Source organism: Chiloscyllium punctatum, chromosome 40, assembly GCF_047496795.1.
Source record: "Chiloscyllium punctatum isolate Juve2018m chromosome 40, sChiPun1.3, whole genome shotgun sequence".
In the NCBI taxonomy this organism is placed as follows: Eukaryota; Metazoa; Chordata; class Chondrichthyes; order Orectolobiformes; family Hemiscylliidae; genus Chiloscyllium; species Chiloscyllium punctatum.
The window spans coordinates 12,051,311-12,123,399 of record NC_092778.1 but is presented as its reverse complement, the minus strand read 5'-3'; the positions used below and the strand labels follow the sequence as shown (position 1 = coordinate 12,123,399).

Below are 72,089 nucleotides of genomic sequence, written 5' to 3'. Positions count from 1 at the left end.
AAGGTTATGTAGAGAAGGTAGCTAAGGGGCACTAAGTGAATTGCATGACAATTTTGCAATTCTGTGAATCTGAAGACAGGATTTTGCCTTAATGATGGTCTCAATTCCACCAGTAATATCGTATGCAGCAACAGGGATAATATTTTTCCCTTTGTTAGTTCTCTCACCTTTTTTTTTTTTATTTCAAAAATATACTTTATTCATAAATGATTTGATGGTCTGTACATTGGATCATGCCATACATATGTCCATATTTACAAACACAGATTCGACTTTATTCTTGTCCTTTACAATCCTGTGCATTTTTTCAATCTTGTATATATACATATATTTGGCTGAGGCATCAGCAGAGCCCAAAAAAAAACATCTGTATGGGCCCCCTGTTCTTCTTTCGGCAGGCCGATCTTACACGGTGGTCTTTCCCCACCGCGCCTTGGCGGCAGCTGCCCCAAGCTTCAGCACGTCCCTCAACACGTAGTCTTGGACCTTGGAATGTGCCAGTCTGCAACACTCGGTCGGGGTCAACTCCTTCAGCTGGAAGATCAACAGGTTTCGGACCGCCCAGAGAGCGTCCTTCACCGAGTTGATGATCCTCCAGGCGCAGTTAATGTTCGTCTCGGTGTGAGTCCCGGGGAACAGGCCGTAGAGCACGGAGTCCCGCGTCACGGCGCTGCTCGGGACGAACCTCGACAAGCACCACTGCATTCCTCTCCAGACTTCCTCTGCATAGGCACATTCCAGAAGGAGGTGTGTGACAGTCTCGTCCCCCCCGCAGCCACTTCGAGGGCAGCGTGCGGTGCGGCAGAGAGTCCGGGCGTGCATAAAGGATCTCACAGGCAGAGCCCTTCTCACCACCAGCCAAGCCACGTCTTGGTGCTTGTTGGAAAGTTCTGGCGATGAGGCATTCTGCCAAATGGCTTTGACAGTCTGCTCAGGGAACCGCTCGACAGGATCCGCCCTCTCCTTTTCCCGAAGGGTCTCAAGGACGCTACGTGCTGACCACTTCCTGATGGACTTGTGGTCAAAGGTGTTTTTCCTCATAAATTTCTCCACGAAGGACAGGTGATACGGAACGGTCCAACTACTCGGAGCGTTCCGCGGCAGCGAGGCCAGGCCCATCCTTCGCAACACCGGGGACAGGTAGAACCTCAGTACGTAGTGACACTTGGTGTTTGCGTACCGGGGATCCACGCACAGCTTGATGCAGCCACACACAAAGGTGGCCATCAGGGTGAGGGTGGCATTGGGCGTGTTTTTTCCCCCATTGCACCGGTCTTTGTACATTGAGTCTCTTCGGACCCGGTCCATCTTTGATCTCCAAATGAATTGGAAGATGGCCCGGGTGACTGCGGCGGCACAGGTCCTGGGGATAGGCCAGACCTGTGCCACATATAGCAATACTGAGAGGACCTCACACCTGATGACCAGGTTTTTTCCCGCGATGGAGAGCGACCGTTGCCCCCATCTGCCTAGTTTCTGTCTCATCTTTCTGATCCGCTCCTCCCAGGTCTTGGCGCACGCCCCAGCCCCCCCGAACCAAATACCCAGCACCTTCAGGTGGTCAGTCCTGACGGTGAAGGGGATAGAGGATTGGTCGGCCCAGTTCCCGAAGAGCATGGCCTCGCTCTTGCCTCGGTTTACCTTGGCCCCCGAGGCCCGTTCGAACTGGTCGCAGATGCACACGAGTCTGTGCACGGACAGCGGATCCGAGCAGAAAACAGCGACGTCATCCATGTACAGGGAGGCCTTAACCTGCAGGCCCCCGCTGCCAGGAATAGTCACCCCTCTCAGGCTCGCATCCTTCCTGATGGATTCGGCAAATGGCTCTATGCAACACACAAACAAGGCGGGTGAGAGGGGGCATCCCTGCCTGACTCCAGATCTTACAGGGAAGCTATCTGATTCCCACCCATTGATTGAGACTGCACTGACAATGTTGGTGTAGAGCAGTCTGATCCAATTTCCGATTCCCTCCCCAAAGCCCATTTTGGAGAGGACATCCCTCATATATGTATGCGATATCCTGTCAAAGGCTTTCTCCTGGTCCAGGCTGATGAGGCAGATGTCCACCCCCCTGTCCTGCACGTAGGCGATCGTATCCCTGAGGAGTGCGAGACTCTCAGAGATCTTCCTGCCCGGTACAGCACAGGTTTGGTCCGGGTGGATCACCGATCCCAGAGCAGACCTGACCTGGTTGGCGATGACCTTTGACAGGATTTTGTAGTCTGCATTTAACAGTGAGATCGGTCTCCAATTTCTAATTTCCTCCCTCTCCCCCTTCCGCTTGTAGACGAGGGTGATGATGCCTTTCCTCATGGATTCACTCATGGTACCTGCCCGGAGCATACTGACATACACCTCCAGCAGGTCCTGGCCGATCAAGTCCCAAAGAGCGGAATAAACCTCGACCGGTAAGCCGTCGCTTCCGGGAGTTTTATTCTTTTCGAAGGACTCGAGGGCCTTGGTCAGTTCATCCAGAGATAGCGGCTGGTCCAGCCTCTCTCGTGTTCCGTCATCTAGGACCTCCGTGATAGAGGACAGGAACGACTGGGAGGCCGCGCTGTCGGTCGGCTTCGAGTCATACAGGCTGGCGTAGAAGGATTTGCTGATCCTCATGACGTCAGCCTGAGATGACGTTACCGAGCCATCTTCTTTCTTCAGGCTGCTGAGCACGGAGCTCTCTTTGTGCACCTTCTGGAAGAAGAAACGTGAGCACGTCTCGTCCTGCTCCACCGAGCGGACCCTGGACCGGAAGATTATCCTGGAGGCCTCCGAGGCAAAGAGCGAGGCTTGCTGGCCCTTCACCTCCTTGAGGTCCTCCGTGACATCCACCCCCATCGTCTGCAGCAGGAGCAGGTTCTGCATACTTTCCTGGAGCTGGGACAGTTTTCCCCGCCTCTCTCTCGCCTCCTGGACACCTTTGAGGATAAAGAACCTCTTGATGTTCCCTTTTACCGTTTCCCACCAGTCCGCTGGAGACTCAAAGAGGGGCTTCACGGTTCTCCAACCTGCGTAATCCCTCTTGAGCTCTTCGATGTTTCCCGGGGTCAACAGCTTAGTGTTCAGTTTCCACGTTCCCTTGCCCGCCCGCTGTTCGTCCTGTAGGTGACAGTCGGCCAGCAGGAGGCAGTGGTCAGAGAAGAACACCGGCTTGACGTCGGTGGATCTGACCGAGAGCGTTCGGGACACAAACAGGTAATCTATCCTTGAGCGGATAGACCCGTCTGCCCGTGACCAGGTGTATCTACGCTGCGCTCCGTCTGCAGGGGCGCTGAAGACGTCGTGTAGCTTGGCGTCTTTGACCGTTTCCATCAGGGCCCTGGACGTAGCGTCCGGTTTACTGTCCCCCCCGCCGGATCGTCCATCAGCATCAATGATGCAGTTGAAGTCTCCGGCCAGAATGACCGGCCTGGACGTAGCCAGCAGCAGTGGAAGCTGTTGCAGGACGGCCAACCGTTCACTCTTACCCACTGGGGCGTACACGTTGATTAGTCTCACGGGAGCGTTTCTGTATTTAACATCCGCGACGAGGAGGCGCCCGCCCACCACCTCCTTAACCTCGGAGATGGTGAAGTTGCCTCCCCGCAACAGGATACCCAGGCCGGAGGCGCGGCTATCGTTGCCCCCCGACCACACTGACGGCCCGTGGGCCCACAAGCTCGACCATCTCCTGTAACTGCTGAGGTGCGGTATCCCACACTCCTGCAGAAACAGGACATCGGCTTTGACGTTGGCCAGGAAGGCCAGCGTTGAAACACATCGCGTAGCCGCTTTAATGCTACGTACATTTACGCTGGCAATTTTAAACCCCATTTTAACAGTTTGCGGGGTTACCAGTGTCCATTTTCTTCTGGTCTTGCTCCAGTGGGGTAGCTGCGTGCATCCCCGTGGTGACAGCAAACTGCTGGACCTTCCCAGGGCTGAGGTAGTTGTCCGGCTCCACGCTGGAGTCATTTCCCCGCTCTGGTGTCATCGTGTCGGACCCAGGGTCCTCATCGCCCCGTTCTCCATCTGACAGCAGGGCTGTCACTGGGACGCTGCTCCCAGTTCCCTGGAGCTGTGGGCCGGTGGGTACCCCTTGGTTCTCACCGGGTAGGGGGAGGCCTTCACCCATCCCCTCAGAGGGATCGTCTTTTCCTCCTTGGGCGGTGTTGCCCTCCTTTCTCCCCACGGCGCTCTGCCTCTTCCTCCGGAGGCGACCCTTCTTGCGCCCGTCCTCACCCTCGGAGGAGCTGCCTGTATCCTCCTCTTGGAGGTGTCTCTTCCCCCTTCGCTTGGTGGCTTTGGGGCCCTCGAGAGGTTTCCTTTTCCTGTTTTTAACGATAATCCACTGCTCTGCCTCCTTTGATCCCTCCTCTTCCATTTCCTCCGTCTGTCTTGCAGGAGCTTGGGTCGGCTGCTGCATCTCCCCGCCGTCTGCTGCCTGCTCCTCTACAACTTTCCCTTCCTTCTGGGTGCCTCCAGGTACCGTTCCTTTGCTGATTCGCGGTACCTCGTTAGATTTTGTCGGTCCGCGGCTCGTGTTGCCACCTCCGGCCATCTGTGCGTAGGTGGCGGCTCCTCGTCTTGGGCAGGCCTTGTACATGTGGCCCGCCTCCCCGCACAGGTTGCAGCTCTTTTCCTCCCGACAGTCCTTTGTCAAGTGACCCTCCTGTTTGCAGTTCCTGCAGATGGTCACTTTGCAATCCACCGCCACGTGTCCCGACTTCCCGCAGGTTCGGCACACTTTGGGCTGCCCTGCATATGTCAGGTAGCCTCTGCTCCCTCCGATTGCGAAGCTCGAGGGTGGGTGGAGGATGTTCCCACTGTCATCGGCCCTCAGAGTTACCTTGACCTGCCTCTTACTGGTCCAGATCCCAAAGGGGTCGATCACATCGGTGGCTTCTCCCTCGACTTGGACGTACCTTCCCAGGAAGGTCAGGACATCAGCCGCTGGAACGTAGGGGTTGTACATATGGATTGTAACAACCCGGTTCCTCTGTGCAGGAAGCACACACAATGGGGTCGCCGACAAGATGGAGAACAGCGGCTCCCCTTCCTTCTCCTTGAAGACCTTCAGGAGCTGTTCGCACTGCTTCACGCTCCTGAAGGTCACATCGAAGTAGCCTGCCCCAGGGAAATCCTGCAGGCAGTACACGTCTGCGGCTGCAAGGCCGCAACACTCCAGCAGAACTTTCTTCACAAACACCGTCTGATCCACCGGTGTGTGCTCCTCCACCTTCTTCACAGTCACCCTGACTGTGTTCCGAATGCCCTGGCCCGGGCGGCGAGTGGCTGCTGAGGCCATAGCTCAGAGGTTGGCTGGTCCCTGAATTGGCGTTAGGCCGAAGCCAGCATGAAGATCCACCAAGAGCAGGTCAGCACAACCAAACGATCCTCCAACGTCCAATCACGATCCAGCGATGGTCTCCAGCAGCTCCAACGACTCGCAACACGACCCCCGCAGTTTTTCCCCCGCCAGCACACTTCTGCTGCGTCGAACCTCCAACACTCGAGCAGAATCTCTTCCTCTGGTCCTCAGGAACAACACATATTCCGAGCCAAAAGGCCGAGAAGCGATTGAGTTGGTCAATGTCGTGGCAGCAGTTGGAGCAGCGAAATCGACGTTTCGGGCAAAAGCCCTTCATCAGGAGTAAAGGCAGTGAGCCTGAAGCGTGGAGAGATAAGCTAGAGGAGGGTGGGGGTGGGGAGAGAGTAGCATAGAGTACAATGGGTGAGTGGGGGAGGAGATGAAGGTGATAGGTCAAGGAGGAGAGGGTGGAGTGGATAGGTGGAAAAGGAGATAGGCAGGTCGGACAAGTCCGGACAAGTCAAGGAGACAGTGCTGAGCTTAGTGGATGCGCAGGTAAAACTTTGGATGTGGAAGGCTCCTTTAGGGCCTTGGATAGAGGTGAGGGAGGAGGTGTGGGCACAGGTTTTACATTTCCTGTGGTGGCAGGGGAAAGTGCCAGAATGGGAGGGTGGGTCGTAGAGGGGTGTGGACCTGACCAGGTAGTCACGGAGGGAACGGTCTTTGCGGAAGGTGGAAAGGGGTGGGGAGGGAAATATATCCCTGGTGGTGGGGTCTTTTTGGAGGTGGCGGAAATGTCGGCGGATGATTTGGTTTATGCGAAGGTTTGTAGGGTGGAAGGTGAGCACCAGGGGCGTTCTGTCCTTGTTACGGTTGGAGGGGTGGGGTTTGAGGGCAGAGGTGCGGGATGTGGACGAGATGCGTTGGAGGGCATCTTTAACCACGTGGGAAGGGAAATTGCGGTCTCTAAAGAAGGAGGCCATCTGGTGTGTTCTATGGTGGAACTGGTCCTCCTGGGAGCAGATACGGCGGATGCGGAGAAATTGTGAATACGGGATGGACCCTACAAACCTTCACATAAACTCCCCCTCCCACTCCGCTGAGGATATGGAGGTCCTGGGCCTCCTTCACCGCCGCTCCCTCACCACCAGACGCCTGGAGGAAGAACGCCTCATCTTCCGCCTCGGAACACTTCAACCCCAGGGCATCAATGTGGACTTCAACATCTTCCTCATTTCCCCTTCCCCCACCTCATCCTAGTTTCAAACTTCCAGCTCAGCACTGTCTCCTTGATTGTCCGGACTTGTCCGACCTGCCTATCTCCTTTTCCACCTATTCACTCCACCCTCTCCTCCCTGACCTATCACCTTCATCTCCTCCCCCACTCACCCATTGTACTCTATGCTACTCTCTCTCCATCCCCACCCTCCTCTAGCTTATCTCTCCACACTTCAGGCTCACTGCCTTTATTCCTGATGATGGGCTTTTGCCCGAAACGTCGATTTCGCTGCTCGTTGGATGCTGCCTGAACTGCTGTGCTCTTCCAGCACCACTAATCCAGTATTTGCTTCCCAGCATCTGCAGTCATTGTTTTTACCTCTACCTGCACTGTACCATTATTTATGATGCAATATAGATGAAAGTTACCTTACTCACCCTAGCAATGTTTCATCATTTTACATCATTTTATCTTCTGTTAAATATCTAAACCACTGATTCATTTACTGTTAAAAGAAAACTCCATAACATTTCACTGCTGTTTATGAGATATTAGTCAGTAGAGAAAATATAGAATGAAAGATCCAATTCTAAAAGGGATCCATGACAGAAGGATTTGGCTGTATAACGAATAAAGCATTGAAGATTGAGAAAATGGTTAATAAAACATACAGGCTTTAGCAATAGAGCCATAGAATACAATTGGAATGAATTATGTTACACTTGTACAGAAAACAGATTTAGTACAATATCCAGTTCTTAGCACTACATTTTAGGAAACATGTAAAGGTATAGGAATGCAGAAAATAGTTCCTGGGATGAGGAATCGCAGTTATATAAGAATATTGGAAAAATTGGGACTGTTTTATTTAGAAAAGAGGTAGTTAAGAAGAGACCTGATGGAGATATTCAAAATTATGAGAGGTCTGGACAGAGTAGGTTGACAAATAAACCGTCCCCATTGGTGGAAGGATTAAGAACCAGAGGCCACAGATTTAAGGTAATTAGCTAAAGAAGCAATGGTGATATGAGCATGAACCTTTTCAAGCAGCAAGTGGTTGGGATCTGGAAAGCACAGCTGTGGGGGACAGGAAGTCAACTCAAGAAGGAATTGAATTCATTACCTGAAAAAGAAGAATGTAGAAGGTTATGTAGAGAAGGTAGCTAAGGGGCACTAAGTGAATTGCATGACAATTTTGCAATTCTGTGAATCTGAAGACAGGATTTTGCCTTAATGATGGTCTCAATTCCACCAGTAATATCGTATGCAGCAACAGGGATAATATTTTTCCCTTTGTTAGTTCTCTCACCACTTGTTGTGAACCTTGTCTGGTATGGTCAAGTTCAGTGAGTGACATTGAAATGTCCCATCCAGAGTATATTCTGTGACATGCTGTTTTCACATCAGGTAAGGAAGTCAGGTTTCTTTCTCCCATTAGGCATTAGTGAACCTGTTTCTTCAGGAATTTGTAATGAGGAAAAAAAATCATGTACTTATACCGCATATTTTACGATCTTAAGACATTTCAAAGTGCTTAACCAATTTAGTATTTTTGAAAACAAATTAAAGCTCCAATTAACAGCAGTTATAATAACCAAATAATCTGTTTCTGTGGTGTTGATAGAACATTGTCCATTGGTCCAGAACACTACGATAACTCTCAGCTTTTCTTCAAGATATTGCCATGGATGTTTGCGCAGTGGGCATACAGTGCTTTAATTCCTCAATAGCTTCATACTCACCACTGCTGATATGATTTTCATTTTCCAGATTTATTTAAGTAACTGAAATCAAATTCACAAACTGCCATTAGCTGGAACAGTACATTACCTCACTCAAATTGCTGGTCCAGGTCTCTGGTTTATGTAAGGTTACCAGCTACATAACCTTACCACTATGAGACAATGAGAGAGGAAGTTGATTGTGATTGATGTGTAGTTTTGCCTTAATTGTATTTTGTAATGTTATGAAACCAACCTAGTAAGAAATCCATGAAAGAGTTGTTATTTTCTACATCCTGAATAGTTGTGCAATCAGAACCAGATAATAACTATGATGCAATGTCATGTGAATTGAAATTTGCTTACTCAGCACAAACAATGTTTCTTAATCTTATTACACAATAGCTCCTGGCATGGTCACCTGTGTTAATCACGTTCATAGAATATGTGCTGAACTGCTCAAAGGACTCCTACCCGTGAAGGTATTGCAAAATTTATCATAATCCCAGAGGATTATAAGGCTGCTTTTTTATTAGAGTACCATTGCATCACTAACACTATTTATTAGTAAGGCATTCATTCCCTACCAATACCATAGGTGTCCCTACACCAGATGTAATGCAATAGTTCAAAAAGGCCCTGCTGATCACCACCTTCTCAAAGGCAATTAGAGCAACATGGTAGGCTGTTGGAGAAAATGCAGAGGCATGGGATTGAGGGTGATTTAGCAGTTTGGATTAGAAACTGGCTTTATGTCAGAAGGCAGTGAGTGGTGGTTGCTGGAAAATATACAGCCTGGAGTCTGGTTACTAGTGGTGTGCCACAAGAATCTGTTTTGGGACCACTGCTGTTTATCATTTTTATAAATGACTTAGACGCAGGCATAGGTGGATGTATTGGTAAATTTGCAGATGATACTAAAGTAGGTGGAGCAGTGGACAGTTTGGAAGAACGTTACAGGTTGCAGGGGACATGGATAAACTGCAGAATTAGGCTGAGAGGTGGCAAATGGAGTTTAATTCGGCTAAATGTGAGGTGATGCACTTTGGGAAGAATAACAGGAAAGCAGAGTACTGGGTCAATGGAAAGATTCTTGGTAGTGTGGATGTGCAGAGGGATCTTAGAGTCCATGTACATAGATCCCTGAAAGTTGCTACACAGGTTGATAGTGCTGTTAAGAAGGCATACGGTGTGTTATGTTTCATCGTTGGAGGGATTGAGTTCCAGAGCCACAATATCATGCTGCAACTATACAAAACGCTGGTGCGGCCACACTTAGAATATTGTGTACAGTTCTGGTCGCTATATTTCGGGAAGGATGTGGAAGCATTGGAAAAGTGCAGAGGAGATTTACCAGGATGTTGCCTGGTCAGGAGGGAAGGTCTTATAAGGAAAGGCTGAGAGACTTGAGTCGGTTCTCATTGGAAAGAAGAAGGCTAAGAGGGGATTTGAAAGAGACATACAAGATGATCAGGGGATTAGATAGGGTAGACAGTGAAACTCTTTTTCCTAGGATGATGACGTCAGCTTGTACAAGGGGGCATAGCTACAAATTGAGGGGTGATAGATTTAAGACAGATGTCAGAGGCAGGTTCTTTACTTAGAGAGTGGTAAGGGTGTGGAATGTCCTAGCTGCCAATTTGGTTAACTCAGCCATATTAGGGCATTTAAACAATCCTTGGATAAGCATATGGATGATGGTGGGATAGTGTAGGGGGACAAGCTGAGAATAGTTCACAGGTCGGCGCAACATTGAGGGCCGAAGGGCCCGTTCTGCGCTGTATTGTTCTATGTTCTATGAATTACAAATGTTGGCCTTGCTAGTGATGCTCATCTCTTATGAGAGGGAATTTTCAGGAAGAGGAGGCGCAAGAGAAAAAAGAGGAGGCACTATCTAAGATGCCTTTACTAGGCAGGACATTTGGCAGTCTCTGCTTCCCATTGGAAATTTCAGTTTGCCATCATTATTCCACTGTTCCCCCATCTCATCATCCACCTGGTTCTTATTCTCAGACTGTATCCCCTAGTTCTATATCTCACAGCCAGGAGAAATTGTGGGGATGACTGCCATATTTGAATAGCTGGAAGTGCTTGGAGGCAGCAAGACATGGCTATGAGGTTAGAATGTATTTGATGTTGAGATGAAGCAGTATGGAGGGTTAAGTGTGAGCCTAGAAAGCCAGGTCGTGCTGATGAGCAAGTAAAGGGGGTGATAAAAACAATGACTGCAGATGCTGGAAACCAGATTCTGGATTAGTGGTGCTGGAAGAGCACAGCAGTTCAGGCACCATCCGAGGAGCAGCAAAAACGACGTTTCGGGTAAAAGCCCTTCATCAGGAATAAAGGCAGAGAGCCTGAAGGGTGGAGAGATAAGCTAGAGGAGGGTGGGGTTGTGGAGAAAGTAGCATGGAGTACAATAGGTGAGTGGGGGAGGGGATGAAGGTGATAGGTCAGGGAGGAGGGTGGAGTGGATAGGTGGAAAAGAAGATAGGCAGGTAGGACAACTCATGGGGACAGTGCTGAGCTGGAAGTTTGGAACGAGGCTGAGGTGGGGGAAGGGGAAATGAGGAAACTGTTGAAGTCCACTTTGATGCCCTGGGGTTGAAGTGTTCCGAGGCGGAATATGAGGCGTTCTTCCTCTAGGAGTCTGGTGGTGAGGGAGCGGCGGTGAAGGAGGCCCAGGACCTCCATGTCCTCGGCAGAGTGGGAGGGGGAGTTGAAATGTTGGGCCACCGGGCGGTGTGGTTGATTGGTGCAGGTGTCCTGGAAATATTCCCTAAAGCGCTGTGCTAGGGGATGTACTACTGTGAGCAGCAAGACAGCTCAACAGTTTGGTGCCTAGGAGATTTCAGGTGAAGATGCACTCACTTCTGTTGCACCCACATGAGGTTATTAAGCTTCTTCAATCAATATTACCAGGACCTCAAGGCCAGACTCTGGGATTTCATTCGGGGGCCCATATTCCCATTCCTTTGGATGGTATTCCTTCTGGAAACTGTAACTTCAGGTATCCTGTTCTCAGTGTGGAAAGGTGCCCCCAATTCCTGTTACCGTCCATTGTCAAAGACCTCTAGCCACGCCATTTGTGAGGTGTGGAGCCCTGCCCTGATCTTCCATTTGCCTTCTCTCCAATTGCAACACGAAGAGTCAGCAACAGCCTCCTTACACTCAATGCAACCTTCATTTAAGAGGGGCGAGCAGCTTTTAAGAACTGATTGGAGCTGGAACACATGCCAGCCGTACATGCTGTATGTCAGCGATGCTGTATGCTAACCCGTCTTATCGAGAATGAGATTGTATCATTTGTGACCCCAGCTCCTGAGAGGATGCTTAAAACATTTTTTGGCTTACCAGCGGACCATTTCCGAGATTTGAAATTTCACAGCTTTGGCTATTCTGCATGCGATAGTTTTACATTTGGTGAATGAGTGTGGGGGGAGAGGGTAGCTTTGGGGTAGTCCATCTGCAGAAGAAAGAATCCAAATCAGCCAATATCTCCTGTGTGAATTTCACCCTAACCTGGTTTCAGAAGAATCCAAAGCATTACTTGGATTCCAGGCACAAAATTGTTGAAACAAAATCTACAAACAAATTGATGGATATTCTGTTATTTACCAAGTGTACAGATTGGTATGGTTAATGATCCATTTAGCCGCTTTTCCCTATACTAAATATTTTCCCTGTCAACAGCACTTTCAGGTGAAATGATACGAAGGAGAAATTGGACTGTTGTGGAGTTGATATTTACAGTTGCTCCTTGTGTTGCATTTTGAGTTCTTTAGTTAGGAGAGAAGTCACGTGTTTGAGAGGTCAACCAGGAGGGTGAACACATCCAACTAATATTTAATCCATATTCTGAGAGTACTGGGGACGATTTATCATTGGAGAGACAAAGTAGCACAAAATACCTCATTACTCAGTTTGAATAATTAATATATTTTTAACATATCGCTTGACAAAACTTGGGCTAATATTACACAATGTAATGTTGGCTCACAGTGTTTTGTGGTTGACGTATAAATACAGTCTGCTTAGGTTCCTTTTTTTTTCCCTGTCCACCTCTACTCTTTATGGGATCAAACAGATCTGTAAGTAACCTGCCAAACCTGTTCTGTAACTTAACACTAGAAGATGCAGCAGAGCTGAGTAAGGTAACTGCACCACTCCCACTTCTTTAATGTTTTCCCTCAAACTCTGGCCTATTTATCATTCCTTCCAAGGAGCAATAATCTAAAATTGATAGCTTGATGTGTACAGAATCAGTTGAGGGTCCTTGGAATGGTGTTGGTGTGCAAGGTTCTGGACTGTCTGCCACTAAATTTTAGTTTTGAAACAGTAAACCAAAGTTTTCCCATGATTCTGTAGCACTGATATTTACTTGTAAGATAAAGTTGGATGATGTAGCAATTTGTAGTATGTGATAGATAACAGCGAACATAGATACAAGAAAGCAGGTTAGAAACACCAAAGTAAAGAGGATTGATGAGGGCAGAGTGGTGACGTGATCTATATGGACTTCAGCAAGGGATTCAACAAAGTTCCCTATGGGAGACTAGTTAGGAAGGTTAGATCTGGAATACGGGGCAAAGTAGCTATTTGGAGACAGAACTGGCTCGAAGGTAGATGACAAAGGATGGTGGTGGATGGCTGTTTTTCAAACTGGAGGCCTTTGACTGGTGGAGTGCCACAAGGATCGGTGCTGGGCCCTCTACTTTTTGTCATTTATATAAATGATTTGGATGTGAACATAGGACGTATAGTTGGTAAATTTGCAGATGACACCAAAACTGGAGGTGTGCAGCGAAGAAGGTTCCTCAGATTACAACGGGATCTTGATCAGATGGGCCAATGGGCTGAGGAGAGGCAGATGGAGTTTAATTTAGATAAATGCGAGATGTTGCATTTTGGGAAAGCAAATCTTAGCAGGACTTACACACTTAATTGTAAGTTCCTAGGGATCGTTGCTGATGGTAAGGTCCAAGGGAGTGTTGCTGAACAAAGTGATCTTGGTGTGAATGTTCATAGCTGCTTGAAAGTAGAGTTGTAGGTAGATAGGATAGTGAAGAAGGTGTTTGGTATGCTTTCCTTTATTGGTCAGAGTATTGAGTATCAGAGTTAGGAGGTCATGTTGTGGCTGTACAGGATGTTGGTTAGGCCATTTTTGGAATATTGTGTGCAATTCTGGTCTCCTTCCTATCAGAAGGATGTTGTGAAATTTGAAAGGGTTCAGAAAAGATCTACAAGGATGTTGTCAGGATTGGAGGATTTGAGCTGTAGGGAGAGGTTGAATAGGCTGGGGCTGGTTTCCCTGGAGCATTGGAGGCTGAGGGGTGACCTTATAGAGGTTTATAAAATCATGAAGGGCATGGGTAGGGGAAATAGACAAAGTCCTTTCCCTGGGGAGTCCAGAACTAGAGGGCATAGGTTTAGGGTGAGATGGGAAAAATATAAAAGAGACCTAAGGGACAACCTTTTCATGCAGAGGGTGGTGCGTGTATGGAATGAGCTGCCAGAGGAAGTGGTGGAGGCTGGTACAATTGCAATATTTAAGAGGCATTTGGATGGGTATATGAATAGGAAGGGTTTGGAGGGATATGGGCCGGATGCTGGCAGGTGGGTCTAGATTGGGTTGGGAGATCTGCTCCACACAGATGAGTTGGACCGAAGGGTCTGTTTCCGTGCTGTATATCTCTATGGCTCTATTTGCTGTCTTGCTAGCATTTCTGTCTGTTGTGTATATATTAACGGTCTGATCAATTCCTTATAAAGTCTAGACAGAGGTTTTGGATGCCATGATGGTATCTGAATACCTGAGTGATTCAGAATAACTGGTACTAATTCATGATGGACGTGTTCACACAATGCTTTGCTCATACTTTGTCTAACTATCACTCCTCTGGGTCCTTCTGTTCCTACAGGATGCTACAGAGTTTTCAGTCACATTTGATTTAAGTGCAGGTGTGCTCTGTGGCAGTGATATACAGTAGTGGATGTTCTGTGCAAGTTGTTATGCAAATTGACTTCTGTGTTATCAATGCACCAAAAACTAATGCATGAATTTGTTCGAGGAGGCATGTCTGAACGTCATTTGACAACACATATGTGTCTTGTTATTTGTAGAATAACACACAGTTGTCATTATTAACCAGACAATAAACTGTTATGAGTCCTGCACATGGACCAGTCTAAAATGTAGACTTCTGAGTCTCTGACTGAGGTAGTGGTGACTGTGTTAGGATCATACCCTACGAAGCCGCAGAAATGTGTATTGTTACATTGTACATACTGTGTCCATTTACACTGAATGATGGATCCCTGCTGCTGACTCCACATTCTATTTGCAAAAGTCACCAATACAATTCTAATGATCAGCTTCATAGTTTATCCAAAACTCAAAAACAAAAGATCAAGGTAGATTGTGTTTTATTTATAGTTTAGCGGTTTACACAGATCCTTAATCTGACTCTTGTTCTTCCAAAATCTGTACTCATCAGGCTTGTTGCCTGTGAAGTATTCCATGCCAACACTTCACCAATTTATTAATCCAAAAGCACGTTTCTCCACGATTTGCTCTTACTTTATCAGACAAACAAAGGTCTGTGGTTCCTCCTTATTCTCCTCTTTGTATCAAAGGTGTGTCACAGGGATATGGGAATTAATTGGGGTTGGTATCCAGCTTTCAAGAAATTCCTAAGGTGATCAGTAAAGTATATCACACCCTCCTGACACTCCAGAAGATAGCTCTTAGCTTTTCTCTGGGTGATTCTAGACTTTACCCACATCCTTAACTAACCTAGTTTCAAATTCTGCCAGTCGTTCCTCTCACTTTTTCAAAACACTTGGTTTTATGGTTCAATTCCTGGTGGATTGCCTTTATCTTCATTTCTGTTAGATTTTCATTAAATCTTTCTCTTTACTTTGGGCTTGTTTCAGACTGATTTAAAAACCTGAAGAACCGCAGATGCTATAAATCAGAAACAAAAACAGAAATTGTTGGAAAAGCTCAGCAGGTCTGGCGCAATCTGTGTAGAAAAATCAGAGTTGATGTTTCAGAGGGTCGATTGACCCTTCCACAAAACATCTTCGGCCTCCTGTGGTGTTTCAGCAAAGCCCAATGCAACAGCACCTTATTTTTCGTGTTGGCACTTTGTTGTCACCAGAACTCAATACTGAGTTCAAAACTTCAGAGCATAAACTGCCTACCATCTTGATTACACTCACTCTTTCACAAGTATCTTGATGGCATGGACTAGCTCTCAACAGAGCTGCACTATTTTCGACTGTTCATTCCTATTATTAACACACATTTTTTTACCTATGACTGTTCTTTACATTAGATTAGAGTGGTGCTGGAAAAGCACAGCAGGTCAGGCAGCATCCGAGGAGCAGGAAAATCGACGTTTCGGGCAAAATCCTGATGAAGGGCGTTTGCCCAAATGGTCGATTTTCCTGCTCCTCAGATGCTGCCTTACCTGCTGTGCTTTTCCAGCACCACTCTAATCTAGACTCTGGTTTCCAGCATCTGCAGTCCTCACTTTTGCCTGTTCTTTACATTAGCACTTCCTTTGTCTGACACTCTGGGTACCCTTACCTTCTGTTCTGCTCACTTATGCTCCCCTTTTGTCAACATCAAAAAGAAACACAAATTTTCCAGCCCTCTTCAATTCTAAGAAGAATCATTGGATTTGAAGCACTAGCTCTGTTTCTGCCTCCAAAGATGCTGACAGACCGGATGACTTTCTCCAGCACTTTCTGTTTTTGTTCCTGAAGTACCAAGGAAATTTTAACCTGTAATTCCGAAATATGTTTTTTTAAGAAGAGGGATGATACAGCTAAAAAATGGCTATGAATGTAAATTAAGTCACTGTTGGGAGGGAGGGAGAGATACATGGAATACAACAACTAAAGATGCAAATAGATGGTCAAATAATGACCAATCAAAGGAACAAGAGGCAAGACAAACTAGACTAGGAGAAAGTGAGGGCTGCAGATGCTGGGGGTCAGAGTCAAAAAGTGTGGTGTTGGAAAAGCACAACTGGTCAGGCAGCATCTGAAGAGCAGGAGAGTCGACGTTCCTGATGAAGAGCTTGTGCTCGAAATGTTGACTCTCCTGCTCCTCGGATGCTGCCTGACCGGCTGTGCTTTTGCAGCACCACACTTGAAGACAAACCAGACTGTTATACAAAAATAGGGAGGGGCTGATGCCTCCTGTCAACACCAAGGCATTCACTGCAGACTATGCCCTAAATTGCAGACACATTTCTTTGTTTTTCCTTTTGAAGAATATACTGTACAGGGACAAGAGTTAAAAAGTCAGTTTCAAATCTACAGGATTGTGTAGAGGGAATGAACGTTCTCACCAGCATGCCAAGGTATCTGCATGTTTTAGCCTGGTTTTGAGTGTTAGCCTGTTGTGAAGCTAACAGTTGAAGAGTCACCTTTGAGAGACTCTCTCACTCTGAGTGCTAGAAGTCAGCTAATTACTAAGACAGACAGAGGGAAATGGGACAAACACAGGGACTTTCCCTTTTACCCTAAATGCTGGAATTCAGTCAAAATTGAAAGGAATCAGAACAACAGAATCTCAATCGATCTCTCAAACTAAGGATTTTGAAATTAACTGTTTCACTACCAACATCAACACTACTGATAACCTCTACCACAAACAATTCAGAAATGGTCTGCTTTTCACAACTTTTATCTTTATGGACTCAGCACTTAATTCTAATCTGTGTTGTGTCACTTACTCTTCTCACATTTAACAGAGAACAAACTCATTGTTAACATGAAAGCCCAGTTCAATTGACTGCTTTTTAAATATAAGTTCATTTGGGACAGCAAGAGAGATACTTTCAAGCAAAGAGAACTGTTTTTAAATTAACCTTGTTGTAAGCAACTGAGGGAATGGGTGAATGTGAAGGGGAGTCAATTCCTCCCTCTATACATTGGAACTTAACAATTTGGGGTATGCAGGCTGGAACTGTAACAAATCGGAGAATCTCATCCCAGGTCTGGGTAATATTATGTATTAATATTATTGGGGCCGCATGGTGGCTCAGTGGTAAGCATTGGTGCCTCACAGCACCGGGGGGCTTGGTTCAATTCCATCCTCAGGTGACTGTCTGTGCACATTCCCCACTTCCTGCATGGGTTTCCATCAGGTGCTCCTGTTTCCTTACACAATCCAAAGATGTGCAGGTTCGGTGGATTGGCCACGCTAAATTGCCCACAGTGTTCAGGGATATGTAGGTTGGGTAGGTTAGCCATGGGAAACATGAGGTTCCAGGGATAGGGTGGGTCTTTTTTTTATTTATTCATTTTATGGGAGGTGTCTTTTTCAACTGCTGCAATCCATCTGCTGTGAGTCGATCCACCATGCCATTAGGGAGGGAATTCCAGGAATTTGACCCAATGACATTGAAGAACGGTGATATATTTCCAGGTCAAAATCGTGACTGACTTGGAGAAGAACTTGAAGATGGTGTTGTTCCCATATATCTGCTATCTTTGTCTGTCTAGGTGAAGTGGTCATGGGTTTGGACAGTGCTGTCTGAGGATCTTTGGTGAATTTCTGCAGTGCATCTTGTAGATAGTACACACTGCTGCCACTGAAGATGGAGGGAGTAGATGCTTGTGGATATTGTGCCAAACTAGTGGGTTGCTTTGTCCTGGATGGTGTCAAGTGTCTTTAGTGTTGTTGGAGCTGGATTCATCCAGGTAAGTGGGGAATATTCCATCATACTCCTGACTCGTACCTTGTAGATGGTGAACAGGCTGTTGGGAGTCAGGAGATGAGTTACTCGCCACAATCTTCCTAGCCCCTGACCTGCTGTTGTAGGTGCTGTATTTATGTTGGGAATCCAGTTGATCAATGATAACTCCCAGGATATTGATAGTGAGGGAATTCAGTGACAGAAACACTTTTGAATTCCAAGGGGTGTGGTTAGATCGTCTCTTATTGGTGATGGCCATAGCTTGGCATTTGTGTGGCGTGAATGTTACTTGCCACTTGTCAGCCCAAGCCTCGATATTGTCCAGATCTTGCCATTCGGACATGGACTGCTTCAGAGTCTGTGATGTGGCAAATGGTGCTGAACATTGTGCAATCATCAGTGAACATCCCCACTTCTGACATTATGACAGAGGGAAGGTCATCGATGAAGCAGCTGAAGATGTTGGGCCTAGGACTCTACCCTGAGGAACCCCTGCAGAGAAATCCTGGAGCTGACATGACTGACCTCCAACAACCCAGCCCATCTTCCAATGTGTCAGGTATGACTCTAACCATTGGAGAGTTTGCCCCCTGATAACTATTGATTCCAGTTTTGCTAGGACTCCTTGAGGCCAAACCCGATTGAATGCAGCCTTGATGTCAAGGGTTGTCACTCTCACTTCACCTCTAGAATTCAGCTCTTTGTCCATGTTTGAAACAAGATTGTAATGAGGTCAGGAGGTGAGTGGCCTTGGAAGAACCCAAACTGGGAGTCACTGGGCAGGTTATTGCTGAGCAGATTTTGCTTGATAGCACCGTTGATGACATCTTCCATCACTTTACTGATGATTGACAATAGAGTGATGGGGTGACAGTTGGTCGGGTTAGATTTGTCCTGTTTTTTTTATATACAGGACATACCTGGGCAATTTTCCACATTGTTAGGTAGATGTCAGTGTTGGCAGAGCTTGGCAAAGGAATTGGCAGGTTTTGGAACACAAGTCTTCAGTTCTATTGCTGGAATGTTGTCAGGGCCCAAAGCCCTTGCAGTATCTAGTGCCTCCTAATCAAATTGGCTGAAGACTGATATCTGTGATGCTGGGGACCACTGAAGGAGGCTGAGATGGATCTTCCACTTAGCACTTCTGGCTGAAGATTGCTGTGAAAGCTTCAGCCTCACCTTTTGCACTGATGTGCTCTGCTCTTCCACCAATGAGAATGGGGAATAATTGTGGAGCATCCTCTTCCAGTGAGTTGTTTAATTGTCCACCACCATTCACGACTAGATGTGGCAACTATTGTTTGTGGGATCACTTAGCTTTGTCTATCACTTGCTGCTTATGTTGTTTGGTGGCTTCACCTTCAGGTATGCCTGCTGCTGTTCCTGGCATGCCCTCCTGCACTCGCTATTGAATCAGAGTTAATCCCCTGGCTTGATGGTAATGGTTAAATGGGGGATATGCCAAGCCATGAAGTTACAGATTGTGCTGGGGTATAATTCTTGCTGCTGTTGTTGGTCCCCAGTGGGTCTTGGTGTCCGATTCTTAAGTTGTTAGATCTGTCTGAGGTCTCTCCCATTTAGCATGGTGATAGTGCCACACAACACGATGGAGGTTATTCTCAATGTCAACATCTCCACAGAACTGTGCAATGGTCACTCTTACCGATACTGTCATGGACAGATGCATCTGCAGATGGCAGACTGGTAAGGATGAGGTCCAGTATGTTTTTCCCTCTTGTTGGTTCCTTCACCACCTGCAGCAAACTCAATCTAGAGCTATGTCCTTTAGGACCTGACTAACTCAATCACTAACCGTGCTGCCAAGCCATTCTTGGTGATGGACATTGAAATCCCCCACCCACAGTGTATCTTGTGCCATTGCCATCCTCAGTGCTTCCTCTAAGTGTTATTCAACATGGAAAAGCATTGATTCATCAGCTGAAGGAGGACAGTACATGGGAATCAGCAGGCGGTTTCCTTGTTCATGTTTAATCTGAAGTCATGAAACTTTATGGGGTCCAGAGTCAATTTTGAGGACTCCTACAGTAACTCCCTCCCAACTGTAAACCACTGTGCCGCCACCTCTGCTGGGTCTGTCCTGCTTGTGAGACAGGATATACTCTGGGATGATGATGCTGGTGTGTAGGACATTATTTTTGAGGTATGGTTCTGTGAGTATGACTGTGTCAGTCTGTTGCTTGACTAGTCTGTGAGATAGCTCTCATAATCTTAGCACTAGCCCCCAAATGTTAGTGAGGAGGATGTTTCTGCCATTATCTTTTCCAGTGCCAAGGTTGATGCCAGGTGATCCATCTGGTTTCATTTCTTTGAGACTGTATGGTGTGCTAGGTCATTTCAGCGAGCAATTGAGAGTCAACCATACTAATGGGTGAGATGCTCTTTAGAGGTGCAGTGTGGACTTGAAGGACCGAATGTTCCATGGTGTAGGGATTCTAAGATTCTAAAATACCTGCAATAGATACCAATTGTTTGAAGATTTAAAATGTCTATGACATCAGTTGAGTAACATTAACTAATATGGTAACTATGCTAAAGTCTACAAGGTATGACTATATTATGTAACTATTTTCGTGCAGTCTTAGGTTGAGCGTGATATGTAATAATGATAAGGAACAAAGAAATTTTATTGAGGCATTACTCAATTCTTTGAGCAGGTACTTTCGGTCAACATAGAAAAAAATTTATATTGCAGCTAAAGTTCTTGAGCCGAATGTGCTTCAAATACAAAGGTTACAGGGAGGCGGGTGTTATTTATAGTGACATCTGGTTCTGCCATATCTCAATTCCTTTTTTTAAAAATGGTAAAATGAAATAATTAGAATTCCTTCCAGCTCTGCTGCTGTTTACTCTCACGCAGCACATGCCTGCTTGTTTCAAGTGCCTCTCATACCAGTATGGAAACCTGCAAATGTGGGCTGATAAAATTAGTTTTAAAAATGCAGCAATGGCAAACTGAAGTGTTTTCAAAACCAGAAGGTGTAGAACATTCTCTTAAGTGATCTGAAGTCTCATGAATGAACTGGCAAAGTAGTGACTCTCCATAGTGTAACTAGATTTTCAAAAGTTAAAAATTAGATGAGATTCCCTACAATATGGAAACGGGCCATTCAGCCCAACATGTCCACACTGACCCTCCAGAGAGTAATCCACCCAGACCCATTCCCCTACATTTACCCCTGACTAATGCACCTAACACTATGGGTAATTTAGCATGGCCAATTCACCTGACCTGTACATCCTTGGACTGTGGGAGGAAACCAGAGCACCTGGAGGAAACCCACACAGACACGGGGAGAATTTGCAAACTCCACACAGACAGTGGCCTGAGGCTGTGGGGCAGCAGTGCTAACCACTGAGGTGCCATGCTGCCTGGGCATTTTCATAATTAACCTGTTCAGAGATATTCTAACACACGTCTGATGGAGATGGAATTTGAACTCGGGGCTCCTGGCTCACAGGTAGAGACATTTCCATTGCATTACAAGAGCCCTCTGTACACTTTTAAATCCATGGGAAGACAGGATTCCGTAATGACTGACAGGTCTGATGACAGGAGTCTTGGGCTAGGGAAGTTGGAGACAGGGCATCTTGTGATGACAATTAATTGGCATAAATATTAAAGAACTATTGTAGATCCATTGAGCGGTTATGCATTCCATTGGACGGTTCACAGAGAGAGGTAAATTTTTTTATCAATAAAAAAACTGAAAGAACTGTGGATGCTCGAAATTAGAAGCAGAAAAACAGAAAAACCGGAAGCATCCACGGAGAGAAATCGGAGTCAGCATTTCACATCCAGAACTGATGGTCGTGGGGAAAATATTGCTTTTTATGGAGAAGATAGGGTGGGGGAGGGGTTATGGAGTAAATGTTAGGTGGACATAAATCCCAAAGAGAGAGAAAAACAGTTGGACATACAAAAGTATAAATAATGGTCAGCCTAGGAGAATGAATCGCTGCTAATGGGGACAGTTAGTAGCTCACAATGGGTTGTGTGTAATAGCAGTTCATGTGATAAGGACTGGTGTTTAGTTGAAGGGGTAAGGATGTGGGGCAAGACCCTACAGTGCCTTAGGTCCTAAAATTGTGAACTCAATAATGAGTCCAGAAGGCTGTAGAGTTCCCAAGTGGAAAAGGAGGTACTGTTCTAAGCTTGTGCTAAGCTTTGCTGGAGCACTGCAGCAAACCTGAGACATTAGATGGTGGCCAGGGAACAGGCTGGTGTGTTGAAGCAGCAGGCAACTGGAAGTTCAGAGTCTTTCTGTGAAGAGGTCACCCAGACTTTGTTTCCCCAGTATGGAGGAGACCGCATTGTGAGCAGCGAATGCAGTAGACGAGATCGAGTGGTGCAGGTAAAGAGCTGCTTCACCTGGAAGGTGTAGCTGGCCCCTTGGATACTGAGGAGGAAATAAATGGTAGGTGTTACATCTTCTGCGGTTTCAGGGAAAGGTGCCATGGGACTATGAGGGCATGTTGGGAGTAAAGGAGAAATGGACCAGGGAGGAGAGCTGAATATGTATCTGATGATGGCATCCCACTGGAGGTGGCAGAAATGGCAGTAATGATCCTCTGGATGTGGATGCTGGTGGGATGTGAGGAGAGAACAAGAAGTCCCTCTTGCTGTTATGGGAATGAAGAGCGGGGGTGAGGGCTGTAACGGGTGATGAGTCAGTCCCAGCTGAGGGCCCTGTCAACTATAGCGCTGGGGAATTCTCGGTTGAGGAAGAAGGTGGACATTTCGGAGACCACCTTGCTGAAGCTGGTTGCAAATTTCTTCTTCTTTGGCTCAATATCCAGGAGCTGGATCATGGAGAGAGGGTCCTTTTTTTGTTTTGCCAGCTTTCAGTTTTCTCACTGTCAGTCTGCTTGTATGTGAAACAGGGAGCACCCCCAACACCAGCCGCTCCCTCCACCCCCCCCCCCCCCCCCCCACCATCCCAATGAGCCACCACCATGAAGAAGGACTCTGATAGATGTCCATCACAATAAAGTAAATATCAGAAATTCTGGACAAAAGTGAGCAGTGTGGTCAGTAAAATGCCAAGTGGCAATCCATCTCCTTGGCCGATTTGGGCCATTGTCCATGTTACAATTATATTACAGCCATCTGTTCAAAGTAAGCCATTCAAGTTGTTAGCCACTGCTCCTTTTGTTAGTATTTAGCTGCCTTTTGCGATACTCAATGACTCTGTAGTTTTGCCCATCCCACTGTGGAAATACAGAGATTACATCATTACTTGTTTTGTTGTATTGCACATGTTTCAGCATTTGACTTCAACTGTGATCAATTAGTCATAGAGTCATAGAGATGTACAGCACGGAAACAGATCCTACGACCCAACCTGTCCATGCTGACCAGATATCCCAACCCAATCTAGTCCCACCTGTCATCATCTGGCCAATAGCCCTCCAAACCCTTCCTATTCATATATCCATCCAGATGCCTTTTAAATTTTGCAATTGTACCAGCCTCCACCACTTCCTCTGGCAGCTCATTCCATACACGTACCACCGTCTATGCAAAAAAGTTGCGCCTTAGGTCTGTTTTATATGTTTCCCCTCTCACACTAAACCTACGCCCTCTAGTTCTGGACTCCCCACCCCAGGGAAAAGACTTTCAAGGAGCTATGAACCTGCACTCCAAGGTCTGTTTGTTCAGCAACACTCCCTCGGACCTTACCATTAAGTGTATAAGTCCTGTTAAGATTTGCTTTCCCAAAGTGCAGCACTTTGCATTTATCTGACTTAAACTCCATCTGCCACTTCTCAGCCCATTGGCCCATCTGATCAAGATCCTGTTGTAAGTTGAGGTAACCCTCTTCGCTGTCCACTACACCTCCAATTTTGGTGTCATCTGCAAACTTGCGAACCATACCTCTTATGCTCATGTTCAAATCATTTATATAAATGACGAAAACTAGTGGACCCAGCACCGGTCCTTGTGGCACTCCACTGGTCACAGGCCTCCAGTCTGAAAAACAACCCTCACCGTCACCCTCTGTCTTCTACCTTTGAGCCAGTTCTGTATCCAAATGGCTAGTTCTCCCAGTATTCCATGAGAGCTAACGTTGCTGATCAGTCTCCCATGGGGAACCTTGTTGAACACCTTACTAAAGTCCATACAGATCACATCTACTGCTCTGCCCTCATCAATCCTCTTTGCTACTTCTTCAAAAAACTCAAATAAGTTTGTGAGACATGATTTCCCACGTACAAAGCCATATTGACTATCCCTAATCAGTCCTTGCCTTTCCAAATACATGTACAATCTGTCCCTCAGGATTCCCTCCAATAACTTGCCCACCACCGATGTCAGGCTCACCGCTCTATAGTTCCCTGAGTTGTCCTTCCCACCCTTCTTAAACAGTGGCACCACGTTAGCCAACCTCCAGTCTTCTGGTACCTCACCTGTGACTATCGATGATACAAATATCTTAGCAAGGGGCCCAACAATTACTTCTCTAGCTTCCCACAGAGTTCTCGGGTATACCTGATCAGGTCCTGGGGATTTATCCACTTTTATGCGTTTCAAGACATCCAGCACTTCCTTCTCTGTAATATGGACATTTTTCAAGATGTCACCATTTATTTCCCTACAATTTGTATCTTCCATGTCCTTTTCCACAGTAAATACTGATGCAAAATACTTGTTTAGTATCTTGCCAATCTCCTAAGACTCCACACAAAGGCTGCCTTGCTGATCTTTGATGGACCCTATTCTCTCCCTAGTTACCCTTTTGTCCTTTATGTATTTGTAAAAACCCTTTGGATTCTCGTTAACTCTATTTGCCAAAGCTATCAGATGTGCCCTTTTTTGCCTTCCTGAGTTCTCTCTTAAGTATACTCCAAGTGCCTTTATACTTGTCTAAGGATTCACTCAATCTATCCTGTCTGTACCTGACATATGCTTCTTTCTTTTTCTTAACCAAAACCTCAATTTCTTTAGTCATCCAGCATTCCCTATTCCTACCAGCCTTTCCTTGCACCATAACAGGAATATAATTTCTCTGAACTCTCGTCATCTCAGTTCTGCAGGCTTATCATTTTCCAGCCGTCCCTTTACCTACGAACATCTGCTCCCAATCGACTTTTGAAAGTTCTTGCCCAATACTGTCAAAATTGGCCTTGCTCCAATTTAGAATTTCAACTTTTAGATCTGGTCTATCCTTTTACATCACTATTTTCAATTCTTCAAGAAATTGACTGATCTGTGTCACCAGGGATTGTCACAGTCACATTGGTGCATTGTATTCTGTTCCAGTCCCATCCTGAGGAAGCTGTGGCGAGTTGAGTTCTCAGGGCAATTAGGGATGGGCAATAGTTGTTGACCTAGCCAGCAAACTCCACATCATGTCATAGAATTAAAAGAAGCATCTGGGCTAGTGCTCCTTCCTATGTTTCTTTATTCCTTTTTATATATTTCTTTACAGGATGTGGGTGTTGCTGGCTTGAGCAGTTTGTATTGCCCGCCCCTGATTAACCTTCAGAAGGTGGTGGTAAGGTGCCTTCCTGAACTGCTGCAGCCTTTGGGATATAGAGACACCCACAGTTCTGTTAGGGAGGGAGTTCCAGGATTTTGCTCTTGTGACAATAGAGGAACAGCAATATAGTTCCAAGTCAGGTTGATGTGTGACTTGACGGTAACTCCTGTCTCTGGAATTTGGGGTTGATTCTTCTATCATGTGGTTTGATGGCACACTAAGAGTTTAGGTTCAAGACTGACTGGTTGAGGAAAAGGCAAAGTCTGCAGGCTTAGCCCACAAAGCAACACTATTTATTGTACATTACTACCAAATAGTGTGATGCATGGTACTCATGGATATAACAGACTCTGACTTACAGTTTCATTAGGTAAAGATTAATCTATCTTTGTGTGATAATGTCCAAGTGGTCTCAAGATTCTTTGGAAAAGTTCTAGTGTGTGGTGTTGCAATCTTCTTCAAAAGTATCTACCTTTGTCAACTCTGCACCATTTATATCAGAGACATCATTTCAAATTTGCTCCAGGATCCTGAGCCAATATATAACACACCTTCCCAAACTCTTTTTCTCCTTGTCAGACTCATTGTTCGACAGTTATATTCTTAATTAATTTACTTAGATTACTTCATTTCACAAGTTATCGTACATTTTTCCCTCATCTGCCTACCCCTTCCCTTAATTTCATTGATCTAATTTAAATGTAGATCAGGAAAGTCCATACCCAGGTATAGAAACACATGAAGTAAAGTCGGTGACCTTACATTTTCTCTGCTGGTGTCTGGTATATCAGAGATTCAATCAATTTGACCAAAAAGACTTGAGGTGATGTAATTACAGGAGTGTGAGAACATTGCGGTATTTATATCTTATTTACCCCTTCATTGATGTTGGACACTGTTGTGAATTGTTCTGGAAAGAAATTAATTGTCCATTCATATATTATTCTTCTTCATGAGAAGATTATTCCCTTGCAATATTCATGTGTTCTTCAAGGCTTGATCCAAGGCACGAATGCAGATGTTGGCTTGGTATGTTCTTCAGACATATGCATCTTTGAGAAGTGAACTTTTTTTGACTGTGACTTTGTTGGCACCAATTCTTTCTGCACTGCAGTATTTTTGTTCTAAATTCAATATTGGAGTCTTTCTCTTAATCTAATTTTCATATTTTACTGTATAAAATCAATAACACAGCTCCTTCTCCAAATAAAACTTTGAATTTGCTGTTCAAATCATCAAAATAATAAAGGGTTCAATACTTCACAGTTAAGACTTTGATATTTCAAATCACTATCATGAATTTTCTCCCTGATTTTGTTTTTCTTTTTTTTCCAATCAATTTTCTTTAAGCTTATGCCTGAAGACTTATAGAGTCTTGGAGATGAACAGCACAGAAACAGACTCTTCGGTCCAACTCGTCCACGCCGACTAGATATCCCAACCCAATCTGGACCCACCTGCCAGCAGCCGGCCCATATCCCTCCAAACCCTTCCTATTCATATACCCATCCAGATGCCTTTTAAGTGTTGCAATTGTACCAGCCTCCACCACTTCCTCTGGCAGCTCATTCCATACACGTACCACCCTCTGTGTGAAAAAGTTGCCCCTTAGATCTCTTTTATATCTTTCCCCTTTCATCCTAAACCGATGCCCTCTAGTTCTGGACTCCCCGACCCCAGGGAAAAGACTTTGTCTATTTATCCTACCATGCTCCTCATGATTTTATAAACCTCTATAAGGTCACCCCTCAGCCTCTGGTGCTCCACGGAAAAGAGCCCCAGCCTATTCAACCTCTCCCTATAGCTCAAATCCTCCAACCCTGGTAACATCCTTGTAAATCTTTTCTGAACCCTTTCAAGTTTCACAATATCCTTCCAATAGGAAGGAGACCATAATTGCGCACAATATTCCAAAAGTGGCCTAACCAATGTCCTGTACAGCTGCAACATTATTTTAACTTGCTGTTTATTTCAGAAATTTGCAAATTTGTTTTAGAAACATTTGGACAGGTAAATGGATGGGATAGCAATGAATGGATATGGACGAAATGCAAGCAATGGGACTAGATTAATTGTAAAAACTGGGTGGTATGGACAAGCTAGGCTGAAGGGTCTGTTTCCATGCTGTAAACCTCTGACTCTATAACTCCCTATTAGGAGTCATAAATATGCTCCTCAGCCTAGTTTTTTTGGGTAGTAACAAAACTTTCTTTGTCTCTTCCCTCAAGGGATTGAACCTGTTTCGAGTATCGAGGGATCAATTTCTGTTCTCGGTTATTCGATTCTGATTTCTTTCCTCAGCTGCTAGGGGTCTGTTCCTACTTTCACTGTTTTTTTTTAAAGACTTGCTTCCCCTTTATCAGTTGTATAAAGTTTACTGAGAATAACAGTGTTGTGGTGGCTTCTCTGGAGGGATGTTTCTGTTCAGAAGTTTTTTTTTTGACAGCAGTTCGGCCCCGTAGTTTTTGGCTAGATGCTGACTGATCTTTAGGCAGTATGGATGATTACTTGAAAACAATGACTTTAGAATTCCTCTCTTCTCCAGGTCTGTTTCTTGATCTTCACTGCCATCACAAGTTTTCTTGGCAGTGTACCCCAGAGCTGCTATGTGTGGATCAAGGCAGGTAAGACAAGTCTGGACAAGTCATGGGGACAGTTACTGAGCTATCTCCTTTTCCACCTATCCACTCCACCTTCTCCTCCCTGACCTATCACTTTCATCCCCTCCCCCACACTACCCATTGTACTCTACGCTACTTTCTCCCCACCCCCACCCTCCTCTAGCTTATCTCTCCACGCTTCAGGCTCACTGCCTTTATTCCTGATGAAGGGCTTTTGCCCGAAACGTCGATTTCGAAGCTACTTGGATGCTGCCTGAACTGCTGTGCTCTTCCAGCACCACTAATCCAGAATCTGGTTTCCAGCATCTGCAGTCATTGTTTTTACCTCGTTTATGCCCTCCTGATCCTACCACCAGGGCAATTATATTGGGGTCCCTCCATTAGCCTCTGCCAATGGCTCAATCCCCAATGTAAATAGTAACGGTGAAAGGGGGCACTTTTATCAGCTGCCTCTGCCAATAATCAAATTGTCAGACCTTATACCATTAGTGAGAACCGCTGCTTTCCAGTCACTATATCACACTGCCACCAATCTGGCAAAGACACCTTCAAGACCAAACCATTCCAGGACATAAAAGAGGTACGGCCACTCTACCCGGTCAAACGCCTTCTCTGCATCCAGGGAGACTACCGAGTCTGGAATTGTATGCTTTTAATATTATTAGAGGACCTACGACCCCTAATAAAACCTGACTGGTCCTCCCTTACAATAAAGGGTAAGACCTTCTCCAGTCTCAATGCCAGGATTTTTGACAAAAGTTTAAAGTCCACGTTTAGTAACGATAAGGGCCTACACGAAGTACAATCCCCTGGGGCTTTCCCTCTTTGAGAATAAGAGAAATATTTGCTTCTCTCAGAGAGGGTGGGAGGCAGTCTTGACTGTACGAATAACTGTACATATCCAACAATGGCCTGGCCAGCTTGTCTATAAACGTCTTTTAAAACTTGCTCTGAAATCCGTCTGGGCTGAGCGCTTTACCATTCTGGAGCTGCCTCATTGCCTCCTATATCTCTTGGATTGTCAGAGGGGCATTCAAAGGAGACACCTGCTCTGAAGTTACACCTTGGAGGTCCAAGGTCTGAATAAAGGACTCCATCTTCACCAATCTGTCCTCACAGCCCTCCAACCAGTACAATCCAGAGTAGAACTTCTTGAATGTTGCATTAATCTTTTTGGAATCACAGGTGATAGTACCAGCACACTTTTTGATGGATGGGATAGATTGGGGGGCACTGTTCTTTCTGGCCAAGTACACCAGATACCTACCTGGTTTATCACCATACTCAAATAACCTCTGTTTCACAAAGGAAATCTCCCTTTTTGCTGGCTGGGTGAGCACAGCATTCAGAGCAACCCTGAGGGCTATAATTTCTGCAACTTAGCTACAGATGGTCTGTCAAAGTGTGCTATCTCAGCTGCCTTCAGCTGGGCCTCGAGCATACACTGCTGCTCTCCCTTCTGCTGCTTCCGGGTCACCGAGTAAGAAATAATCAAACCCCTTGCACAGGCCTTGGCAGTCTCCCAGAGCAGTGACAGATTACTGGCCGTACCCGAATTAATATCCCCAAAAATTTGAAATTCCCGTGAAAAATACTTGCTACCCATCAAGAGGAAAGGATCCAAGTGCCAGTCCCATGAGCCTGTCCCGTCACCATTGGCTTTAACTTCCATGTACACTGCTGCATGATCAGAAATGGCTATGTTCCCAAATCTACAGGACAGCACCAAGTTCAAAAAGGTTGATGGGACAAAAAACATGTCAATCCTAGTGTCGCACTTATGTGGATTAGAAAAGAGGCGAGTTCCCTACCCTCAGACTGAAGACATCTCCACACATCCACCAACCCCAGCTCCTTGTTCAGGTCCACCAGCTGCCTGGATTGCAGGGATATACCCACGAGACCCCTCGGCATCATATCCACCTTGGGGTCCATAAGCAGGTTAAAGCCTCCTCCTATAATTGTATGATGTGCCCCAAGGGCCATCAGCCCAGAGAGCGCATCTGTTAAGAATTTAAGGGGGTGTGCCAGGGGACAATATACATTGAAGATCCCATATTCCTCTCCGTGTATTAACGCTTTAAGGACCAGAAACCGCCCACATTTGCCCCTAATTTGGTTTAACAACTGAAATGGAAGATTCTTCTGGATGAGTATAGGTACTTCTCCACTTTTCGAATTAAAGGATGAAAAGAACACCCAGCCGAACCCTCCCTGTTGTAACTTTAAGTGCTTTTCTAAGGCTTGAAAGTATCTTTTTTCTTTTAATCGGTGAATGACTCCCCTTAACATTTCAGGTGCATCATTAGCCATAGCCATCCGAAACAGCCCATGACCTCCTGGGAGGAAGAACCCCACTCATAGCATGCCGAGTGAAAACAGTAAACAGTTCTTATAAACTTGAAAATACAACTACAAAAACTACTAAATCAAAACTTCTAACAACTACTTCTACAATGAACCAACATACAACATAAATAAGAGGAGACTTTCCCCCTTGCCACAGGGGACACGCCTACTACCCACTAACCCCTCCATGGCTCCTTCTAACTGAAGCCATGCCCCAAATCCAGACAAAACAAGGTTACAAAAAGTTACATGCACCTTAGAACAAGAAAATTAAATGTGAGCACTCAGCCCATCCCATCCATACCTTGACCCTAGCCAGTCCTGGTTTAAAAAAAAGAACACCCCCCACCCTGGCTGACTAGTGTGAGTATTCTAACTTTGTGATATTTATACTTCATGGTATGCAGCTCCATGACATAATCGCAAGGTTGTTCCAAGGTCCTGACACCCTTATACAACAGTTGATGGCTTGGCAGACGAATAAGTGAGAGCCTTGACTATTAGACCCAATGTTTTTGTAGAAGCAGAGGCCCTAGTGTTGGCAATGAACAATGGATTTTGCACAAAAGTCCTGGAGGAGAAACAATATAAGATTCTGGGAAATCTTTACAGTATCTCTCTTATAAAACCAGCAACGCACCATAACGATGCTTAGATTTAAAGCAAAATTTGTTATATGTTGCTAATTAGACGTTTCAGTACAAATAAATGTGTTTCCTAACGACTAATTTGTGCAAAACTTCAGATCATCTCTGTTTCCTTCATGTAATTTGTGTCGTGGCTATTACTTCGAAAGTATAAGCAAGTTGTAGCAGTTATGACTATGACCATTCACAATTGCACAATATAGAAAATGTCTTTCTCCAAACATTTCCCTTTTAATCCCACCTAAAGAGAAATTGGTGACAGGCTGACAAACCGGAAGGACCACCACCCCTTAGCCATAATACACTGTGGGCAGGCTGAAGAACTGGAGAGTTAGACTTCTGTCCCTCAATAAGAAAGAAATCCCACTCTCTGGAGCTGTTGACACATCTGATTGACCCCTTGCTCTAATAGTCCTGGCAACACCAAATCTCAGCAGTGGGTGCTGAAAGCAGAAAGGAGGTATTTATTTACTTTAGGGAGAAAAGAGTGAGGGGTTGAAAGTTTGGATTTTGGAGTGTAGGCCGGTCAAAAAGTGGGGATACTGCTTTATCACAGGGGCGGGGGTGGGGGTGAGGGTATGTGTGCCTTTGAAGGGCAAAGAGTATCCACCAAAGATAGTAAAGACCCTTCCTTCCAGTCAATGCTAGCCATATATTATGTGGCAGCACTTGCACTATATTCTGATTGTGATTTGTGATGAATAACCCTGGCTTCTCTGGCTAATTGAAGTCTGCCAACCCTGCCACCATTCTAGTAAGTCTTTTCTGAACTTTCTCAGAGGTCTCAATAATCATCCTGAAATCAAGTGCCCTGAAACCGATATAGTACTCTAGCTGAGGCCCAACCAGTGTAGCATAAAATTTTAGCAGCCTGTCCTGGCCTTTGAAGCTTAACTTCTAGGGTGTGGGCTTGTTCAATGGTTGTGTGTTCAAATCATGTCAGGCTCATTGTGCGTAATTGAAGCTTGATTTCTACTTCTCCCCTATCCTCATCTACCAATCGCATTCTGAGCTACCTTCCCCCCACACCCACCCCACCTCCAATTTATCTCTCAGTCCCCTGGCCCACAGGCCTCATTCCTGATAAAGGGCTTATGCCCGAAACGTCAGTTCTCCTGCTCCTCAGATGCTGTCTGACCTGCTGTGCTTTTCCAACATCACACTCTTGACTCTGATCTCCAGCATCTGCAGTCCTTACTTTCTCCTTTGTAATTCATTCCTATCTTAATAAAGCGAATGAATCCATATAAACATTTCCTTTCTCAACTTGTCCTTCCATCTTCAAAGATTCCGATGTTTGCAGTCCAGGTTTCTTTGTCCCTGAGCTCCCTTTAAAACATTATTACTTCGTTCAGACATTCTCCTCAGTCTTTCTTCCAAGATGTATCACTTCACAATTCTCTTTGCCTCACTTCATCTACAATTTACTTCACCAGTTCATTAGTTTGTGTCCATTCCTGGAATTTGGGACGGTTTTCTTCAAGATTTTCTGTGTTTCTGAGCTTCTTCTCATCTGAGAATTTTCAAAGGATGCCAAATGTATCCAAGTCTAGGTCAATTTGTATCAGTATTGTATTCCCACTGCTGACACCTGGGAATAACACCTATACCCTTGCCTCCAACTTGAAAACTGCTCATAATTAGTCTGTCTTCTGTCCCTTAGCTAATTATCCACACCACTGTGAATTCCAACTATGCAAACTAGTCTATCAAATGCCTTTTGAATGCCGTAATACACATAAACTGCATTACATTATTAACCCTTGCCATTACTTCATTACAGGACTAAATCAAGTTTGTCAAATATAATTTGCATATAACAAATTTGTACTGACTTTCATTGAAAAATTTATATTACTACCCCCTTTGGTGTTTATTGCATTTCCAAATTTCATATCTGAACTTTGAAATTACGTTTTATATTTCCAAGCCCATGTTATGAATACAAACTTCATAAAGTGTATTGGGCCTAATACTAAGTTTGATGGAATATGCTATATACTTCACATCATTGTGTAAAACAACTATTCGCCAGTACTCTCTGTTTTCTGGTCAGTTTTGTCTTGCTACTGTCCTTTTAATTCCATGAATTTGTGTTTAGTTCATGTGTTAAATGTAATTTTGCTTTTTCAGGCTCAGATTCTTGGCATTGGGCAGAACTCTGCCAATTAAGTCCTCATGTCTTTGGTTGCCATTGGGTGGAGAGTCTTTTATTTCCATGCATTTGAATTTCATTAATCGTCCAACTTTACATATTAATGTCACATTTCCAATCTTCCTCTCTGCAATTGAGAAACTCAACATTGTAGGACCATGACCAGTAAAACAGAGTGAGTACTCGGTGATTTGTCTAGTCAGCACTCATCGAAGTTTGTGGAATGGTTGTGCCAGCCATCTAGCTTCTCTTAACATGGAACCACTTCTTCTGTACAATGTGCCTTATGGTCAATGGCCACAGGATTCCTGCACCCTTCAGCCATGCAACACAGCACCAGCAAGGCACCAGCCTCACAACATTATCAGACTTTGTCTTGGCCCAACTCAGGCACGACTTGAAGGCTTCAAGCATGTACTTTGGAGCTAAGAGAGAGCAAGCATTTCAGCTTGTGGAGATTATTTTGTGCTGAGGGATAGCCAGGGGTCTTAAATATTATTACAGGGCTTTCAGCACTGAGTTCGAGACAGGTAACTTCTGTGTTTTAGCCTCCTTGTTAACATAGATGATTTTTTGGGGCTGCATTAGAGGCAGACATTCTCTGTGGTTTCGCTGGACTTTTACTTTAGGCAGCTTATGGCAGTAGGTAGCACTGAAGTGTGAATGGATCAGTTAGACACGGGATGGTCATGTCACTGTACGGTATAATGCTGCATCAAAGTTCAAGCTGCAGCATGTGCCAGCAACTTACACTGAAAACACACAAGTGTTTGAAGAAAATGGCAACGTATAACCTTCAAAAGGAACAAGTGTTCAGTTGGGTAAGGATGGACTCCAATCAGTCAGGGATATTGCCATAGTCAGTCAGAAATTTGGCTCATGTGGGCACTCCAAATCCATATTAACCAGTATCACATTTAATCCCTATGGTTTCTGAATTATTCTTTCGCCTAGTTCTAGTTGCTCTCCCAGACCTCTGCATCCCTATTTTTGCCACATAATTGACTGAATATTGCTTTGTATTTGCTTCTTTCAAAGGGATATTATTTTCAGAAACATTTATAATATAGAAAGGATTAGTGTATTTTCTATTACGGTACCATTCATTGTTGGTAAATAAAATTTGACATTTCGCCATTGAACTGATCTACAGGGTCTACTCCTGCTTCTGGATTATCTGCCACTGCCCCAAAGAAATACGTTCGCTAAACCACAGTGCCAACTTAAAACTAAATAATTCATTTTAGTAATGTTCCTTAACACACTGCTAACAATTATAAAATAAATAATCCCTGAATTGATTCATTCACTCTTGCACATTTAATTTCTTTTCAGACTCACTTTTGATAATAGTCACTAAATATTAAATAAAAATAACAAATTCATTCATTGCCACTGTAAATCAATTGAACAATTAAAATTATAGAATCTCTCCAGTGCAGATAGAGGCCATTGAGTCTGCACCGACATTCTGAAGAGCATCTCACTCAAACCCTGTAACTCTGCATTTCCCATGCCTAATCTACTTACCCTACACATCCCTGGATACTACACAGCAACTTAACATGAACAATCCACCTAACTTGCACACTTTTGGACTGTGGGAGGAAACTGGAGCACCTGGAGGAAACCCATGCTGACACAGGGAGAATGTGCAAATTCCACAAAGATAGACGCCCAATGTTTCCTAGCTACAGATTATATTTTCCAAATTTAATTCTTTCCCTCACTCCATTATTTTTATTACTGTATCTTACGTCTATGAATAAAACATTAAATCAAACTGTGTCTGTACCAACCAATATGAGAATAATTTGCTCTTCTTGATTCACTTTCCAATCACATGGTAAAGTCTCCAATTTCTTCAGGCTACAAATTATTAAATGAAGTCTTTGCACTTTATTACATATTTGCTCAAGGTCTTTATACTGTTTTAAAATTCATTAATGTAGAAGGATGCCCAAATAAGGGAACAAGATAAACTGGGCAATGAACCAATATGTGGAAGGTGTGGTGGACCGTCTACAGGGAGGATAAAAAATACAGAGTAGCAGAGCTAAAGTGGTAATTCTGAGGATTGGGATCAAGGTGGGTGAAGCATTGGCAATGGCTGAGGCTGCTGAAAGAGGGTGTTACAAGGAGGCAGAAGAAGAGAAACACAAAACATGAAAATGTATAGTGCCCACTGACACCATTGTAAGTTGTTAGATTTAGAGGTTGGGTAGGAATTAAGGCAAGCAATCTATTTTCACAGCACAGTTCAATAGCAATTATTCCTTGTCTGGCTAAAAATGATATGCTAAACAAAAATCATTTTCATGAAAACATATAACCAACCTGAAACTGTCAGCCTCAGCATTGAAAATATTCACCAATCCTATCTATACTGTTCTCTGAAGGAGCAGAATTCCTCAGACCAATGACCTTCTGACAGACAATTTTTCTCCTTCCCCTTATCTTAAATGGGAGACTTAGCATCCTCTTCAAATTCCCATGTTTCTTATTCTCGAACCCCCTGCTCGCTGCCTCTCCTGCTCCCTGAACCTCATGCTCACTGCTGCTCTCACATGATCGCTCTCATTTACTGCTCTATTCTCCCAGACCATAGTTGTGAGTTAGGACCTGGGTGAGAGGTGGCGAGATGGAGGAATTGAGTGAGAGGAGCTGTGAGTGGGACACTGGCAGGAAGCAGAAGGGAAGCAGCGAGTGGAGTGTGGAAGAGGGAAGCAGCAGACAGAAATGTCATAGAATTTAGATACTTGAGTTGATCATTTGGCCCTTTAAGCCTGTTCTGCCAACCAATTCCACCCACCTGTGTTGACCCATGGAAAAGTCACCACGTTTTTAGTCTTTTTTAGAATATGCTCAATAATCATGCTAAAACAAAAATGGAAGCTGTGCTAATGGGGAAACATGCCTAATGTGTTAAAAAGTGACATTAGAACCGTATTATTGGGAGAATGTCTGTAATCAGTAAAGTGTACTTAAACAATCTCTATGCTGCAGCAATATAATATTTAGCCATGTATCTCAATCAAACCAATATGATTTCCAATAGTTACAAAAGACAAATTGTGAATGTAAAGTCTATCTCAGTCATTTACAGCCATGCAGTTACCATGCATTTGAGAAGGAAATAATTTTCATTCTGGCCAGGATTAGTTGTGATCAGCAAGAATGTGAGGTGAGTGAGAGAGGAGATGGGGGGGGGGATACGGAGAGGGATTGTTAGGTTGAAGACTGTTACAGAGATAAGGAGGAGTGAGGCCTGGAAGCAAGTTAAGTATGACAATGCAAGGAATGCAGAAAAGATTCCATCGAGACTGCTGCTCCTCTGACATGTATACTATCAGGAGTCGTTAGACATTGAAATGTGCCAATGCATTTTTTTTTGTTGGTTGCCTGTGCCTTCTTATAATGGAATTAAATCTGAAAGCAAAACATGATTAACATGTGCTCCAATTCTTCATTTAACCCTTTAGCATATGAAATAACTTGGGCTATTGTACCCAGAGTCATGCATATTTTGCACTCAAACTAATCAGGTGGTACAAATGAGCATTACAATTTTGGCATGTGATTAATCTGCATGGCTACACATGTCCTTGTTCTGTTATGGCCATCTCCACCCAAATGCATCTCTGTCCTTAAAGCAGGGCAAAGTGAGGACTGCAGATGCTGGATATCAGAGTTGAAGAGTGTAGCCTGACCGGCTGCGCTTTTCCAGTTCCTGTTGTTAAAGCACTCAAGTCACCAAGCTTTGCTCTCGGGATTGTGCAATGGTACTTTGCCCAGAGACTCTCTTCAAATTATGACTGAATTTCCAGACACAACAGGCATTCCTAAACCTTTATATTTATGTGAGCTGCTCTGGATTTTCTGGTTTGTCTAATGCATTTTATATCATCACATTAAAATTGGAAAACTGCCCTTTTGTAGATTCTTAAACATGTCCATGATCCACAGTTGAATATATTGAAACTTCAACTTGTACGTATAACGAAGGAATAGTGACGAGTGTTCCGTATTGTTAATACTGAATAATTCTCATTTTAATTTCAGATGAATTCTAATTAGATTGGCAAAGAAATCAGTGTTTCTAAAGATCAGGAAAACAGACACAGGAATGGGATCATTGTTAAGTCTAAACTCCTTTAGCAATTAACACAGAAAATTTAGAGTTACAACTTTCACAGATTCAACAACGTATATAATATAAAGTAGTCCTGTCATTTAAACACAACAACAACTTCAGCTCCAAACTCCTCTTTGATCTTGTTAACATCTAGATTCAAGTTTATGGTATCCTCAAAAGCTACATACCAGATTTGGGAACTGCTTTTTTAAATAGTAGAAGCAGGCATCTGGTGTTTGAATGCCATCCTCTGGCTTTTCAAATTAAACAAAAATCTGGTATTAAAGAGGGTCGCAATTTGTGGAAGTACCAGATATCTGCAGTTGACAAGATGAAAATGAAACTCAGAATTACAAAATGTATAAACAATTCATTCTCTAAATGTTGTGGGGAAAATCACCAGCCTTGGAGTCAGAGTCGGGGTTCAACGACAGAGTTTATTGGACAAGGAAATACCGGAGCTCAGGGGAGAGGAAGATACCAACAGCACAGTGGTCAGCTGTGATTCTTCTCTCAACCCGGAGCACGTGTAAAGATACTTTTATAAATGTTGTGATGTAATAGGTCAGTGACGAGGTTATTGTCTCTGTAACATAGTTGGTTTGTTGTAAACATTGCAGAATCATTGATAGTTCCGATGCAGTCATTGTCAGTCCCAGCACAGCCTTTGTTAATTTTAGTGTGGTTGTTGTCAGTTTCAGTGCAGACATTGTCAGTTTCAACATCTGCGTGGAAGTCCATTGCTGTAGTAATGGGCGCTAATTGCTCTTCCTGAGAAGGACAATTACTGCTGCTCTGGCTATTAGCACTTTGTATTGAGTCCGTATCAAACAGTCAGCATTTCTATCTAGGGTGTTGGCTGGACCCAGACGCTTCAGTGGGTAGTATACGCTACTCATGTGTATTCTCTCCCCCATCCGCCTTAAACTAGGTTGTGAGTGTATTGTGCTGGCATCCTAGTGGCCCCAGGCAGTATCTGTATTTGCTCTGCCATCTCTACTGATCCAACACCTCCCGACAGACCCAGTAACCTACCTCTAGCCTGGTGTACTCTCTACCGGTGGAACTTTTTACCCTCCTGGCCACCGCCACTATTCAAACTCTGTCACTCTACTACGGATTGACTGGGTATCACTGTTACTCACAGTGTCCACGTTCCCCACTTTGGTAACGTGCGCTCCACTGAGATTTGGCTCTTGGTCAGAATGATCAGCTCCTCTTCCTCACCACATTGGAAATTACAAATACAAATAGCACTCAACTTTTAACTTAAGCTCTATGTTGCTATAAGATGGACGTTTACTGCAGCTCTGGCTATTAGCACTTTGTATTGAGTCTGTATCAAACAGTTAGCATTTCTATCAAAGGTGTTGGCTGGACCCAGACACTTCAGTGGGCAGTATACGTTACTCATGTGTATTTTCTCCCCCACCCGCCTTAAACTAATCTGCTAGGTTGGGGGTGCATTGTGTTGGCATTCTGGTGGCCCCAGGCAATATTTGTGTTTGCTCTGCTATCTCTCTCCATATTGTGGACTGGCAGCCATCTTGTGTGTTAAGTGGCCAACTTAATGACTCAGTAGCCATCTTGTGTGTCCCTGTGCCTAGGATCACCCTGCCCCGTGCCATCTCCCACTTCACCAAAGTATGTCCCATTTGTAATGACATTACCATGAAACATTTAAGACCCCATTCAAGATCTTTATTTAGTCTATCTTGCAGGTGCCTCAGTCCACTCTCTGAGATAACACTTCCAGCAAGGGGGTGCTGCATTATGGGAGGTACTGTTTTTGGATGAAACGTAAAGCTGGAGACTCTGAAGTGAACACAAATGACCCATTACTGTCATTCAAAAAGGAAAGAAACCTTCCTGATCAATATTTTTCCTTCAACTAACATCACTCAAAATAGATAATTTGGTTAATACCACACTGATCCTTGTGGAACTTTGCATTGTACAAATTCACTGCTACATTTTCCAACCTTACAAGAAGCATTAAGCTTTAACAAGATTTATTTGTCTGGAAAGTGGAACATTCTATACTCACGGTTAGGTGCTGAATATTTTTTTTTTCTGTCCACTTATTGTGAAGTCAGGCAATCAGAAGAAACATTGAATGAATTGCATAATTCTTGTGGAGATACACTAATTTCCTGTTGAAATCAGTTGCTCATCAAGCTCAGGGATAAAGTAGAGCAACATGTCAGAGAAGCAGCACAGAAACAGACCCTTCAATCCAACCAGTCCATGCCGAACATAGTTCCAAACTAAACCAGTCCCACTTGCCTGCTCCTGGCCCATATCCTGGATTAGTGGTGCTGGAAGAGCACAGCAGTTCAGGCAGCATCCAGGATCTTCGATGCTGCCTGAACTGCTGTGCTCTTCCAGCACCACTAATCCAGAATCTGGTTTCCAGCATCTGCAGTCATTGTTTTTACCTCGCCCATATCCCTCCAAACCTTTCCAAGGGGTGGCACAGTGGCTCAGTGGTTCGCACTGCTGCCTCACAGCACCAGAGTCCCAGGTTTGAGTCCAGCCTTAGGTGACAGTCTGTGTGGAGTTTGCACATTCTCCCTGTGTCTGTGTAAGTTTGCTCTGGTTTCCTCCCACAGTCCAAAGATGTGCAGGTCAGGTGAATTGGCCATGCTAAACTACCCATAGTGTTAGGTGCATGAGTCAAGGGGGAAATGGGTCTGGGTGGGTTACTCTCCGGATGGTTGGTGTGGACTTGTTGGGCTGTAAGGCTTTTTCCACACTACATCTAATCTAAAGACATGTACTCATCCAAAAGTCTTTTAAACGTTGTAATTGTATCCACATCCACCATTTCCTCAGGAAGTTCATTCCGCACGCGAACCACCCTCTGAGTTTTAAAAAAAACTCTCACGTCTTTTTAAAATCTCTTCTCACTTTAAAAAATGTGCCCCCTAGTATCGAAATCACCCATCCTTGGGAGAAAACAACCACAATTAGCTCTATCTATACCCCTCATTTTCATGACTTGGATGACTCAGAGGTACAAAAGGCAAGATTAAAAGAAACACCTTTTTCGCACACGATCTTACGTCACCTCACTTTGGAAATAGCAGTTAAGAGTTTGGTGTGATGAAGCAATCCTGATCCCGCCCTCTGGCTCTCTGCCCTCCCCCCCCACTCCCTATAAACACAGCCAGCACTAGCTCAGGTTGCTCACAGTTGCTGCCTGCTGTTTGATCTCGGGATGGCTGTTCTTTTTGCAGAGAGTCTGGGGGCGATCCGGGCCGCTCTGTCCGACCAGACCTGGATCCTTCTCATCACTTTCCTGCTCCTGCTGGCCTGGTAAGTGTCTGCGGGATCTCTTTATCGCCTCGTCCAGCTTCCAACGATGGGACAAAACAGTCACAAAGTTCACCTGCAGTCGCTAACGGGGAAAGTTTGTCACCAGGTGGTCTGTGTGTTTGAACTCTGGGTGTGAGGCGGAGAGAGGGAGGGGGCTCTCCTCAGCCTCTGACCGCACTCCCCCTCCCCGGGCAATCGCTGCTGATTGTGGGGTATTTTCCCTTCCTCCTGCCCCCAGCCCTGAGAGCCCAGGCTCTGGCTGAATGAGGCTGGTCCCACTTTGGAATTGAGTTCATCTTTTTGGGTGGAGGGAGGTGACGGAGAGAACCTGACCAGGGATATTAAATGATGGCGGTCTCCAGACATTTCAGGAGGGGTCGTTTTGGTGGTTAAAATTATTTTTAAACGACTTGTTTAGACATGTTCTGATCCATCTCCCCAATATATACCCAGACTCACATTCTGGCGCTTAATGCTTGTGTTACGCAGCTCTGATAACAACAAATGCCTGATTTGGGAATAAACCACTTTGCAGAGGATTTTCAGTGCTACTTAAAATTATGTCACTTTTACTGTTCTGTTGCTATGGGAGATTTTGAAGAGGACTTTCTCGGACACTTTTAGAACAAAGAACGAAACCGCACAGGAACAGGTCCTTTGGCCCCTCCAAGCCTTTGCTGATTTATTCTGTCCTTCCAAACTAAAACTGTCTTCACTTCCAGCATCCATATCCTTTCCTTTTCATGTACTTCTTATGTGTCTGCCTCCACCACTTCCTCGGAAGCTAGTGATTCCAAATAAACCTGTTGGACTATAACCTGGTGTGTGATTTTTAACTTTGTCCACCACTGCCTGCAGCCCAGAGTTCTCCAATTTCAAATAACCTCTCTTCCCATCCCCCAAATCCCTTCCCAGCCCCTCCCCCTCCCTTCCACTGCTTTCTGCCACCAACTGGATTCATTCTTCCCATTGATCTCTATCTGTCTTCACCTATTCCCACTACATCACCCTGCCTCTGTCACCCTCTTTATCTGCAGCTCCTTCCACACTCACCCCCGCCCCCCCACCCCGGTCCTGAAGACAGGTTATACCTGAAATGTCGACTTTTCCACCTCCTGATGGAGAAGTCGACAGGAGGACCAATTCCAAGACTGAACAACCCAGATGGCCTCCTTCTTCAAAGACCGCAATTTCCCCTCAGGCGTGGTTGATGATGCTCTCCACCGCATCTCTTCCACTTCCCGCTCCTCTGCCCTTGAACCCTGCCCCTCCAATCGCCACCAGGACAGGACCCCACTGGTCCTCACCTACCACCCCACCAACCTCCAGATACATCGTATCATCCTTCGTCATTTCTGCCACCTCCAAACAGACCCCATCACCAAGGATATATTTCCCTCCCCTATCAGCATTCCAGAAAGACCACTCCCTCCGCGATTCCCTCATCAGGTCCACACCCCCCACCAACCCAACCTCCACTCCCGGCACCTTCCCCTGCAACTGCAAGAAATGCAAAACTTGCGCCCACACCTCCCCCTCACTTCCCTCCGAGGCCCCAAGGGATCCTTCCATATCCGTCACAAATTCACCTGCACCTCCACACATTTACTGCATCCACTGCACCCGATGTGGCCTCCTCTACATTGGGGAGACAGGCTGCATACTTGCAGAACGTTTCAGAGAACACCTCTGGGACACCCGCACCAACCAACCCAACTGCCCCGTGGCTGAACACTTTAACTCCCCCTCCCACTCCACCAAGGGCATGCAGGTTCTTGGCCTCCTCCATCGCCAGACCATTGCAACATGACGCCTGGAGGAAGAACGCCTCATCTTCCGCCTAGGAACCCTCCAACCACAAGGGATGAATGCAGATTTCTCCAGCTTCCTCATTTCTCCTCCCACCACCTTTATCTCAGTCCCAACCCTCGGACTCAGCACCACCTTCTTGACCTGCAATCTTCTTCCCGAACTCTCCACCCCACCCCCTCTCCAGCCTATCACCCTCACCTTAACCAAGTTGGAGGAATAACACCTCATCATCTGCCTGGGCGGCCTACAGCCCAAAAAACTGAACATTTGAGTTTTCCAATTTCAAATAACCTCCTTTCCTATCCCCTGACCTTTTCCCAGCCCCTTCCTTCCATTCCTTTAGTTGACCCTTCCTTCCAGATACCAACCAGATTCACCGACTAACCAGTTTGTACTCACTACCTGTGTTCACCTATCCCTACCTCACCACCTTGCATCCCCCACCCCCTTTATCTGCATCTCCCCATACACCCACATCCAGTCCTGAAGAAGGGTTACACCCATTGACTTCTCCACCCCCTTATGCTGCTTGGCTTGCAGTGTTCTTTTTGCCTCTGGCTTTTCTACCAATTTTCTATCTATGCCTCCAACTGGCCTTTCTCCTGCTGTATCCTTTAACAAACCTCCTCACAATCCTCAACTTCACCAGTCTTTGTATCGTCTGGAAGCTTACGAATTAGACCAGCCATGTTTTCTTCCAAATGTAGCCATGTAGACCACGAACAACATAGTCTCTGCATTGATCCATGGGGAACACCACTAGTCACAATCCTCCATTCTGAAAAGCATCATTCCACCACTACCCTGTCCCCTATAACTAAGTCATTTCTGTAACCATTTTGCCAGTTCACCCATGATACCATGTGACTCCACCTTTTGTACCAGTCTGTCATGAGGGACCTTGTCAAAGGCTTTACTGAGGTCCATGTCAACAACATCAACAGCTTTTCCCATATCAATCATCTTAGTAACCTCCTCAAAAAACTTGATCAAGTTAGTGAGGCATGACTTTGCCCACACAAAACCATGCGGACTGTTGCTAATAAGTCCATTTGCTTCTAAATGTGTATAGATCTTGTCCCTGTGATTTGTTTCCGATCATTTCCCTGCCATATTCATGAGGCTCGCAGGCCTGTCACTTCTGGACTGTCCCTGTTACTCTTAAACAATGGGACAGCGTCGGCTCTTCTCCAGTCCTTTGGGACCTCACCTGTGACCAAAGAGGATACAAAGATGTCCATCAATGCTCCAACAATTTATTCTCTTGCCTCCCTCAATGTTCTGGGCTATATCTCATCAGGACCTGGGGGCTTGCCTACCTTTATACTGTCTTATGACACACAACACCTCTTCCTTTTTAATAACAACTTGGCTCAGTAATTTGACACTCTTCCCTGAGATTATCCGACCAACACAAAAATATTCATTTTAGGACTTCACTTACCTCTTGTGGCTCCACACACAGATTCCCTCCTTTGTCCTTGAGTTGGCCAGTCCTTTCCCTGGCTACCCTGTTGCTTTTTGTTTATGTATAAACCTTTTGTATTCTCCTTAATCATGTTTGCTCTCAACTTTTCATGACACCTTTTAGCCCTTCTAATTGTTTAAGTTCTTTCCTATTTTACTTTATGAAGGGCTTCATCAGTTCCCATCCTCTGGAACCTCACGTGTGCTTTTCTTTTTGACCAAGGTCAGAATATCCCTGGTCATCCAAGGTTCACGTAACTTGCCATTCCTATCCTTTATCCTCATAGGGAATGTGCCACCCCTGAACTCTTACCAACTGCCGTTTGAAATACTCCCACATGTCCACTGTTGATATACCCTCAAACATCTGCCTCCAATCACAATTCTCCAGTTCCTGCCTAATATTGTTGTAATTCGCCTTCCCCCAGTTTAACACCTTCAGCTGAGGACTACTGTTATCCCTATCCATGAGTATCTTCAAAGGCGCGGTATTGTTGTCCCTGCTCCCGAAATACTCCCCTGCTGAAACTTCACTCCCCTGGCCAGGCTCATTTCCCAAAACCAGATCCGGTATAACTTTTAAGTCATCGTCAACATTCTTTTAATTTATTCTGGAAGTTTGTAGACAACTCTAAAATACGTCGCCCCTTCTACTCCTATATGGCTCCCACATCAGGACTTCAACATTTGGTTATTCTCTCATAGACATTGGCCAAGGCAGCATTTATTGCCCATTCCAACTTACCCTCTAACCTAGCGGTGAACTGTTATAGTTTGTGTTGTGGAGGTGCACTCTGCTTTGACCCAGTGATGAGGAAGGAATAGTGATTTTCCAAGCCAGAATAAATTGTTCCTTGGAAGGGAACCTGTAGGTGTTGGTGCTCCCATTTCTGTCGCACTCATCCGTCCAGATATTAGAGTTCCTGTGTTGGGATGGTGGTATCAAAGGAATGCTGGGGAGTTGCAGCACTGCATCTTTATATTTAGTTAAAAATCACACAACACCAGGTTATAGTCCAACAGGTTTAATTGGAAGTACACTAGCTTTCGGAGCGATTATCACAATCGCCTGATGGAGTGTCGCTCCGAAAGCTAGTGTACTTCCAATTAAACCTGTTGGACTATAACCTGGTGTTGTGTGATTTTTAACTTTGTACACCCCAGTCCAACACCGGCATCTCCAAATCTTTATATTTAGTATGCATTGCAGTCATGGTGCACCAGTGTGGAGAAAGTGAATGTTTAAGGCACGAGGCAGATTTTTCTGGTTAACATCCAGGACTTTGGGTATTATTGGAGCTGCACTCATCCTGGCAAGTGGAGAGGATTCAAAGTTCCTTTATGAATGGTGAAAAGACTTTGGGGAGTCAGGAGGTACGTTGCTTGATGCAGAATTCCCAACTTCTAACCTGCTGTTGCAGTCACAACATTTGTATAGCTGATCTATTTCAGTTTCTAATCAAAGGTGACACTCAGCAATTTGGTGGGGGCGATTGAGTATAATCCTATTGAGTGTTGGTTGAACTGTCTAGTTGGCAATGGACATTACCCAACACTTGTTGCTTGAATACTATATACTGATGCATTAATTGCCACCTATCAGCTTTGATATTGTCTACATTGTCCTGAATGCAGAGAGTTTAAAGTAGTAAATCAAAACTGATTGTGAGATCCAAGATTCTGAATTTAAACAGCAAATTGATTTCCTGCAAGTATAGAAGATTTGATAAAAGTTTTCAAAATCATGAGAGGTCTTTGTGGAGTAGGTAAGGAGAAACTGGTTCCAAATAAATACGGATTGGTAACCAGAGGCCACAAGTGGAAGCTGTACGGATAGCACATTTTTAGTAAAGTGACAAGTTGATATGATCTGGAATATTCGATTCGATTTGATTCTCCACAGTGTGGAAACAGGCCCTTCGGCCCAACTAGTCCACATTGGCCCTCCGAAGAGTAACCCATCCAGACCCCTTTCCCTCTGACTAATGCACCTAACATTATGGGCAATTTAGCATGGCCAATTCACATAACTTGCACATCTTTGGATTGCGGGAGGAAACCCACGCATACACAGGGAGAATGTGCAAATTCCACATGTTGCCTGAAAGGATGGAACAAACACCCAAGAATGTTTGCTGAAGCATGGATTAACGCAACGTACAATTGTGTCCAGAACTCTCTCACTCCTGAACCTTCTTTGAAATGTTCAAAAATATCTCCATGTTTTAGTGTTGATGTGTTATGTGGAAGATTGGTGTTTAAATGAGAAGTTATTTTGTGGAGCTAATTTAATGGGGGTTTGTTTGATTTAGTTCATAACCTATGTGTTTATTATTCATTAAGGTTTTGTAACCAATTTATTTTGCAGGTACAGTCTTTCACCATATAGGCTTTTTAGACAGCTTGGTGTTCCAGGCCCAAGACCACTGCCATTCATTGGAACATTTCTACATTATAGAAAGGTATGTTTAATTTTTTTACTTGACTATGGAAAAAACTCCCCTCTTGAATTCTGCCTGTTATGGAAGCGTTCTTCCATAGCACAATAATTTCTTTAAGCCAAGTGATGAGAGAATTTTCCCAAGCCTGTGTTTAGTTGAGAGGAGATCAAGGTTCAAAACACATGGAAGCAGCAGGTGAATTTGTCATTTTTTTAACACATAACAAAATTGGGTGAAGGGGGACAGAAATAGGGAAATTCAAGAAAAGTCACTCCCTGTACTACACTGCTTTACATTCTGGTTCTCTTGTTGTCCTGAGCTAAGAAATAGCAGGAAACTGGTTGAAAGTGGGGGAGAAAGTGCTGAGTTGTGATTGGATGAGCAGCTTTCTTTGCAGATTCTGTTGCTCCAGCTCAACCAGTGACAGGTTCCCTCTCTCCCAATCTATCAGCTTCTCCAGAGACTGAATCTGCAATGGACTTGGGGAAAGAGGGCTCTGAAGGATGCGGAAGGTACATACGACATACCACAAGAGGAGAAGAATTCAGGAAGGAGTGGAAGCAGTTGTGGATTTAGAGGTTGCCTGCTGGTTTGAGATATTAACTTCTCAACCTGGAGAAAACACTGGGAGAATTGTATATGTGACAGCAGGGGACTGCCTTTCTCCAACATGTAAGAATGGATGAGGCGAATGGACAGATGCATCGAATGGACAAGTAGTTGAGCACATGACAGCTAAAGGAGTCTGGATAAAATGGGGAAGGCATCACATGTAGGATACACACTGGCACAGACTAGCTGACTCAAAGGACATGCATTCATCTATGAATGTGTCTAATTCTTTTTTGAGGTCATATGAATAGGCACCTGAAATATCTGATTTCTTGAAGGAATAGTTGTATAGCAACTGGATGGAGTTAACTTTTTTTTAATTTAAAACAATAAAACAATTATTTATTCTTATATCTCTTCAATCATATCAATATATCTTTCTTATCTTTCTGATGCAAGTATTTATTGTTACACATTTCTTGTACTTTGTGATATTTTTGCTGATTTTTCTTTTCTTTTCTGGCCAGGGTATGTTTGGATTTGACACAGAATGCTACAAGAAGTATGGAAAGATATGGGGGTGAGTGCATCTGATTAACCAGTAGTAATTGTGAAGGTTTTGGTTATTATCTTCGAAAAATCCATTTTACTGCAGTTATGCAGTGTAATTTACTGTATGATGTACAGAGTGGTACACCCAGTTTTGAGGTAACGATCTTTTCAAGCTGACTTTGCACTGATGTAGTCAATTATTCCTCTTTAGTGCTCCATGTGGTAGAGGTGAGGTGGATGCTTTCACTTTGTACTCAAAAGATGCCAAATTGTTTAGAGTTCTGCAAGTTCCGGCAAGGGATGTTCAACCTTAATGCAATTACTTCTTTTTAACAAACATTCAAATTGAGAAATGGCTCCAATGGTGTGCTCACTCTCCTTTGTTTCAGTCACATGTCTCATACTTCACTTCCATTTATTGGATGGAATTAAAGTCTCATTTCGCTGGGGATTGACCCATTATTTTGCTGGAACTTAGCCAGTAGTTTTGGCTGAATTTTGTCCAGCCAATAGCAGAGGAGCATTTTTTTGGAAGAATATTCTTGTCTATCACAGGAATTGGACACATTGAAAACTGGCAAGAGTCTAGAGGAGGTCCTGGGAAATGTCCCAATAGTCTCTCAAAGTTCATTGATACTGGAAGTAACTTTGTTAGAGCTGGGAGCTCCCGATTTCCCCTTTTTCCTTTGACCAGGATGAGATTTGGGAGGGCCGTGTCATATGGTGAAAGATTTTACGGAGACTACATATGCCATTGATTCTACATCCTATGTTTTCTAAACAGCTGGAATTTCTAGGCTGAACTATCCCACTGCTTCCCTGGTCACCTCTTTCCACAGTATTCTAACCTCCCAACAGCTATTTCCTTATCTCCCTAACCTTCTGTCTGCTCCCTACCTACAGCCTGAAACTGCACGTTTGACCTCACTGACAGTCTGCTCTATCATCGTTGTTTAGCAAAGGGGGGGGGGCGGGGGCGCGGCGGTGGTGAAATGCTGGTGAAAACCAATTGAAATATTAGAACATTTTGAAGATAATTCCTTGCGGCCTTGCTGTGCTCTAATGTTCTGTTCCTGAAATTCCACGTGATTCTGTAAACTATAAATTTTTTTATAATCTGGTGCAGTACAGCACCACAGAACAATTGGAATTTAACCTTCATTAATTCACCAATGAAATTTTGACTTAAATACACTTGTGGATTTATAAACTGTGGATTAGTGAGGAGTTGAACCAAATTAGAACCATTTTACATCTCTCACACTTTACGTTCTGCCCGAATCCCCCACACCTGCTCCACAAGAAGACTCTCTCTTTCTCTCTTTCTTTCTTTCTCTCTTTCTTTCTTTCTTTCTTTCTTTCTCTCTTTCTTTCTTTCTCTCTTTCTTTCTTTCTCTCTCTCTTTCTTTCTCTCTCTCTTTCTTTCTCTCTCTCTTTCTTTCTCTCTCTCTTTCTTTCTCTCTCTCTTTCTTTCTCTCTCTCTTTCTTTCTCTCTCTCTTTCTTTCTCTCTCTCTTTCTTTCTCTCTCTCTTTCTTTCTCTCTTTCTCTTTTTCTCTCTCTCTCTCTCTGATTTAAAGCCCAGATTTACAATCTGACTTTTTTTTGCTCCTTTAGCATCTATGATGGACGCCGGCCCATTCTATCCATTATGGACCCTGACCTAATTAAAACCATCTTCATCAAAGAATTTTACACTTTGTTCACCAATAGACAGGTAAGTATTCAACTGCATGGATTAGAATAAACTCTTATTCTCTACTTGATTTGTTTAAATCTGCCTTGGCTAGAATGTAACTTAGTTCCCAGATTTTGTCCATCTGGTGTTCTGATTTCATGCCATGCAGAGTAAAGGTCAGGCTTACCAAACACGGATTGGGGTATGGGATGAGGAAATAAGATTATCGTGAATGGGCCATTTTTCTCCTTAAGCCTGCTTTACCATTCAGTAAGATCATGACTGATCAGATTGTTTTCAATTGTGGAGATGAGGCCCAATGCTGAAATAGTGCCAAAAGTTTGCGTCCGAAAGGGACAAGTGGGATCTGATTGCTGTTCTTTCCTCACACCCTTTCTGTTTTCTCTACACCGTCTTCCCCATCCAACCTACATACTCATTGCTGCTTTAGTAGAAATCTGCTGAAAGATTAACATGTACAGAACCTAACTTAAAATTGAAGTTTGACTTGCCAATGTTTTTCTGTAGGACTTTGGTCTGAATGGACCACTGGCTGAGTCTATCCTGATTGTTCAAGATGACCACTGGAAGAGAATCCGAAGTGTGCTTTCACCAACTTTCACCAGCGGGAGACTGAAAGAGGTAATGAACCTCCAACCCATTCCCCAGTAATTGAAGGTTTTGTCTCTGCCTGTAATTGTGGTGTGTAAGATTATGTATATAGGTCCTTGTGTATCAGATGCAAAATTGTACAATAACTGAGCTCATATGATGAGTGTTGCTGATACACAAAGGAATTATAATTTGAGACAATAAAATATAGAGTAACGTGCGGACATCCTAAACTCTGCTGCACATATCTTCACTCCCAGCAAACGTCATTCCCCTAAAGACGCCTGCTCACTGACCTCCTTTGACTCCGTGTCAAATGTCTTCATTTTAACATTCCCATCCTTTTTTTCCATATTACCCCATGGCCTCGCTTCACCTTATCTCTGTAATCTTCTCCAGCTCCACAATCCTATAGGAATTCTCTGCTCCTCCTATTCTGTATCAAATTTATTAATGCTTCACCATTGATTTCAGTTGTCTGGGGCCCAAGCTTTGGAATACCTTCCTATCTCACATTTGGATACAGAACTGGCTCAAAGGTAGAAGACAGAGGGTGGTGGTGGACGGTTGTTTTTCAGACTGGAGGCCTGTGACCAGTGGAGTGTCACAAGGATCGGTGCTGGGTCCTCTACTTTTTGTCATTTACATAAATGATTTGGATGCGAGCATAAGAGGTACAGTTCATAAGTTTGCAGATGACACCAAAATTGGAGGTGTAGTGGACAGTGAAGAGGGTTACCTCAGATTACAGCAGGATCTTGACCAGATGGGCCAATGGGCAGAGAAGTGGCATATGGAGTTTAATTCAGATAAATGTGAGGTGCTGCATTTTGGGAAAGCAAATCTTAGCAGGACTTATACACTTAATGGTAAGGTTTTAAGGAGTGTTGCTGAACAAAGAGACCTTGGAGTGCAGGTTCATAGCTCCTTGAAAGTGGAGTTGCAGGTAGATAGGATAGTGAAGGCGGCGTTTGGAATGCTTTCCTTTATTGGTCAGAGTATTTAGTACAGGAGTTGGGAGGTCATGTTGCGGCTTTACAGGACATTGGCTAGGCCACTGTTGGAATATTGCATGCAATTCTGGTCTCCTTCCTATCAGAAAGATGTTGTGAAACTTGAAAGGGTTTGGAAAAGATTTACAAGGACGTTGCCAGGGTTGTAGGATTTGAGCTATAGGGAGAGGCTGAACAGGCTGGGCTGTTTTCCCTGGAGCGTTGCAGGCTGAGGGATGACTTTATAGAGGTTTACAAAATTTTGAGGGACATGGATAGGGTAAATAGGTAAAGTCTTTTCCCTGGGGTCGGGGAGTCCAGAACTAGAGGGCATAGGTTTAGGATGAGAGGGGAAAGATATAAAAGAGACCTATGGCAACGTTTTCATTCAGAGGATGGTACAAGTATGGAATGAGCTGCCAGAGGAAGTGGTGGAGGCTGGTTCAATTGCAACATTTAAAGGCATTTGGATGGGTATATGAATAGGAAGGGTTTGGAGGGATATGGGCCGGGTGCTGGCAGGTGGGACTAGATTGGGTTGGGATATCTGCTCGTCATGGACGGGTTGGACCGAAGGATCTGTTTCTGTGCTGTACATCTCTATGACTCCTTAAAATATTACTCGGAACATCTAGCTCCTTCACATTATCAATTTCCCCGCTGAAACTTCTTGTTTCAACCTGCATACAGCATTTATCACCTGACATTTGTCATAATCATGTTTTTTTTTATCTGCATCCTCTTAATCTCTATCTCTTTCAAGAAGTTCTAGATATCTTCTGCTCTACGTTTTCCCCATCGTGAGTATATTCCTGTCCCTCCTTTCAAAAGAATCCCATTGCTCATTACAGTTTGTCTGCTGGTCTACAAGTCTAATCCATATCAATTGTAATTACAAAGTTCTTAAGTGCACTTTTACAATTAATTATTCATAATTTGGCCTGTTCTTTACTTTTTATCCATAATAACATGAGCCTTTTGTAACAATCACTGTTTCCTAAATGTGCTCTTCCAGCTCTCCTTGTTCCGGTTAATCCACCTAATTCCCAAGAAGTAGGTGTTTCGTTTCTTTTGGATTGGAAACATTATTGCTGTAGACCATTCTCCTGAACACTCTATAGGAGCTTATACCTATCTTTGTCCTTTTGCACTACAGTTATCTCAGCCTATATTTGTATAATTGATATCTCCCTTAATAACTATTGTATCATTTCTAATGTTCTGTATAATTAGTAATAAAATCAATACCACCATGCCTCATCCCTTCTTTTCTATCTTTTTTTCGGAGCACCTTTTAAATTCAGAAATATTTAATACCTAATCCTATAAAACGACCTCTTTGAGCCAAGTCTCAATTATTGCTACAATAGCAATTCCAGGTGCCTTACTGAGTCCTATATTAGCTCCCAATATTTCTTGCACCTTGGTGTTGCTCCAGATTTCTGCACCCTGTCAAGCTACTTTCAAATCTTCTCAATGCCACTAGCAAATCACATTACACAGAAATTGGTCCCAGCTCTGTTTGGGTGCAGCACAATCTGTACAGGTTTCATCTGACCTGGAACTGATCCCAATGTCCCAAAAATGTAAAGCCCTTTCTACTGCACCATCTCTGCAGCCACATGTACATTTATATGGTCTATCCTTCGTGTGTGTGTGTGTGTTCCAGAGGTCACTACTTCTAAGGTCTTGCTTGCAAACGTCCTTCATAGCTCCATAAACAGTGAATGCAGGACATTCTACTTGTCAGTAACAACGTGGGCCTTAACTGCTGGATGTTCACCCAAATGGCCATTCAGTGACATCCTTGGCCCTGAGACTTGGGAGACAGCAGAATCATCATGGATTCAGAACTGCAGGAGTATAAACAGCTGTCTATTCCATCTAACCTCCTGTTACCATTGGCTTTCCTGTTATCTTTGTCTTGCTCTTTACAGCTCAACCAGCTCTGGCTCCATAGATTTGGCTTCACTCCAAATGAAACATCACAGTTCTGAAGAAGAGTCACTAGACCTGAAACAATGACTGTGCTTTCTTTCCACAAATGCTGCCAGCGACTTACTGAGTTTCTCCAAAAAATGGGTTTTTGTAGTTCTGTGCTTTTTTTTTTGTTCAGTGTATCATTTATCAGTATGGAGAATTAGATACAGATTGGGGGAATGCATTCTTCTTTACTGCCTGGTGGTCACCCATCCTGTCTCTCTTTCAAACACTCAAGATGTGGGATGACCACATCTGTCATTGTGCTGTTTTGACCTCCCAAGTGTTCAGCAGCAATGCTCCAAATCCCTGAAGCTTGAGCTGTTGCAGCTGATGACACTTCCTGCACATGGAACCAACATGTGATCAACAAGACCAGGTAATGGATGTGGAATTTTGAAGAGTTTTGTGGGTGGCACAGTGGTTAGCACTGCTGCCTCACAGCGCCAGAGACCTGGGTTCAATTCCTGCCTCAGGCAATTGTCTGTGTGGAGTTTGCACATTCTCCATGTGTCTGCGTGGGTTTCCTCCGGGTGCTCTGGTTTCCTCCCACAGTCCAAAAACGTGCAGGTTAGGTGAATTGGCCATGCTAAATTGCCCATAATGTTAGGTGAAGGGGTAAATGTAGGGGAATGGGTGGGTGGGTTGCTCTTCAGAGGGTTGGTGTGGAGTTGTTGGGCCAAATGGCCTGTTTACACACTGTAAGTAATCTAATCTAAAAAGCAATTTAATCTGTGTCTGTGTGTGCAGGTAAAGTGCTAGTAGTATTTTATAGTTGGTGGGGTTTAGGGACTAGGAAGGTTGAGGAAGTGGATAGTTTCTGCTGGGAAATGAAATATATTATCTGTCACTGTGTAATCCTGAAGGGATGTGGAGTGTGTAAGATGCTCCATTACTAGATGAAATCTGCTAATCTCCAGGAACATTTGGGTCCCAACCAGCTTTGTAAATCCATTGTTTGTCCTGTTTTTCTTTCCCTTCCCAGATGTGTCCAATCATCAGTCACTATGCAGAAAATCTTGTAAAGAATGCAAAAAAGAAAGCAATGCTGAATGAATCTGCTGACATGAAAGAGTGAGTAACCTGTCTATAAGATTAGACATTTCTGTTTCTGTACCATAAATCATTCCCAAACACGATAAATGATTTTCATTTTGATCCAAGGACTTTCTGATTTGCACTGGTCTCTAAGTGGAATTCATGTGATCTTTGCTAACTTTCATGAACTTGCTGGTCATCCTGTGTTAACCAGTTATACCTTTATATAAGCTGATTGTGATGGTACATCTTAACGTCTCACTACAGCTCAAACATGTAGCTTCCATATTGAAAAGACATATGCACGTTGAGGTTTCTCAATCCTTCCATTTCTCCCTTTGGGTAACATTGGCAATGATGGTGGATGAACTGCTTCTGAGATTTTCTTAATGTCACTTTGAACCTCGCTGTAGACATCAGATAGAGGAGCTGCCATAAGAGTTTATTTTACCCCCCATCTCCATCAATGCACAGTAGCATTGTTTATAAAAAAAAACACAGTTTATAAAATACATTGCAACAACTCACTAAGGATCCCTTGACAGCTCATTCCAAGGAGCCACAATCTCTATAACCTTGAAGGACAAAGACCATGGATATGCTGGCAATTACCACCTGCAAGTCTGAAACACATCTCTGACTGGACCAAAATCATGGAACTTCCTACCCTGGTGTTACAGTCGAGATGCTTCACTTTCACTTAATCAAAGGTAATTGGGTTGAACTCACCCAGCGACACCTGCATCCCTAAAAAGAATGACAAAAAAACTTCTGTCTAAGCAGAAAGACTCTCATATAATTCACAGCTTTTACTCTGTGAATTTGATTGGAACTCAAATAGTATCCACATACAAGACATGAAGTCATTGGGTAATGTACAAATAATCTAACCGTGTTGTCTTTTTGCCCAACTCAATAAATTGGTGCCGTCCTCCAATGGGAACAGTTCCTCTCTACTCTGTTCAGACTGTCATTTTGAATCCCTCCATCAAATCTTCTCAGACCAGTCCCAGATTCTTCTATCTATTTATGTAGCTGGAGATTCTCAGTCCTGAAGCAATTTTTGCGATGTTTTTTTTTGCATCCTCTCCAATTCATTACCTTGTAATTTGGTGCCAAGAACTGAACGCGAAGCTTATTGTTGAGCCTAAATTTACATTTTTAGCACAGTTTGTCATAATGCTCTTGTTTTTGTACTCTCATACTATTATTTATGAAGTCTTGGATCCCATTGGCTTCATTAGTCACACTGCCTCTGGACCTGTCTTATCAACAGTGAATTGCGCGCACCCATAACCCAGCTCTTTGCTCCTGCACCACGTTTAGACTTGTGCCCTTTTTGTATTTTCGCTCCTCATTCTTCCAATCAAAAGAATCACTACACACTTCTGTGTTAAATTTCATCTGCCACTTGTTTCCCTGAGTTTTTCTTTGCCCAGGGTTGACAGAAGAAAGATGACAGTAATCTTATCAAAATCCTGTCTTTTTTCAAGTTTAGTATTATTTTCCTTGTAGTTCACATATCTTTAAGTTTTGTCCTGTTTATATTTTGACATTGTACCTTGTCCACATAAGTCCAGATCATTGTTCTAGATCAAGTAGACCAGGGATCCTAACACCAACCCTACTATAAACTTTCCTCCTGTTCAAAGTAATGTTTCTTATAACCTCTGCCAATTTTGTATCGATGTTGATTCTGTGCGTTCAATATATTTGCATATTGCTCACTGTCAGGACACTGGGTAAACACTCCTGCTAAATATAAAACCAGCAACACAAAAGATTTATCCCATGCAGTAATCTGTAAAAGTTCGAGTGGCCAAGAACTATTTAAAGTAAAACTTTATTTCTTAAAGTATAACAGAATAATGAACTAACGAGTATTTACAATTTCTTCCTCTAACCTATCTTTTTACCATCCCTTCTATAATACTAGTCTGATTAAAACCCCCAATTAAGATTTATAAAACCACACTTCTTATCTCAAAACTAGGCAGCTTTTGTTCCTCTATTCGGATTTTCCTGTGTCTTCTTAGGAATTTCTCAGTCACAGAGAAATCAAAAAGGTACTTTTAAGAGAGCTATTTTTCAGGCAGTCTGTTTTGCATGCTGGGCTTGTCAGTTCTCCTCTCAACTGTTCAATTTTCCTCGGTCTTGTACCCCCCCAAAGAATCTGTGTCAGAGGCTTTTAATATTGTCAATTTACTCAATTCAAACTGGACTGGAGTTTGATACTTTTCAGGGTATAACTTAAACTGACTGGCCAAATTTGAATTTGTTTTGTCTCGAGGCAGTGATCTAATTGAGGTTTACATTGTTGCCTTATTGAGAACCCTTGGTTCTGTGTCAAGTAGTTCTGCTGCTTTTAACTGTCAAAGTACATCCACATCTTCATAACATCACAAATCAGTGTAGCACTAAGTCTGTGTACACCATCGATAAGATTACTGTCATTTTCCTTCTGTCAACCCTGGGCTAAGAAAAACTCAGGGAAGTCAGTTAAACATGACTTTACTTCAACAAATTGATGTTAGCTTTCCTTAATTAAACCACCTTAGCCCAAGACGCTATCTTTTCTCTCCACTGGGGTGCATAGTCATCCTTGATACTCAATTTTTACCATGCCATGGTCTCTATGCATAAATCCTTTTTTTAATCCTTACTTGCCCTAATTTCTCCTAACTCCTCAGTTATTATTTAAATATTTCATAGACATTTGGATTCCTTTTTGTTGGAAGCCACTTATTTCTCATACTCAGTGTATTTTTTTTAAAAATTCTGCTCTGAAGCTTCTATGTATAGCCTAATTTTTTAATTGTATGACGCAGTCATTTTAATGTCCCCTTATCTGTGTTATTTCTTCATCCCAGAAGTTCTGGCTTTGTTTGTTATACCTTTCCACTGGAAATGTACCTGATTCAAACTATTTCCTCTGTTTTAGGGCAGCACATTGTTCAGTTCTAGTTTGCCCACATTGGCCAAATTTGTCTCACTCCATTGAAGTTGGCTTTTCCTAGTTAATTTCTTCTTGTCCTCTTCTGTAGCCAGTCTCAACCAGATGATAGTGATCACTGTCCCCTGCAGTTCACTGATAGTGATCACAGTTCGCCTGCTGACACTTGGCCTCACTTATTCCCATAAACCAGATTCAGCAATGTCACATTTTCTCCTTGGACTAGAAATGTGCTGCTGTTGAATCTTTTCCTATAAACATTCTAGGAACTCTTTCCCCACTTTTTACAATGCTCCTATCGCCAGTCTATACGCCTCCCTTTTGACACTTTTTCTTCCAGATATTACTGTTGCTCTCCCTACATGAATACTGTAAGGTATCCACTATTAGCATTTGCAATTTGTGAATTCACTCATTTGCACCTTATAAACTACTGTGACATCACTGTCCGCTTCTCCATAGTTTCTGGCAGCCAAAACTATGATGGAAAAATGACCATTAAAATAAAACCATCAGTTAGGCATTCCATATAATATAATAAAGCAATAAAATGCTTCAAATGGCTAACAAGGCCATGATCACTAATTGATGTTATTCACATTCTCTAGATTTTGAGTAGCAGCACAGCCAATGTTAGAGTTGTTCTCAGTGCTGTGAATGCACAGCTGATAATTGGCTCCGTGGGGTACCGACCTTGACTGCTTACATTTGTATTCACTATTCCAGTGAACTGAAGTGGAAACAAAACGATTGCAGACCCTCTGTAGTTGGTTGGTTTTAAAAACCACTGAACGCCATGTTGCAGCTTAATTATACTGCACTAGGTTTTCCTGAGCCAGATCATTTAATAGGGTCTAAATTTTCATTCTGTTATGGATTTCAAATCACCACACTATCACAAAATAGGAGTACTTCCCTCCAGCTTGCTCTGCCATTCAGTGTGATCATGCCTAATCGTCTACTGAGTACCCTGTTTATATTTTCCCCTCATACTTTTGATCCCTTCAGACCTAAGAACTATACCTAATGCTTTCTTAAACATTCAATGATTTGGCTCAACTGCTTTTGGTGGTCAAGAATTCAATAGGCTCACCACTCTCTGGGTGAAGAAATTTCTCCTTATCTCAGGCCCAGATGGCCTATTCCATATCTGTTAAAGTTCTGGACCCTCCAGTTATCAGGAACATTCGTCCTGCATTTACCCTATCTAGACCTGTTAAAATTTTACAGGTGAAGTTGATACATTTAAGGAAACACTAAATCACCATGAGAGGGAGAACCGAATAGATATACTGAGTGTTAGATCACAGCTTTGAAGCACTCTTGGTTGGTACATACATGCGATGGTTTACTCTTGTCTTTACTGTCAAATGGTGAAAGATTTTTTTTTCTCTTTCAGCTGATAAGCAGTTGTAACAAATAAATTTTTCTTTTCTTCCAGTATCTTTGGTACATACAGTATGGATGTGGTGACGAGCACTGCATTCAGTGTGGATGTTGACTCAATCAACAATCCCAATGACCTGTTTGTTAGCAACATCAAGAAACTGATCAAGTTCAGCTTCTTCAACCCGGTTCTTATTCTTGCTTGTAAGTGATTCATCATATTTCTTTTTGTTTTAGTTCAGTTCGGGGAAGGTTTTCTTCTGATTTGAGGAGATATGCTGCTGGTTGCACTGTTCACTCCAGCTGCCCTGTTTCCATAGCTGCAGTGCCAACAGTTTGCACTTCTAGTAGCTTTCATAGATTCCCTACAGTGTGGAAAAAGGCCCTTTGGCCCAACAAGTCCAAACCGACACTCCGAGCAATCCACCCAGACCCATTCCCCATCTCCTCTACATTTACCCTAAAGTAATGCACCTAACTTACACATCCCTAAACACTATGGGCAATGGATAATTCACCTAACCCGCACATCTTCGGAATGTGGGAGGAAATCAGAGCTCCAAAGAGGAAACCCACGCAGACATGGAGCAAATATGTGAACTGCATATAGACAATCACCTGAGGCAGGAATTGAACCATGGTCTCTGATGCTGTTAGGCAGCAGTGCTAACCACTGAGCCACCATGCCATTGTGTCAAAAAATCCAGGACTCAGTAGACTTCATTAGGGACCCCAAAACATTTAATAATCATAATGTCATCCATATCCAAAGAGGAGTTTTCTCCCTTCAAGACTTGTCAGCTATTCAGTTCCAACTGTAATCACCCAACAAAGGGAATATCTAAACCACTTCCCCTTGACATTTGATTGCAATGCCTTTGCTGAATGTGTGCCATTGTCAGTATCCTGGGGATTATCACTGCCCAGATACTGAACTGGTTCAGCCTTATAAATCATGTTCTCCATGAAAGGTCATCTCTCAAAGCCTGCCCATATTCTACAAATCCTAGGTCAAGAAGGATGAAATACTTGCCTGAATGATTGCAACTTCATAGGGATACCATGATCTAAGAGCTTCAATAACACTCCAAGCAATGACACCTTCCAAAATAAAGCAGCCTGCGTAACTGGCTCCCTATCCACCATCCTAAACATTCTTGCTGTTTTTCACTGGCACCCAGTAGCAACAGTGTATACCACCTGCAAAATTCAGGACCTTATCAAGGTTCCCTTGACAACCCCTAAAAAACCTGTGGCCTCTATCACTCAGAAGAACAATGGATTGGGAGACCACTGCTTGCAAGTTATTTTCTCAGCCACACACCAAATGTTAAAGACTATATTGCCACAACTACAGTACCATGGGATCAAAATCCTGGAACTCTTCCCAACAGTCAGTCTGTTCCTTTTATGACAAGGACTGCACCAGTTCAAGAATGTGGATCACCACCAGCTTCTTAAGGCCAATTAGGGTGGGCAGCAAATCCATATAAACAATCACCCGAGGCAGGAATTGAACCTTGATCTCTGGTGCTGCATCAGCATGTCCTATGAATAGTGTCTTGGTGTACTGTCAGTGCTATTTGTCATCTCTTATAACTTTTATCTTTTGTTCTAGTGGTTTTTCCTGCTGTTGTTCCAATCCTTGCGAAGCTTAATTTTAGCTTCTTCCCCAGAGATGTGAACGAATTTTTCATGAATGCTCTGGCGAACTTGAAGGCAAAAAGACAAAAGGGAGTGCACACTGTGAGTATTAAACTAATCATTGAAATGCTTCTCTCCCTGCTATAGGAAGGATGTTGTGAAACTTGAAAGGGGTTCAGGAAAGGTTTACAAGGATGTTGCCAGGTTTGGAGGGTTTGAGCTATAGGGAGAGGCTGAATAGGCTGGGGCTGTTTTCCTTGGAGCATAGGAGGTTGAGAGGTGACCTTATAGAAGTTTATAAAATCATGAATGGCATGGATAGGATGAATAGACAAGGTCTTTTCCTTGGGGTGGGGGAGTCCAAAACTAGAGGACATTGGTTTAAGGTGGGAGGGGAGAGTATTAAAAGGGACATAAGAGGCATCATTTTCACAGAGTGGTCCATGTATAAAATGAGCTACCTGAGAATATTAGGTTAGATTAGATTTCCTCCAGTGTGGAAACAGGCCCTTCAGCCCAACAAGTCCACACCGACCTCTGAAGAGCAACCCACCCAGACCTATTTCCCTCTGGCTAATGCACCTAACACTATGGGCAATTTAGCGTGGCCAATTCACTTGCACATCTTTGGACTGTGGGAGGAAACCAGAGCACCTGGAGGAAACCCACGCAGACACGGAGAATGTGCAAACTCCACACAGACGTTCACCCAAGGCTTGCATCGAACCCGGGTCCCTGCTGCTGTGAGGCTGCAGTGCTAATCACTGAGCCTCTGAAAGAGACCCCTTGTTCCTCTTCCTTGCTAACAGGATGAAGCTGAGCGCTGTTGGTTTTTTTTTAAAAGCTAAGTACTCACAAATGGTGGTTGTTTAATTCTAAGGATCGGGTGGATTTCCTGCAGCTAATGGTTGATTCGCAAGTAACCAATACCAGCTCTGAGAAACAGAATGGTGACAGCAAGTCGATAGACAAAGGTATTATCGGGGGAAAGCTTCTCATTGCCTTCATCCTTTGTTTCTTTCTGATCCTGAAATGAATGCTTCCCTATTCAGTTTCTTGTTTGCTATTGTCTGGTCCTCTAGTTTTCCCATTCCTGCCTGGCTGACAATTTAGACACGTGATCTATTCCCAGCTCCTTTAAGTGTCAGTGAGGGGTTACATGGAGCATTTTGGAATCTTAGAGTCAAGAGCGATGTACAGCATGGAAACAGACATTTCGGTCCAATTCATTCACGGCGACCAGAGATCCCAAACAGATCCAGTCCCATTTGCCAGCATTTGGCCCATTATCCCTCTCAATCCTTCCTATTCATATACCCATCCAGATGCCTTTTAAATGGTGTTAATGCACCAGCCTTCACCATTCCCTCTGGCAGTTCATTCTAAACACACACCACTCTGTGTGAAAAAGTTGCCCTTTTGGTCCCTTTTAAATCTTTCTCCTCACCTTAAACCTGTGCCCTCTGACTTTGGACTCCCCTACCCATGGCTGTTCATGTTTTCCATGCTCCTGACAACTTTATAAACTTCTATAAGGTCTCTGACGCTTCAGGCAAAAGAGTCCCAGCCTACTTAGCTTCTCCCTAAAGCTCAAACTCTCCAAACAGGCAACATCCTTGTAAATCTTTTCTGTACAATCTTAATATCTTTCCTATAGCTGAGAGACCAGAATTGAACACAGTCTTCCAAAAGTAGCCTAATCAATGTGCTCTATAGCTCCAACATGATCTCCCAACTCCCATACTCAATGCACTAACCAATAAAGGGAAGCATACCAAACACCGCCTTCACTATCCTGTCTGTGTGATTCCACTTTAAAGGAACCTGTACTCCAAGATCTCTTTATGTGGCAACACTCCCCAAGACCTTACCATTAAGTGTATACACCTGCCCTGAGTTGCCTTTTCAAATTGCAGAACTTCACATTTATCTGAATCAAACATCTCCTGCCGCTTCTCAGCCCATTGTTCCATCTGATCAATGTGCCGTTGTACTCTGAAGTAATCTTTTTCACTACCTGCGACACCTCCAATTTTGGTGTCATCTGCAAACTTAATGACCATACTTCCTATATTCGAATGCACATCATTTATGTAAATGACAAAAAGCAGTGGAGCCAGCACTGATCCTCGTGGCACACTGCTGGACACAGGCCTCCAGTCTGAAAAGCAACCCTCTGTCTCCTACCTTTTTTGAGCCAGTTATGTATCCAATATTTTGACTACCCAAATGGGAATTGCCTGGTTCCTAGGTGTTCATTCTGCACAATTGTGAGCCCGAAAGTAGGATCTGAATCCTGTGTTGTGCAGGGAAATTGAGACCCTTCTGATTTGTCCTGAAACCCTTTGTGACTGAACATTCAAATTCTGGTCAGTAATATCCAAGCTTGACTCTTGTCAGTGCTGTTTTTACTTACTGAGTAAAAAAGTATATTTGAACTGTCATTTTACTTCCAGTGCATCATATACTCAGAGTACAGTATATTAATGATTTTAAGCTGTGGCTTAATTCAATGCATCATTTAATTACTTATAATCATACTTTTAATTGGTAATATATTTTAAGAATTGCTTTTATTGGAGAGCCAACATTTTTATCTTTTGGTAGTGTAAGGCAAAATTTGTGATACATATATTCTAATTCTCTCTGCAGGTCTAACAGACACAGAGATTCTGGCACAGGCCATGACATTTATCTTTGCTGGATATGAGACCACCAGCAATACACTATCATATACTGCACACAACCTGGCAACGCACCCAGACGTACAGAAGAAACTGCAGCAAGAGATAGATGAAGCTTTCCCAAACAAAGTGAGAACTTGCAATTCTACTTTGGTGATAATAACCTTCGGATTCCTTTTTGCAGCAACTTCTGAATGGTAGTAATTGTTTTTTTTAAAACCTTATGCACAATAGTCTGATTATAACTAGTTACATTTTTGCAGTAAGAACTCTCATGCTATTCACAATCCTGCTCTGAGATGCTTTATATCCAGTTGAAAGGGTTTTCATTCAGTGTCTCTCATTTGGAATGCTCTGTACTGTATTTTTTTTTGTGATTTTACATATGCTTCTTTTTTTCTTGACCAAAACCTCACTTTCAAGAGTCATCCAGCATTCCCTACACCTACCAGCCTTGCCCTTCATCCTAACAGGAAGATACTGCCTCTGGACTCCCCTTATCCCATTTTTGAAGGCTTCCTATTTTCCAGCTGTCTCTTTACCTGTGTACATCTGCCCCCCCCATCACCTTTTTTTAAAGTTCTTGCCTAATACCATCAAAACTAGTCATCCTCCAGTTTATAAATTTAACTTGTAGGTAAGTCTCTCTTTTTCCATCACTACTTTAAAACTAATAGAATTATGATCACTAGCCCCAAAATGCTCCCAACTGACACCTCAGGTATTTGCACTCTCTTATTTCTTAAGAGCAAGTCAAGTTTTGCTCATTCTGTACTAGGTAAATCTACATACTGAATCAGGAAATTTGCTTGTACATGCAGAACAAATTCCTCTCCCTCCAATCCTTGACACTCTGGCAGTCCCAATCTATGAACATGCGCACACACACAAACATACGCACAGATAGTTTAACATTCTATGGAATGCAATATCTGAATTCTCAATTAGATTACTTTCTGGTCTCCCCACTATTCATACGCCACCTGTACCATCACAAATACCAGAGATTGCTTCTCTTGCCCTGTGGCTAAATATTTTAAATATATGAATTTCACTAATGACTTGTTTTGTTTTTTTTCCCTTTTAAAGGCTCCTCCCACATACGATGGAGTGATGCAGTTGGAATATATGGACATGGTGATATCTGAAACCCTACGAATGTTCCCCCCTGCCCCCCGTATTGACAGAGTGTGCAAGAAAGATGTCCAGCTCAATGGGATAACTGTTCCAAAGGGGACTGTCGTCATGGTTCCTGCCTATGTTCTGCACCGTGATCCAAAATACTGGCCAGAACCTGAAGAGTTTAGACCTGAAAGGTATTACTGCACATATTTGCTCTACTTGGCTAGGCTGTTTCCATTGATTCTGCTGCACCTGTCTTTGTATCATGTCAGAGTAACTTGTCTGAATCCCTGCAAGTGTTGTAAAAACTTTATTAACATGCTAATTTACAGAATACTAATTACTGCGCCCTCTCATACTGTTCTAATCCTCTTCCTAAAGTCAACACATCAGAGTAACATCATGAACATTTGTCAATAGATGAGAGGCTGGAAAAGCACTGCAAGTCAGTTAGCATCTAAGGTGCAGGAAAATCAATATTTCAGTCTAAAAGGTTGACTTTCCTGATCCTTGGATGCTGTCTAACGTGCTGTGTTTTCCCAGCCTCACACCTCTTAACTCTGGCTCCCAGCATCTGCACTCCTATCTCCTAATCATTGACATTGTTCTGCATTGTACTATACAGAAGTAATCTGTGTTCCTCTGCATACGACCAATGATCTCTGCTTCTACAAAGGATGAATGTGAATTTTGTATTTTTCATTTTCCTTTTTGGGATTTTTAACTAGCCCAGCGCTGACCTCTGAGCTGCATCAATTACAGTAATATTTGAATGAAGTACTGTTTACATTACAATACCCAATAACAACCTCCTTTCTTACTTGGCACCTTTTTATACTTCTGCTTTGACCAGTTGGTCTTTGTTTCAATATAAGGCTAGGTCTTAATCTATTCAGCTGATGGAACTTTAAACATAGTTGTATTGGATGACCGTGTTGACATTCGGAGCAAAATACTTTTTTGGAATCCTGAAGGTTTTGATTTTTGATGGTCAAATAGCTTCTGATGCAGTTTAAAATTTATTTTCATTGTAAAGCTACCAGAAAATGGAAGGCAAATTACTGGCACATGTTGTGGTTTATTATATACATACTAGTCAAGACCCATTCGGTCTGGCTAAAGATCCATCTTGGTAACTGGCCTGATGTATGTCTCATTGTTAGATGATGGTTGGACTAGAACAAAGTTAAAAATCACACGACACCAGGTTATAGTTCAACAGATTTATTTGGAAGTACAAGCTTTCTGAATGTTGCTTCTTTATCGGTTAGCTAGTGGAGCAGGATCATAGGACACATCTTTTGCTATAAATTCTGTCCCTATGATCCTGTTCCACTAACTACTTGATGAAGGAGCAGTGCTCTGAAAGCTAGTACTTCCAAATAAACCTGTTGGACTATAACCTGGTGTTGTCATTTGTCAGAGTCATCAGTGCTGGGCAAAGCAATGTCCTCTTTGAATACCTACATGTGCTGTCTGCTGGCTAACAAATATAGTGATCAGACTCGACATGAGCAGTTCTTCTGTTGAGCCTCACTAGCCAATAATATAACAGTGCTAAAACCACTCACTATAGCCAACTGAATCAATACTGAGTAGATGTTCACACATGTTCAAAATACTTTTTTAGCTACTGGAAGTAGTGTCTTGTTCATTTGTTTTCAAAGGGCCACAGAACTGAACTATCGCGTATGGAGAGCTAAGTGTGATAGCTTCAGGCTGCTTGAGAAGCCTCTATTTTGTAATGACACATCAATTATTAATATAAACATCTGAACAACCACCTCATTCTCAAGAGGCCTAAACACTAATGACAAAGTTCCACAAGATATTCCTGAAATTCTGAAGAGGGGTAACTGGACTCGATGTGATAATTCTGCTTTCTCCCCACAGATGCTGTTAGACCTGCAGAGTTTTCCAGCAATTTCTGCTTTTGTTCCACAAAACATTTGTTGGTTGAACTCAAAATGTTAGCAACTCAAAGTAAACTTTAAACTGGCCAGACAATAGAAAGCATTTTGTACCTAGTTAGAGAAATGAAGAACGTCCCGCACAGTGGGCCCCAAGCTCAATATTGGCGATCATTATTATTTCCAACTGATAAATTATGAATCTCTCATTTAGTACATATTACTAAACTGGCAGATGATGCCAAAGTAGGAGTGGGCATTGGAACTATAGAAGGTACAAACTTGAACAATGCCTGGAAATGGACTACTAAAATGGCAACAAAAACTTGCAGTTGTATGTGAGGAATTGCCCACAGAAAGTAAGTGAGCTGCTGTCCACAAATATCTTTTTTTTTTCTCTAGTTTCTCCTTTTTTCAATGTCTTAATTTAAATAATCCAATTTTGCAGGGAGCAATAAATAATTGGGACCTGTATATGGTTTAAGGGAATAGTTGAAATATCCAAAACCAGCATAATACAAATACTTTAAGTCTATGTATGAACTTTTATTAAATGATTTCACATTTCACAAATATTTCTCAGGACCTGTGAAGCTGTTCTGTAAAATAAACTTGTGTTAAAATTCCAGTGTAATCTCACTCAACAAAATGCAACTTGTCCTAGATTCTTAAAGCCATACAAATAAGATAAAAGAGTAATTTGTCAGTTCATTGATTTACTGTCTGTGGTGATTTTTCAACTTCACAAGCTGTGTGAAGGAGACAATCGCTGACAGAAACTGCTGGATTTCCTCAGTTAAGTGCACATCGCAACAGTCAGACTTTGAAGTAATGACTTCCAGCACTGACAGTTCCACTAAATCAGGACAAATAGTGATAATTTTTTCTTGTATAAATTTGAAATTCAAACAGGTGCCTCATTTACTACAATGATAAGAAGCTGCTAGTATCAAAGGGGTCTGTCACAGAGTGGCTAAGTCAACTGCTAGTTTGGTATTTTTTAATGTGCACTTTGGGGGTACTGTGACATATTATGCTCCAGTTTTACCATTTGGGATGTTAGGCAAGTATCAGATCAACATTGTGTTCCCTTAGGACAGAGATGAGGAGAAACTACTTCACCCAGAGAGTGGTGGCTGTGTGGAATGCTCTGCCCCAGAGGGCAGTGGAGGCCCAGTCTCTGGATTCATTTAAGAAAGAATTGGATAGAGCTCTTAAAGATAGTGGAGTCAAGGGTTATGGAGATAAGGCTGGAACAGGATACTGATTGGGAATGATCAGCCATGATCATATTGAATGGCGGTGCAGGCTCGAAGGGCTGAATGGCCTACTCCTGCATCTATTGTCTATTGTCTATTGTCTATTATTGGATTAGTCTGGAGACACTTCGTGTTCTGGAAACCAAGTTATACATCCAATGGTTGTGAAACATCAACTCACTGTCAGTCAATAAAGGAATGCTAGGACATAATCATCATTACCATTTCAAATTTTATATTAGAGCATAAGATGTGGGAGCAGAGTTAGGCCATTCAGCCTATTGTGCCTGCTCTGCTATTTTGTCATGGCTGAGATGTTTCTCAACCCAATTCTCCTGCCTTCTCCCTCTTACCTTTGATCCCCTTACCAATCAAGAATGTACCTACCATTGTCTTCAAAACACTTAATGACTTGGCCTCCACAGCTCTCTGTGGCAATGAGTTCCATAGATTAACTTCTGGTTGAAGAGATTCCTCTGTCTCAGTTCTAAAAGGGTATCCATTCAATCAGAGGCTGGGCCTTCTGGATCCTAGTCTTTCCTGCTAGTGGAAACGTCTTTGTCTAGATTCCTAACATATAGTGTGAATTGTTGTGATCGCGACACTGACCTTCACAGAACTCCACTAGTCACTCGTTGCCATCCTGAAAAAGACCCCGTTTATTCCCTTCTCTGACTTCTGCCAGTCAGCTAATCCTCTATCCATGCCAGTACTTTACTCATAACAACATCGACTCGTTTCTTGTTTTGCAGCGTCCAGTGGGGCACATTGTCAGAGGCCTTCTAGAAATCCAAATTGAACATGTCAACTCCTAAGGGGCAACTTTTCCACACAGAGGGTGGTACGTGTATGGAATGAGCTGCCAGAGGAAGTGGTGGAGGCTGGCACAATTGTAACATTTAAAAGGCATCTGGAAGGGTATATGCATAGGAAGTGTTTGGAGGGATATGGGCTGGGTGCTGTAAAAAGGGATTGGATTAGGTTGGGATGTCTGGTCAGCGTGGACAAGTTGGACCAATGGGTCTGTTTCTGTGCTGTACATCTCTAAGACTCCATGGTGCTCCTTTGTCTAATTTGCTTGTTACCTCCTCAAAGAATTCTAACATATTTGTCAGGCGTTACCTTCTCTTGACAAAGCCATGCTGACTTTGCCCCAATTTCCCATGCGTTTCTAAGTACTCCACAATTTTATCTTTAATGGACTCAAATTTTACCAATGACCCTGTCAGGCTAACTGGTATATAGTTTCTGACATCTGCCTCCCTCCCTCCCTCCTGTCTTTTTAACATGGGTGTTACATTAGCCATTTTCCAGTCCTCTGTAAGCCTCCACGGTTCTTGAAGGATAACCACCAATGACTCTGCAATCTCCTCAGCTGTCTGTTTCAGAACCCTGGGGTGTAGTCCAACTTTTAGACCTTTTGGTTTCTCTAGGATCTTCTCCTTCAGTGGTGGCCACTACTCCTACCTCTGCCCCGACTCCATTGAAGTTCCGGTATGTTACTGGTGAATTCCACTGTGAAAACTCTGTTCTCCAGTCACCTGGAGATACATCTACCTCGCCTGCATCCAAGCCAATTTGACAATGACAATGGTCTCTTTCCCTTTTGTTTTGCCAATATAACTAGGTTCAGTAAAGAGAATAGGGAGTCTCGGAATCCAAATATCTTCTTGCCATTTGGAGTGGGCCCTCGGAACTGCATCGGGATGCGATTTGCTCAACTTATGATGAGGATGGCACTTGCTTCATTCTTGCAACATTTGACCATTGTGCCATGCAAGGAGACACCGGTGAGAATTTCAGCATATAAAAAATTATCTGAAAGTGTAAATGTGTTTTGAAGTTGGATTTAAAAATTAAGTGAATAATGGGACAGGAAGGAGATCATGGCCTGATAGTTGAATACATAAAACTTTTCAGTCAAACATTCCCATTGCCCTCCTCACCATTGCTCATTCTATTCCAGATCCCACTAGAAATGGATGTGAAAGGACCCATGCATCCCAAAAAACCCGTGATCCTGAAATTTGTGCCACGGGTGAATGCTGATTCAAGGGAATAAGGCAGTGGTCCACTTGGAGCTGTTAAAATATTTAGGAGCGTGAATGCCTTGAACTGAAGAGAAATGGGCTGTATCACTGCAAAGGAAATGAAAATACATGGATAAACAATAAGTCTGTCTCATCAGAGGAAGCCGGGATTAAGTGATGAGGATCTATGATCTTCAGATGCTGTGACTGAATGTTGAGTGTTTTTTGGAAAGATACTATCATTGATTATTCAATAGAAAAAAGATCTCAAGGTAGTTTGTCTAATTAGTAGAATGTTAAATGTATTTTTAAAAATATTTTTGATATTCTAATGAATCATTCTGTGATAACAAATTATTTGATAGATGGATAGACATTATTTCTATTATACTAAGTGTATTTGAATGAAAACATCTGCCAAAGGTTTCTTATTAATTGTACATTTTCAGTCTTAAGCAACTTTTTAAAATTATAAATACAAAGTGCCATGGTTATCCTAAATGATCTATGCAGCTCCGTGATTGACTTACTGCAACTCCCCAGACATTTTGCATTGAATTGCACAACTGTGGCCCACTCCCTGGACTGCAGAGACCTAGATGAAACAAAACAGAAGTTGTTGGAAAAGCTTAGCAGGTCTCGCTGCAGCTGTGAAGAGAAATAAAAGTTAACCTTTCGGGTCTGATGACCCTTCCTCAAAACTGAAGGAGCTGGGAAAATGTCAGATTACATGCAGAAGATAGGGTAGGGGAGGGGAGTAAGGAGTAAATGATAGTAGGAACAGAGCCCAAAAGAAAGAACAGTTGGACAGATGAAAGAGAAGATCATGAGCAACCGAGGAGAATGAATAGCTGCTAATGGGTTCTGTTAGTGACTAACAATATGTAGTGTATCATGTGATAAGGCCTGACGTGTTCAATAGGGGGCAAGGACTTGGGGGAGTTGAGCCCTAAAGTTATTGAACCTCAATTGAGACCAGATGGCTGCAGAGTCCCAACGTAGAAAATGAGGTGATCTTTCAGCTTATGCTGAGCTTCGCTGGAGAACCTCAATAAGCCTGTGATAGAGATATTGGCCAGGGAACAGGATGTTGTGCTAAAGTGGCAGGCAACTGGAAGTTCAGTCTTTTTTGCAGGTAGTATGTAGATGTTAGAGCACAGATGTTAATCAGAGCTATAGATGACCCTGCCCTGATTACCCAAGTGGTGATCGTTCAATTAGTCATGTTCAATTCCCTGACTGATACCAGAAGCTGCCTTTGACTTACTGTGCAGGATCCCTCAATGGTAGCTGTCTCCCTTGGTTTGACTGAGGTCTACTTCTAGTGGACTTTAAGACAAAACCATTTCATTGAAGCAGTATGCTTTGTATGCTGCTGACATATTCTGCATTATGACATTGATCTCGGATGGCATGTACAGCAACATATCCACCCTTGACAGATCACTTGACAAGCTGCCTGTGTCTGCGCTAAATGGCAAAGTCATACACAAGTACTGTCAGTATCCAAGTAGGCACAAAGTGAGTGGTCAGAGAGCAAGCAAGAAGCCCAGTGATACAGTCAGTCCAATCATCAGGAAGTTGGTGGCTATCCCTCAGCACAGTATGCGCTGGTAGGAGCACTTCAATTCAAGGTGTCAATGTGCTCCAAAAATGCACAATTTTTCACTGAATTGTTACAATCTTAGAAATTGTTAACTTGTTGAAAAGTCATTTGAATTACTGGCAATCAATTAAAAAAACTCCACAATCCGATTCACATTTTAAACATACTCTTACTGTAACAAATGTTAAAACAAAACACTCAGTCTCAGTCAGAACAATTCATAACTGATAACACTTGTTTCTCAAACACCGGTTATGTGGATAGTTACATCTTAGTTAAATTGGAATGAAGATTTAAATTTTGTTTTGGGTAACAGTTGTCATGGTAAATAAGAGGAAAGTCTTAACTCCAAACATAAGAAACACAAATAATGGCAGCTTTGAATTATTAATTGTGTGAGTGTGAATTTGAATTTGGGATATTTTAGGGGACTTTGGTTGTTTAGTCATTTCAGTAATGTTGAAAAAATAGTGTATTTGAAATAGTAAAAGAAATGCTAACAAATTTTGGGAACAATTTGTGTTTATTCTAAAATGCTATCTTCACCAATTAAACATTTCTGTTCCTTGAAATGATACTGTTACTAATTAATTAAATAATCTGTTGAAGGTGTCACAGTGGCCAAAGTCTTCTCAGACTCTGAATAATGTGCAAAGAGAATTTAGGGAGTAAGGTAGGAAGTTGAAAAGCAGGACCTTTTAGGCTTGTGATCTCAGGACTACTGCCTGTGCCATGTGCTAGTGGGGCCAGACATAGGAAGATAATACAGTTGGCTAAATGGCTAAAGAGCAGCTGTAGGAAGGATGGCTTCAAATATTTGGATGTCTTCTACAACATGTGAGACCTATACAAGAAGGATAGGTTGCAACTAAACTGGAGCAGCATCAATATCCTTGCAGGAAGATTTATTAGTGCCACTCTGGAGGGCTTAAACTAGGGTGGCACAGAGTGGAACCAAGAGCATAGGTCAGCATATAGAGTGTTTGAAGAGAGGAGAGTGGCTAATCAACAAGGGCAGTAGGAAGAAAGGCAGGATCAAGTTAATGAACACAGTGGGATTACAGGTCTGAAAGTATACTTATTTTAATGTAATGAGTATAATAGAGAGCTTAGAGTCTGGAGCTGTACAGTGTGGAAACAGACCATAACACACACGAGCTGAAATTCAGCCATTGAGCCCATTGAGTCTGCTCTGCCATTCAATCATGGCTCATATGTTTCTCAGGAGAAAGTGAGGACTGCAGATGCTGGAGATCAGAGCTGAAAATGTGTTGCTGGAAAAGCGCAGCAGGCCAGGCAGCATCAAAGGAGCAGGAGAATCGACGTTTCGGGAATGAGGAGGGTGTGCCAAGCAGGCTAAGATAAAAGGTAGGGAGGAGGGACTTGGGGGAGGGGCGTTGGGAATGCGATAGGTGGAATGAGGTTAAGGTGAGGGTGATAGGCTGGAGAGGGGGGTGGGGGTGGAGAGGTTAGGAAGAAGATTGCAGGTAGGGACTCACTGAGATCCTTGTAGAAGGAGGAGGAGAGCTGCCTGATCTGCTGCGTTTTTCCAGCAACACATTTTTCAACTCAGATCCCCAGCATCTGCAGTCCTCACTTTCTCCTAGTTGATCTTAACCTACTGCGAATCCTCTTGCAAGGATGCCTTCCTTGAAGAACCTCTCCTCCTCCCTCTACAAGGATCTCAGTAGTCCCTACCTGCA

At 43.4% G+C, this 72,089-nt stretch overlaps 1 protein-coding gene across 1 annotated transcript; it reads left to right on the top strand.

Annotated features, from left to right (window-relative positions):
• The first annotated feature begins 40,528 nt into the window (after positions 1 to 40,528).
• LOC140464348 (cytochrome P450 3A30-like) lies at positions 40,529 to 70,958 on the top strand. The gene is made up of 13 exons (XM_072559301.1): positions 40,529 to 40,670; positions 46,318 to 46,411; positions 47,470 to 47,522; positions 49,110 to 49,209; positions 49,699 to 49,812; positions 53,740 to 53,828; positions 58,187 to 58,335; positions 59,750 to 59,877; positions 60,656 to 60,749; positions 62,428 to 62,588; positions 63,549 to 63,775; positions 68,378 to 68,540; positions 68,717 to 70,958. The coding sequence occupies exons 1-13, from the start codon at positions 40,573 to 40,575 to the stop codon at positions 68,810 to 68,812; spliced, it is 1,566 nt and encodes a 521-aa protein (XP_072415402.1). The 5' UTR covers positions 40,529 to 40,572; the 3' UTR covers positions 68,813 to 70,958.
• Positions 70,959 to 72,089: the final 1,131 nt, after the last annotated feature.

Bases quoted from the DNA above. Each gene is read 5' to 3' on its own strand.
- LOC140464348 (XM_072559301.1), top strand. From the start codon at position 40,573: ATGGCTGTTCTTTTTGCAGAGAGTCTGGGGGCGATCCGGGCCGCTCTG. The intron at 58,336-59,749 runs GTAAGTGATTCA...CTTTTGTTCTAG, and splicing joins CCCGGTTCTTATTCTTGCTT to TGGTTTTTCCTGCTGTTGTT. The intron at 59,878-60,655 runs GTGAGTATTAAA...TTTAATTCTAAG, and splicing joins GACAAAAGGGAGTGCACACT to GATCGGGTGGATTTCCTGCA.